This window comes from Vipera berus (genome assembly GCF_964194415.1).
Source record: "Vipera berus genome assembly, chromosome: 3".
Classification (NCBI taxonomy): Eukaryota; Metazoa; Chordata; class Lepidosauria; order Squamata; family Viperidae; genus Vipera; species Vipera berus.
Window position 1 is genome coordinate 85149075 of NC_138204.1, and position 72089 is coordinate 85221163.

Consider the following 72089-nt stretch of genomic DNA (forward strand, 5'->3'; position numbering starts at 1 on the left):
TACATTTTAGCTGAACTTCTAATTTTTTTCCACGGTCAAGGAAATGATTTAGGGAGTATTTATATATAAAGCTCAAGTTGATTTTCTGTCTGAAATGGTTTAAGTGGGCAAATCCATCCATTTGTCTGTTAAGGGAAGACAATACAGAGCATTGAGCTTTTAAAAGACTAGATTTAAAGCCATTATTTGTGGTGCTGGATTAGGATGGCCAGAGTTGGCCACAAGTGAGGGGTTAAAAAAGTCAGCATGACAGCTGTGATTGAAGCTCCATCCCCTTTTACATTTGACACACACACAAAATGGTGAGGTTTTAATAACAGTTGTTGCCACTATCTTGACTTTTGATTTCTTCCTGCTACATACATGTACATTGGTCACTCCAGAAGTTTGCTGTCTCTGTTTTTTAATTGCTATGTTGCTAGGAGTAGTATCATCATACTGATTTTGATCTATTACCAGCACAAATTTTGCACCTGTTAAAAAAAAGGAAAGCTTTGATTTTCTGTCTCTTGTAGGAAAGGAAAGGGAAGGGAAGGGAAGAAGGGAAGGAAAAAAGGAAAGGAAAGGAGAGAGGAGAGGAAAGGAGGAGAGGGGAGAGGAAAGAAAAGAAAGAACTCCCTGCAGATTTTACTCCGCTAGTCATTGCTCATGGCTGTTCTGTCCCAGCCTACGTGAGTCCTTGTTATGCTCACAAGGAGAAACACCTCTTCCAAGAAACAGGCAGGAACCACAAGAAAAAAACGCCTTTTATTCTCACAGACCTGAGTCAATGTCCAAGGCAAACAAACACGTCCACAGAAACTCGACCCTCAACACGAACGGTTGCCTTTGGCAACCAGCATCTCCCACACCTTCCCTTTTATAATTCAGCCAAGGCGTGGCTTCCTAATGCCTTCTCCTTTGCCTTTGGAGCCACCCCATTGCGTTCCTCTGTCCTACTTGCTTCTCTTTCCTGCGCATTCGTGCATCCGGGATTTGCTCCCAACTGTTCTTCATCACTGTCCAACTCAGGCTCCCAGCACAGCTGTCGCAGCCTGAGCATGAGTAGAGGGGCCAGGCTCCTTGTCTGACTGTAAGTCTTGGAGCTCCTCAGAGCCTTCCTTTGACTCTAATGTCACTCCAGGCCCCTCCTCCTCATCTGATTCCTCAGACTCAGCTGCTGGATCCCCTGGTTCGTGAGGAATCACAACAATGGCCTTGAAACGGAGATGTACACCACCCTCTCTTGTAAGTAAAGGCCATGTATGTTTAGTTATATGGGGAAAGAAAAGAACAACTCTAAACACTTCTGGGACACACAAATAAGATCTCTCTTCTTCAATGCAGAATTAATATTCATTTTTAATGATATTAGCACAATAAACTCACACAGTAGCATTGATTTTTGTACTTATTTAACAAAATACATTTATAGCAATTTACAAAGTTTTTTTTTTAAACAGTGCATAACATTTTATTAGAACACAATACTTTATATAGAATTTTCATTTAAAAACATATTCTGTATTTTACCTAATTTTTTTTCTTAGTAAAGCACAGCCTAACAAAGAAGTTGGTGCCCCTTTCAGCAAGTAAAAAAAAAAAAACCACTTGAAAATGCCACCTGTCAATTTGATTTGTTTGAAATTAAGGTATCAGTGGAATGTAAACAGAGATTTGTTTTACAAAAGGCTTCAACAGATGATATACAAACAGAAGGTAGAATCTCAATGTATATTATTATTACACTCTTTGTTCTTTAATGTAATTACTGAGAAGCCGTTATTAAAAAGAGTAGCCTTTGGCACTTCTGTGTAAAAAAGTATTTTCAATATTTTAAGTAAAGAATGTAATTTCAATGATTTTGCAAGTGCTTTTAAAGTTGTTGGCTGGTAAGTAGGAAAAGTTTAGATAGGAAAAAGTATCACTGCCATTGAAAGAGTGCAGCGAAGTTTAGAGTCCAAGTAACAACACACAATTATTTATATGTGGTTAGCTAACTAAAGCAAAGCAAGAAGGATAATTAAAGAAAAGCAACCACTCCCTCCAAAAACATAAGCATGCAACAGAAAAAAAATGAGATGTTATCTAGAATGGCTATTCGATGGCTTGTATTATTGCAGTTGTTCACAATCCTGTATTTATTCATCGAAGCACAAGTCCTGACAAGCTCAGTACAACTGAGAGTGATACACAATACAAGGACTCTATTAACACTTGTATATCATGTTTTTAGCCTAGCAGTGACTTTTAAGTCTTTTGAAGGCTTTCCAGCTTAATAAACTGAATTGTAATCCCCTCTGCCTGTGAGTCAACAGTTCATCAGACCTGATCATAGTTAAGAAGACTTAATCTTAGTCAAGAATCTGAGTAGCCTTTCCTTTGGGGAGAAAATTCAATACTATATTTAATATTAAATTCTGTAAATAGGCAGTCAACCTTCCAATCCAGCTAGGGCAAAAATGTAGCCTCAGAGCCCCAGCAAGCAGCTCCTGGGCTTCTGCAAACTAGCCACCAAATTACAACTTTTAATGTGAGAGAAGTTCTATAGTACATGGGAACTCATCATATATGGTATATTAAGTTTAAATTATACCAACATTTAAATCAAATCTAGTATATTTGGTTCTACCTACTTTTTCAGTGCAACCCATGGCATGATATTCTAGTTAAAGACTAGATGTGAGCCTCTTACAAAAAAGCATGGATGCTTCACTAGGGGGGGGGGCCCTTATCAAATGTTCAACTTAATGCAAGGAGCTGTTGGTACAAGAGTGTTGGACATAAAATTATTATCAGCTGGATGCCTGCACCCAGCAATCAGGATTGCATGGTTTATTCCTGAGCTGGATTGGAATTAAGGGTGTGCGATGACCAGTTTGGGAATGGAAGAAATGGAACATAGGTATGTTTCGAGATGCATATCTCAAGACATAATTCTCATTTGTTCTAAATGGTATCATTAATAATGCCTCCCTTTCCATCTAATCCAGTGAGAGATGTTAACTCCTCAGTGCAATTGTGGGGTATGCAAGAAATAACTGCTTTCTGCGTAACTCACATTAGATAGATATCAGAATGATTATCTAAAAAGAACACTCTTCTTGCGGAAGACCAGTAGTGGGATTCAAATATGTGAACAACCGGTTCTCTGTTTGGATGTTGCTTCCAGAAGTCCATTCTGGGCCTGGGCAACAAAAAATTAGCTACCGGTTCTGCCAAAGTGGTGCGAACTGGCTGAATCCCACCACTGGGGAAGACCATGTCTTTTGCAGGACTGCAGGCTAAGCTTCAGCATAGTCACGCTAGTTGAATCTCAGGTATGTGAGCTGGTAAGGACAATTGCCTTTAGATGGGGAAAACTGCTGCTAACTGGTGGGAACAACTGCATTGTTGTTGACTCTCTGAGCTTGCAGGGATGTGGGAGGGGGAATGCAAGAGGATTTGCTGCCTTATGCTCCTGTTAGAAAAAGGGATATAAATTCAATAAATAGAATATAATGAGTAATTTGCTCCCTCTACCATCATTTTTTTTAAAAAAGTAGTGGGAAGTACAATATTTGCACTTTGCTTCTGAAGTGCTTTCAAACACTGTTTTAATAGACAAGATAGCTTCATTGCATGATGATGACCAAACTCTTCTTGTGTTATGTAGTGTTTTTGATGTTAACAAGAAAAATCAACAAGTTTCCAATAGATCAGGGGTGTCAAACTGCCGGCCCGCGGGCCGGACACGTCATCCAGAAGCCGTGCCCACCCCATTGCTGGCAATGGCAAAACCATCCCAATAAGTTGTGCGACGTCATGTGACGTCGCGAGTTTGACATGTCTGCAATAGATAGATTGGATCCCGATTCTTTCCTGTAGAATAGAAATGAGGATTGTCACTCAAAGCTCTTTGGAGGGAGAAAGGGAAACATAATTGAGCAAGTGTAGTTGGCGTTGGCCCATTTGGATTTCTAGAACATAAGGATTTGTACTGAATCATCCAAATGCCAGATACCTCTCAATTTTCTTTCCTGGCTGCGTGTTCTGATATGAACTAAATACACAGTTCATCTCCTGGATCAATGTACAGATGAACCATTGCATTATTAGTTGGGTTTCACATTTCCTGAATGTGCTGGCAGTTTTATTAGCTTTTTTAAAAAAACCAGGTTGAAAACGCCTGTTTTATGTGAAAATAAGAAATGTGTTTTCTAAGAACCTATTTAATTTGAAATGTTCACATAGGTCAAAACCTGAACACAGCATGTGAAATGAACCCCCCCAAAATCAATTTGTCCATAATTTATTATACTAGGAAATCCTTTTTTTTTTATAACCCATTTCATTTGACCAGTTTTGTCCCAGGTTGGGTGGGACTCTAGCAGCATCTCGCTTCTTCATGATGTATTCACGGTGGGGGGGGGGCGGTAAGAATTATACTCTAACTGAAAATGATGTTAACTGAAGATGAGTGGTGGTACTACAATGCAGCACTTTTATATTTGTTTGACAATTCTTCCTGGGCATGCCATTCTTTTTTAAATCAAAAAATAATCACCGATCGATGGAACGTGCTGCAAGTAGTTGAAGGGTCATTTTATATTTCAAATAAGTAAGAGAATCACTTCTCTATGTGAATGTATCGGTTTTATCTGTGGTTGTCCCCAAATAAAAAGACCAGCCCATCCATGGGATAGGAGAATTATCCAATATCTCATATTGTCAGAGGCCACCAGATAGCCAGCTACAAGATACCTCAACCATTGCTTTCATTGACATCAAAACTGTCAAATCCTATTTAATATATTAGGAATCCAGAGGGAGGCAGAGGTTCAACGTTGATGCAGAAGAGAAGGGGATAGGGTGATCTAATGTAATCTGGTTTTAAGTACTTAAGATAGCAAACTGTCATCCGGGAGAGGATTCGGCAAACTTAATTTCAGTTCTCATTTCCACTGACTATTTTACCAGCCATGGGAGATTAAGATAAGCCTATCATGATTGCTTGGGATTTCCAAACATGTTCCTTCATTAAATTCAGGTCACTTCTGGAAGCAGAAGCACAACTCAGTTTTTGGGAAAAGAATAACAGGGGTCCTTTGTCGTGTCTGTGATGTTCCAATGTTTAAGGCCACACCTGCTAATTGATTAGGCAATCTGACTTGTAAGATTTATTTGCACTGTTACAACACAGTGGTTGTGATCGGGCTGAAATGCTAGCTAATCAACGATGACCTGAAGAAAAAAAAAAGTAAGCGATGAGGCAAACTTGAGAACCTGTTCAAAATGAAGAATTTGAATTAGTGCTGTAAGAAATCCCTATCTTTTTTTAAAAAAAAATTAAAAGCACAATTTATTTAAATTAATCCCAAGCTATCTCATTAAAAAGCAACCTCTATCTCTATAGCACCTGTAACTGAATAAAGTTTGGAGAAAAGCAAAAAATAAACTAACTCGGGGCGAGGGGGGGGAATCATTCAACTCTCATGGGATATCATCTTTTCTTTCTGTTCTCTTTTTGGCTCCAGAAAATCTCTCAAAGAACTACACAAAACGTTTTGCAATCATCCGAGATGAAAATTGCACTATAGCAAAGCTGTATTGATTTTTGATACTTTTCTATTCTAAATGAATGCAGTTAGCATGTGTTTTCAGCTAGATTACTCAGAAAGAACTCGCACATCAAAATGTATTGTGTTTAGAGAGCTGCACAGGAGTAGAAGTTTTCTAAAATGTAAAGTTAGAATCAGCACCATTTGGTATTAAATTTTGGTGCAAAACCCGCAAAGATGAAGTACAACTCTGGTACAGCTTTTGCTTATTTTTTTTAAAAAAAAAAATGCTTCCCTTTGACCATGAAATAGAGATGAGTTGAAAAGTTGGCACATTCAGGAAATAAGTGGTCTCGTTTTAAGACCGCTCCTTTTTACTGACAACAGATCCCGCCGGAAAAACATTTTGATTCTGAAAACAAAAGCTCGCTCCCCTTTCATTCGGTTCTTGCATTGTGCTTTTTTTCCCCCCGCGACATGAAATTCACAAATTCATGCACAATCACTACACATCAGCAACATCCATAAACAGTCAGGCTGATGGTCAATAGTTGGCACATCAAGAATATTTCGGCATCAGCTCTAAAAATAAAGAGAGTACAACGCTCGCACCCGAACCGTGTTGATCGTAGTGGTGTTTGTTTTGGCCGAAGCACCAGCCCTCATTCCTTGTAAGCTCTCGTCGGAGACGTGCCTTTGTAGAAGATATTCCTTGTGTTCTCTGGGCTGCTGCCTCTTTCGGGAATTAAAATGATATTCCCTTTTCTCCGAAGTGTTGAGTCACGGCTAGAAGAAATGGACAGGGTCTCTGAGCCAATCTCGCTGCCTTCTACAGGGGTCACTCTTATTGTGGTGATCCCATGATGATGGTGGTCACCGCCCTCGATATTGCTCCTTTTCCGGTCCCCAGTACAGTAACTGTCTTTCAAAGAATCACTGCTCTCAGAGTCTCTGTTGAGGTCATTGAGCTCGTACGTTTGACGGAGGCTTCCTTTTTCCGGGGCTTTCCATTTCCAGGACCCACTGCCTTCTCCTTCGGATGGCATTTGGATGATGGGGCGGCTATTCTCGGGATGGGCCTCTACTCTTACAATACTGCTTGGCTCGTGATCGGTTAAGGTTTTGTAGCGGATCGCTCCCGTACAGGTGACTGTACCGCCATCGGAGCCCTTTGGGCTGCCTTGAAGAACTCCTTGTTGCTTTGACATGGCTATCACCTGCATGATCCTCGGCTGGCTGTTGCTTCTGCATCCAACTGTCTTCTCAGCAGCTTTTAACCACTTCGCTCGAGCAGAACTCGTTTTGGGAGACATATTCACATTTTCCTGGGTCTCTTCAGGGATGTGCACAAGCTGAGAAGATCCTGGACGTGACTGAATAGAGACTCTGGGTACCCCAGATAGGCCAGCACTGTTACAGCCTGGCATGCTACCAGGTTGAATTTTTAGGTACTGATTGCTTGGACCATGGTGATCTCCATTCATACCCACCCTAGATGGCTCAGAGCTTGACCTCATTTCAATGGCTCTAGGCGGCGACTGTCCGGAATTGGTTTCGATGACCTGCAGGGACAGTTTCCGACTTTCGTTCTTGTTCTTCCACTGAGAGAGAAGTTGCTTCGAGCGGGCGGAATCCATAGATGCATGTATGGTTGCGTTCCGTCGAGCTGACTCCTCTACTGCAGGTGTGTTGACTCTTGGCAAGGTGTTGCTGAATGTGACCATGTTTTCCTTTCCCATCGGACTTCGTGGCATTATGATCTCGACATCAGCATTTGCTCTCTTAAGGTTTGTCAAGGAGCCGGTGTCTCTGTGGTTCCTGTTCAACATGTTCTCCACGTGGTGAGTAGCGATCGCATCATTACCACTACCACTTTTCCCTGGTAAAATTCGATTGGGATCTTGGCTTAGGTCAGGCAAAGGTCTCAAGGACTCTCTATGTAAGTTACGACTGAACATGTTGTCTTCACTTGGCAGAAAGTTCCCCACAGCATACAGACCCTGGTATTTGAAAGGAAAAATAAAAATAAAACACTTTTATGGAAGAGAAAATATTTATGGACACTTTGGTAAAAGACAGTTAAATTTCTCAAGTGTTATGGGTAGAGAACAAACTCTTAAAACTGCTAATATATCAGCCAATATAGATAGATTTTTTTTCCCATAGTGGGAGTACACATATTCCTAGCAATTATTTCGATCTGTCTCTGTCTCAAGATCCCTAAGGAACAGTTTCACCAGCAGTTGGAAGAGGCAAAGGAACATGAAAAGACATCGGTGGGTAACTTCGCTCCTTTATTACATTTCTTTAGTTAAGAAGAAGTTGCAATATCTCAGGCCAATTTCAGAAGAGTTTAGCTATTTAAAAGGACAGCCCTTTTTCAGTCTGACAGCTTTGAGTCTAATTCTGAGGAAGGAAACCAGAATCAACAAAGTCCAGCATTTTAATAAGAGCAGAGGCAATAAGGTGCTCCTCCTATAGCCAGTTGCATAACATATGAAGGACTACATGAAGCCTCCAGGCTTTGTCCTGCCCCCAAGAGCCCTCTAAAATCTAATGCTGAATTATAGGTTTAAATGTGGCAGAACACTAAATAGATGGGAACCGACATTTTATTTATCTCGATCCTACACAACTTTTAAAGTAAAACTTTGGTATCCCTCTGAAAGAGGTGTGGACCTCAGTGCAGAAAAGGATGCACATCCTCCCCCCAGTATGTAGGAAAAGGGCTGGAGTAAGATAATCCTGGGGGATTCTCCATGCCTCATGCTTTACTACCAGTATGAGAGACTTTTGAGATAGCACAAGCAGGTTACTATGGCTTAATATAGCATTTGGGGAGGCTTGGTGGAGCAGTGGGCTAATGCCTCCTTAAGTAACACCAGCTGCCTGCAATTAGTGCAGGTTCGCATCCCACCAGGCTCAAGGTTGACTCAGCCTTCTATCCTTCCGAGGTAGGTAAAATGAGGACCCAGATTGTTGGGGGCAATTAAGCTGACTTTGTAATAATGCCGCTTGGGGTGTGTGTGAAAGCCCTAATAAGCAGGCATATACATAGAATGAAGGCTACTGCTAAGCTTGTAAGCCGCCCTGAGTCTTCGGAGAAGGGCGGGATATAAATGGAATTAAAATAATAATAAAAAAATTTCCCAAACCAAATACCCTCCAGAATTGCCTAGCCAGCATGGCTCTTTGGGGAATTGATGTCCACAAATTTGGGAGGTTGCAGAGAGCTGACCCCGGGGCCTGTCCAGTTATATTTTTGCCTTTCCCAAAAAAGACATCAACAACAATAATAGGCATTGCAAAAGACCAAAGCATTGCTCCTTGTGGCCTCACTGGGCATTTTAATTGTTCCAAGGATATCTACATGGGATCAATGGGAATCCTTTGAAATAAAGGTTTGACACTTTCTACTGGGCCAACTTTCCATGCACTATTTGCTTAATCAAAATAACTTCTGGAGAAAAACAAGAAGAACATAGCACTTGCTGTAAAATTATATACGGATACAAAAAAAAAGTAAGACCAATGTGAACTAGGTTATAGTAAGCACCATGATATCCCATCCATGATTCCCAGAGCTCTGCATAGGAACAATTTGTCATGCAGTTGCATACATAGTTCTGCTGTCCTTCATTAATTTCCTACTAAAGAGAAAGAGCGATTTGCTCAAGATTGCCCAAGTGAGCTTCATGAAGGCTTATAGAGCCCTAAATATATTGTATTATCTTATGAAAAGATTATCGGTGCCCTTTCCATTTTCCAAGGACATCTGTTCATTTTTAGAAGCACATTGTAGAGAGTCAATTTGAATAATGTACATGAGACATCTAAAAATCACACAAGACCTAATTTATAAGACATGTAGGTAATTCTGAGCGCTGGCATTCTACTTACCAAGTAGAGGGCAATTCCACCCCCAATTAAAAAGCCACAATAAACATCCACTGGATGGTTTTTGTACTGGGTGATGCGTGTCAGGCCACATATGATTCCGCAGATGATAAAAGCAAAGACTAGAAGTGGTTTCAGAAGTTTAGAGGAGTCGGTTAGCGTAGAATTGAAGTACATCTTTAAAAGAAATGCATTTTTAAAAAAAGTTTAGTGACATTTCCCCATGGAATGGTAATCTTTCTTTTCCTGTTTTTTGAAGGAGGGTAATAAAGGAAACGTAATAAAGGTAATAAAGGGACGCGGTGGCTCAGTGGGTTAGGACGCTGAGCTTGTCGATCAGAAGGTCGGCAGTTTGGTGGGTCGAATCCCGAGTGCCGCATAACAGAGTGAGCGCCTGTTACTCATCCCAGCTTTTGCCAACCTAACAGTTCGAAAGCATGTAAAAATGCAAGTAGAAAAATAGGGACCACTACGGTGGGAAGGTAACAGCGTTCCGTGCACCTTTGGCGTCTAGTCATGCCAGCCACATGACCACGGAGACGTCCTCGGACAAACGCTGGCTCTTCGGCTTTGAAATGGAGATGAGCACCGGCCCCTAGAGTTGGAAATGACTAGCATGCATGTGCGGGGGAACCTTTACCTTTATAATAAAGGAAAACAAACAAAAACCCCTTGGGCTATTTTGAAAGAAGAAAAAAAAACCCTAAATTCAATTGATATGTTGTGAAGTGAGTCAAGGGTTTTCTCCTTGCTATTTGGAATTTGGGAGAAAAACGAAAGTGCCCACCATGACGTGGAGTGAGAATAACAGTGATGGGAACTATAAGAATTTTCTTATTGTTAGTTTACAAATGGAATTAAAATGAATAGCTCAGTTTCCTGAGGGAATGGGTTAAGAGAGGGTCAGTGGCTCTTTCAGATAGTAACTTCTATCTGACTCTGAGAACATGGAACCAGGTGAGGACAAGTCAAACTTCAAAATGTCTTCTGACTCAGTGGAGTGGTGAGGTGAAAGACCCACTTTGACACAGAACTCCAAACTCCACTGAGTAATTTCTAAAGGTGTGAACTGAGCACCTGTCAGTATGAATCAGCCAGGAAATTTATTTGGAGGTGTTATGGAAATTGCACAGGAAGAGCCAAGTGCTAATGGAACCAGATCAGAGCTGCTTATCTCACAAAGCCTTTTGAGAAAAGAAGGACCATCTTCCATATTGTAATAGGCTAACTTCAATGATAATCTTACCACCACCAACCTCCACCCTTCTGTGAATGCCATTAGAAATAACCAGATATGTCTTTTCACATCACTACTTCCTACTAAAGATATTGGAGATGTCTGGATGTAGTCTGGATGGGGTGACATCTTAGCTTAATAGCAGGGAAGAACCATAGTTGAAAGCCCTCCAAATATTTCAAAAATTAAATCCTCCATGCATTGTGAGAAACACTTTCGGTGGCTAGAGGAAAAAAAAGTGCAATTCTATGCCATGTCCACTTATCAGGAAATAAGAGTAATCGGTGTCAAAAGGGATATGAGCCATGTGCTTTCATGCTGAATTTTCAGTGACTTGGGTTGAAAAATTAGAAGACTGATATAAATACTGAAATATTGACTCATTTCTGATATTCATTTATTCCTTGATGTCTATGGAGAGTCTCAGTCATCCAGGTCATGGTTACCCTAAAGTTGCTTTTTCAAAAGGCAACTGGCTTTCATTCGACTTCCTCCATTCTCCACCATTCTGTCAGAACCAAAGAAACTTCTCGTTCTTTGATGGCCTACATTTTCAATCGTGAAAAAGTTCCTTTTCATTTAATGCACATAAATCAACAATTAATGGTGAAAATGAAAGTTGTAGATATCTGCAACCTGTCACAAAATGCTGCTCTTACCTGGATGTAAATTCACTGATTACACTGGGTGTTACTTAGGAGTATACATATGCATATCACATTTGTATTATTGTGATTTGGCCCTGCTTCTCTACACTGCTTTTAAAAGTATTTCCTTATTCCAAAAAGACAGGAGATTTAATAAAAATTGTATTTCTACCAATTCTAATTAATCTCTAATTTTTCTATTTCACTTCTTTGAAAAAAAAATGGTTGGCGTGATTCCTCTTTATCATCAGGCTGTTTTATACAAGGGAAGAAATGATATTCTGATTCCCGCCCCCCCAGCTCTTGTACACATTAATACGAAGAGGCTTAATTACTCACCGAAACATACACAGCTGCAAATGCTGCCAGGGTGGCGTGTTGTGAAGGAAATGACTTTCTGCAAAGGAAGGACATTCAAATTAAATTTCTCACTGAAAAGACGTTCTCCCAAGCCCGATTTAAAAATAACCTAAATCACCGGGTGGTCCAATTTGGTTACCGTGTTTAACCTACAAGCTTGTATTCTGGGAAATTATTATTAATTATCAATTTTTTAAAAAAATGACCTTTTGGTATTTTGTAAAGAATGACTGCTGTAGCTCACATTAACCAACAGTAATAAGACATTTTTACTGCACTGATTAAAATCCTGAATGAAGAAAATTTCTAATTATGACAGAGTGAATGTTGCATAAAGATTTGGCAATAGCTCATTTCTTGCCATTAATTTTCCCAGTGACTGGGTAAGCATTGCACCCATCAATTAAAACTCTTTAACCCACTGCCCCAAAATTGGCAGCAGAATTCTCCTCCTCCAGGATTATTATCTGTGCTTACTTGATGATTTGCTAATAATCACCACCCAGGTTTTTTTTAAAGCTGTAAAGAAATAGATATCTCAGAAAGTCTTGATCCATGGTGAGGCTGGCAATTAAGATGTTCAAGTAGCACAAAAGAAATCTAGAAAACCTTAAAGCAGCATTTCTTAAAGTGTAGTCCAAGGACTCCGGAGTCCCCTACCAGACTCTCTCCTGGGTCCACGAAATCAAATTTATTTACCAGACTTTGAAGATACTTGCAAGAATTAAAACCATGTCACTCTTCTTACTGTTTTTAGTTGTTAAAAAATACAGGTTTTGTTTAACATGCTAATGTTTACGTTAAAATCTAACATACGTTTAATATGCTCAACATTGTTTATTTAATAGGTTTAATGTTGTTACTTTTATGTGATTCAATAACTATTCGACTAACACAACAATTTTAATTTTTAATATGATAAATATCGATAAATGTAACCCACACAGTCTAAAGCTCTTTTGGGGCACTCTATTAATTTTAAAGGGACGCGGTGGCTCAGTGGGTTAGGACGCTGAGCTTGTCGATCAGAAGGTCGGCAGTTTGGCGGGTCAAATCCCGAGTGCCGCGTAACAGAGTGAGCGCCTGTTACTCGTCCCAGCTTCTGCCAACCTAGCAGTTCGAAAGCACGTAAAAAATGCAAGTAGAAAAATAGGGACCACTACGGTGGGAAGGTAACAGTGTTCCGTGTGCCGTTGGCGTCTAGTCATGCCGGCCACATGACCACGGAGACGTCCTCGGACAAGCGCTGGTTCTTCGGCTTTGAAACGGAGATGAGCACCGGCCCCTAGAGTCGGAAACGACTAGCACGCATGTGCGGGGGAACCTTTGCCTTTTACCTATTAATTTTAAAAGTGGAAAGGAGTCCTGAAAACAAAAGCTCAAGAAATACTGCTTCTAAAGGTTGATTAAAAAGTGCATAGTAGATAGGAAAAAGGTTTTTAACTAATTATTTCATTTTTTTATCTTGTGGAGGGATGTTTTAATATTTATCTCTCTAAAAAGAACTCAAAAACTTAATTGTTGTACTGAAAATATTTCTAGAAGGCAACATTTAGGAAACGCTTCTTCTCAAATTCAATATATAGCCAACTTTGGCTGATCTGCAATGTTGAACCTGATTAGGACTCGGATAGGGACCACCTTGGCTAAACCTGAGGAACCTTGGTGGAGCCGTGGTTAGAATGCAGTATTGCAGACTAACTCTGCCCACAGCCAGGAGTTCGATCCTGGCCAGCTCAAGGTTGACTCAGCCTTCCATCCTTCCGAGGTCGGTAAAATGAGGACCCAGATTGTTGGGGACAATAAGCTTACTCAGTAAAACACTTAAGAGAGTGCTGTAAAGCCCTATGAAGTGGTATATAGGTTTAAGTGCTATTGTTGTTGCTAAGTGTTACTGCTAAACTGCAAGGTTCAAGAAAACATTCTGGTAGAAGGTTATGGCAAACCATTTCTTTACTTTTGTCAAGATAGTGATATCTCCATGAAGTAATTGAAAATTAAAGTCCGCTTGAGGAGACTTGAGTGCACTCAAGCAAAGTCTATGATGTATCAAAGCTTATGCATGAAGCATTTGTACATGAAAATCCTCACTGGAGAATATACAATAACCTATTCTGAGATAGGTATTTTTAAAAAAATATTGAGGCCATCTCAAAAATAATTACTGTAAATCTGAGAAGTTGAAATAAGATTGTTAGGCTTTTTTTTCTTTCTAAAGAACTGAGTTAGACTGTCTTCTTTTAAAATTAAGACTTTATATATTCATTTTCTCTGGAAAAAGAAAAACTTGGGCCACATTTTAGCCTGCTATCTACAAATGCTATTACGGTATCTAAATATCTGTTTATAAATCACTTAATTTTACGCATGATGATTACTCTTTGAATACAGACAGTAAATGGATGTACAGAGAGGTATTCACATCTTCTTTGCAAATTCTAAATGTGTGTTTTTCTTAGAACATTGTATTAAGCATTTGGGGAGAGAGTATAGGAGCAGGAAAATATTGTTCAATTACGGCCTCGGCCTATTATTAAGGAAATCTTTCGCATTGTTGCAATCCATTTTGTTGAAAAATTACCTTTTTTTTTTAGTAAGACACAAACCCCTGCAATTGTAGCCCACTTACTCACTGCCATTTTCAAGCAACTGAAATGTCCATCCATTTTGTTACTATCCTTACTTATAAGGGTAGTCCTTAACTTACAGCCAGTGACCATTGAAAGTTGTAACGGCACTGAAAAAAGTGACAGATGACCATTTTTCAGACTTACAACCACTGCAGCATCCCCATGGTCATGTGATTTACATTTGGATGCTTGACAACTGGTTCATATTTATGACGGTTGCAGGGTCCTGGGATCAGGTGATCCCCTTTTGCGACCTTCTGACAAGCAAAGTCAATGGGGGAAGCCAGATTCACTTTACGACCGTGTTACTAATTTAGCACGTGCAGCGATTCACTTGACAACTATGACAAGACAAGTCGTAAAATGGGGCAAACCCCACGGAATAAATTTCTCACTTAGAAACATACGTTCTGGGCTCAGTTGTGGTCGTAAGATGAGGACTACCTGTAGTTAGGAAAATTGAGAGCCATTGAGAATTGCATCAATTTCTCTCTGTAGAATTCTACCCTCTTTTATCTGTTTCTATATATGCTATTTCTTGGATATGCTAATGTATGGCAGAATACAGCCAAGGGGTTTGATCCACATTAACACAGCAGAGGTAGACTCAAAAAAGACCAGCTGCTTTTGGTTCATTCCAGTGTCACCTATCTGTCAATCAGTCCAACAAAGGTAATTTACCTGAAGGTAACTACCTTCATCCCAGCTAATTTTGATGCTAATTGTAGCCATCAGGCATCACATCATGGAAGGGAATCATGGAATGGACATTTAGGCATTTCACTTCCTGCTTTTGGCTAAAAATTAAATTGGCAGCTAATGCATTAGGGTTGTAGCTAAGAGCAAAGTAAGAGAAACACAGCTATTTATCACCTTTACTGAGACACCAATGTCCTTGGGTTCTTCCCAACTGTCATCCTGAAAAAGTCATTCCAAAATTGACCGAATTACGTTTTTCCCATCTGATTTCAATAAAGCCTATAAAAACTGCTTGATTCTTTTTTCTTCATCTCTTGCAGCCTCCTTTACTCAATGTGTCACTTTTTAATATATATATATATATATATATATATGTATATATATATATATATATATGTATATATATATATATATATATATATATATATATATATATATATATATATATATATATATATATATATATATATATATATATATATATATATATATATATATATATATATATATATTCAATGAAGCTATGAGCTATGCCGTGCAGGGCCACCCAAGACGGACAGGTCATAGCTGAGAGTTCTGACAAAACGTGATCCACTGGAGAAGGAAATGGCAACCCACTCCAGTATCTTTGCCATGAAAACCCTATGGACAGTACCAAAAGGCAAAACGATATGACGCTGGAAGATGAGCCCCTCAGGTCGGAAGGCGTCCAATATGCTACTGGGGAAGAGCAGAGGGCTAGTACTAGTAGCGCCAGAAAGAATGAAGCGACTGGGCCAAAGCCGAAAGGACGCTCAGCTGTGGATATGTCTGGTGGTGAAAGGAAAGTCCGATGCTGTAAAGATTTTTTCTCCATAGGAACCTGGAATGTAAGATCCATGAATCAAGGAAAGCTGGACGTGGTCAAACAAGAGATGACAAGACTGAACATCGACATCTTAGGTATCAGCGAACTAAAATGGACAGGAATGGGTGAATTTAATTCAGATGACCATCAGGTATACTACTGCGGGCAAGAATCCCTCAGAAGAAATGGAGTAGCCTTCATAGTCAATAAAAGAGTAGGAAAATCAATACTGGGATACAATCCTCAAAATGACAGAATGATCTCAGTTCGAATCCAAGGCAAACCATTCAATATCACAGTAGTCCAAGTCTATGCCCCAACCACCAGTGCTGAAGAGGATGAAATTGACCGGTTCTATGAAGCCCTACAGCACCTTATAGAAGTAACACCCAAAAATGATGTCCTTATCATCATGGGGGATTGGAATGCTAAAGTAGGAAGCCAAAAGATAACTGGAATAACAGGCAAGTTTGGCCTTGGAGTACAAAATGAAGCAGGGCACAGGCTGATAGAATTTTGTCAAGAGAATACGATGATCATAGCAAACACTCTTTTCCAACAACCCAAGAGACGGCTCTACACATGGACATCACCAGACGGTCAACACAGAAATCAGATTGACTATATGCTCTGCAGCCAAAGATGGAGAAGCTCTATACAGTCGGTAAAAACAAGACCAGGAGCTGACTGTGGCTCAGACCATGAGCTTCTCCTTGCAAAGTTTAGGCTTAAACTGAAGAAAGTAGGGAAAAGCACTAGGCCACTCAGGTATGAATTAAATCATATCCCTGTTGAATATACAGTAGAGGTGACAAATAGATTTAAGGAATTAGATCTGATAGACAGAGTGCCTGAAGAACTATGGACAGAGGTTCGTGACATTGTACAACAGGTAGCAACCAAAACCATCCCAAAGAAAAAGAAATGCAAGAAAGCAAAATGGCTGTCTGAGGAAGCTTTGCAAATAGCTGAGGAAAGGAGGGAAGCGAAAGGCAAGGGAGAAAAACATAGATATGCCCAATTGAATGCAGAATTCCAGAGAATAGCTAGAAGAGATAAGAATGCCTTCTTAAATGAACAGTGCAAAGAAATAGAAGAAAACAATAGAATAGGGAGGACAAGAGATCTTTTCAAGAAAATTGGAGAGATGAAGGGAACGTTTCATGCAAAAATGGGCATGATAAAGGACCAAAATGGCAGGGACCTAACAGAGGCAGAAGAGATTAAGAAGAGGTGGCAAAATTACACAGAAGAACTATACAAGAATGAGCTTAACGTCCCAGATAATCACAATGAGGTGGTCACTGACCTCGAGCCAGACATCCTAGAATGTGAGGTGAAGTGGGCCTTAGAAAAGCTGAGCAACAACAAAGCTAGTGGAGGTGACAGTATTCCAGCTGAGCTATTCAAAATCTTAAAAGACAGTGCAGTAAAAGTGCTACACTCAATTTGCCAGCAAATTTGGAAAACTCAACAGTGGCCACAGGATTGGAAAAGATCAGTTTACATTCCAATTCCAAAGAAAGGCAGTGCCAAAGAATGTTCAAACTATCGCACCATTGCACTCATTTCTCATGCTAGTAAAGTCATGCTTAAAATCCTACAAGCTAGACTTCAGCAGTATGTGGATCGAGAACTACCAGAAGTACAGGCAGGATTTCGAAGAGGCAGAGGAACTAGAGATCAAATTGCCAACATACTCTGGATCATGGAGAAAGCTAGGGAGTTCCAGAAAAACATCTACTTCTGCTTCATTGACTATGCTAAAGCCTTTGATTGTGTGGATCATAACAAACTGTGGCAAGTTCTTAAAGAGATGGGAGTACCAGACCATCTTATTTGTCTCTTGAGAAACCTATATGCGGGTCAAGAAGCAACAGTGAGAACTGGACACGGAACCACTGATTGGTTCAAAATTGGGAAAGGAGTCCGGCAAGGCTGTATACTGTCGCCCTGCCTATTTAACTTATATGCAGAGCACATCATGAGAAAGGCAGGGCTAGATGAATCAAAAGTTGGAATTAAGATTGCCGGAAGAAATATCAACAACCTAAGATACGCAGATGATACCACTCTAATGGCAGAAAGTGAAGAAGAACTAAAGAGCCTCTTGTTGCGGGTGAAGAAGGAGAGTGCAAAACTTGGGTTGAAACTTAACATTAAGAAAACCAAGATCATGGCATCTGGCCCTCTCAATTCTTGGCAAATAGATGGGGAAGAAATGGAGGTAGTGACAGATTTTGTTTTCCTGGGCTCCAAGATCACTGCAGATGGGGACTGTAGCCAAGAAATTAAAAGACGCTTGCTCCTGGGGAGGAAAGCCATGGCAAATCTAGACAGCACACTAAAAAGCAGAGACATCACCCTGTCAACAAAAGTGCGTATAGTCAAGGCTATGGTCTTCCCAGTTGCAATGTATGGCAGTGAAAGTTGGACCATAAGAAAGGCTGAGCGCCAAAGAATTGAGGCCTTTGAACTATGGTGCTGGAGAAGACTCCTGCGAGTCCCTTGGACTGCAAGGCGATCAAACCGGTCAGTCCTAGAGGAGATCAATCCTGACTGCTCTTTAGAAGGCCAGATCCTGAAGCTAAAACTCAAATACTTTGGCCACCTAATGAGAAGGAAGGACTCACTGGAGAAGAGCCTAATGCTGGGAAAGATCGAGGGCAATAGAAGAAGGGGACGACAGAGAATGAGGTGGCTGGATGGAGTCACTGAAACAGTAGGCGTGAGCTTAAATGGACTCCAGAAGATGGTAGAAGACAGGAAGGCCTGGAGGAATGTTGTCCATAGGGTCGCGATGGGTCGGACACGACTTCGCAGCTAACAACAACAATATATATATATATATATATATATATATATATATATATATATATATATATATATATATATATATATACAGAAAATTGGAGAACAGGCCTTGTCTTGCTGGTGGCAAGCAACTTCAGAAGTCATTTTTACCTGAAGAACATACTAAAATATTCTATGTAAATTACAAAACAAACGCTTGCCTTGTGGAAAAGCAAAATATGTGGACAAGTACCATAATCAGGCTGACAAGGATGTACATACATGATGAACAAGGGATAACAAATACCAAATAACATACAACTAAATATGTTTCTAACCTGCCGTCATTGATGATAATGGGATCAGATCCTGAGCAAATATCCTCCACAATGTAAGAATTTTCTGAGCACGATACATTGAGGGAAGTATAATTAGGTTTGCATACAGTCAGGAAATACGGTGTTTGATAGCCAGTTGACAGCTGTATAATATCAGTGATGAGTGCGGTAGCACAAAGGCCAAAGATATGGACACCTAGAAATGGAACAAAAGAATTTATTACACTTTGGTCAATGGAAAGCCAAATGGGTCACTAAATGCCCAGTTATAGGAAGACATATAAATGACCTCACCCAAAAAGGTTTGTGATATCCACAAACTACCACATCAGCAATGGACAATCCTGAATAGAACCCACACCTCACATGGCGTCTGCTGGACTCTATATAAATGGGGCATAGAATCCTCCCCTCAGTGTGACTGTGGGGTCCCACGTCAAACTGTAGATCACATCGTGACCAGCTGTAAGCTGAGGGCATATATCGGTCCTGTATCTGATTTTTTTAACTATAAACAATGTTGCATTTCAATGGTTAGATGGCCTAGATATTGAAATTTGAACATAGATTTTCTTGATGTTTATATATTATTGAGTTCTATTAATTTAGTTGAAATGTTAATTTACATTGCTAATCCATCTATGCTATGCCATATGCTAAATAAATAAAAAAACTTTGGTCAAATAGACATACTGTTTAATTTGGGATGGCAGCTGGTGATCTCTGGGCTGAACTAAATCTGCCCACATAGTAAAATGCCTGCTAATAATGTAAAATTGTAGGTACTGTAGTTATTTCTCTACATATCAGTATTATAATTCTGAATCAGTGACCTTTTTTTTTGCCAATCCACACGGTGAGTACTTCAACCCATTAAGACAAGCAAGCATATGGATTGAGGTGAGACAGCCATCTTGGATGGCATGTGCTTCATCCGAGGTAATGCTTCATCCAGGTCCCCACAGAACTCCAAAACTCCATTAGAAAAACTCACCAACAAATCGGACAGCTCTCCTAAGAAAAGAGTTGAAATTGCAGCCGCCTGCGTTGATATTGGCCTCGGCTCCAATTCCATTCCGGCGTTTCGAAAGGCAGCAGTAGAGAATGCTCTCGCCTACCATAATCTGCAATTACAAAGGCTGGATGCAAGGTGACTGCTATAACGATTTGAGCGGGGTCTGGTTCAAGTCAAAGTACTTTATATGTAATTATTGGAGAGCAAATTTCATTCACCAAAGTGAGGATGCTCGCATTACATCACAGGTGACTCTTTAATTCAATTTTCTGAGGGAGGGCAGGGAATATGCTGTATGTTTACATGATCTTGTCTGCAAGAGGAACGATCAGCTCTGTTGGGTGAAACAGCAGTTCATCTAAGACAGGGGTGTCAAACTCAATTTCATTGAGGGCTGCATCAGCATTGCGGTTGCCCTCAGGGGGCCGGGTGGGTATGGCCTGGGTGGGCATGGCCTACTGGGTGGGCGTGGCTAGAGTGCGTATGGCCTACTGGGTGGGCATGGCCAGCTCTACATCGTTCGCATCAAGGGTGCCTATGGGGGCCTGGGCAGGAGTGGGACAGATCTGAGGGTCTCTGGCAGGAGGAGGGTCTCTGGGCCAGGGCCAAGGCAGTGGGGGCCGTTCCCTCACTGTTTCCAGGATGGCTTCGCGGGCCACATGAAACCGCTTTGCGGGCCGGATTTGGCCCCCAGGCCTTGTGTTTGACATGTGTGATCTAAGATCTATTCCAGCTCTCTGACATTGCCTTGTGGATAACTGAATTGAAAGCAGAATGTTAAATATCTTCATAAGTGCAAAAAAAAAGGGGGGGGAGGTATATACTGCTATCACCGTGAAATAATATGTTAGTTTCAAAATTGACCTCTGAAGTAGTTAACTTTGGGAGAGATGCTCAGGGTTACTAAATAAACTTTGAAGACTTGAACCTAGTTTTGCCATTCTGAAAATATTCCTTGTCTTGCTTTCTAGGTGTGTTGGACTATACCTGTTATTGTTTTGAAAGGTCAGTGCTCATCACAGCGGTGAAGGCAGGGCTGAAATTACCTGTTTCACTTTGTATTAGCTTTACTGAATCATGAAAACACCTTCCTGTATTGGCAATTTTCAACATTAGCTTTGACCACCTTTAAGACATTTTTCAGTGGCACTCTACTGCAGGACTTTTCAACCTTTTCACCCATTGTACCACTTTTAGGATATGGCAATATCCGAGTACCACCAGTCGCCTAGCAAGGTGTCAAAAACTTGATGACCAAAAAAAAAAAGGAAAAAAAGTGATGAAGTACAGGTAGTCCTCGACTTACAACAGTTCCCTTAGTGACTGTTGAAAGTTACAATGGCACTGAAAAAAGTGCCCCCCAAGCCACAGCCGAGCAAGACACCTGCCTGCCCATACATAACCACTATCTTGTGAGTAGCTAAGAAGCAGCTGCCACTTCTTCTTGTGGAGAACAACTTTGAGTTCTCAACGTTAAGATTATCCACAGCTCAGATCAGAAGTTGATTAGATGGCTGGAGGAGGCCTTTTACTAATGATGATGTTTCCAGAACGGCTAGAGCAATTTTGGGGAGGATTTAAAGGTGGGAACAGTTGTGCGACACTCCTAGGAAATCAAGCTGGCTTGAAAAATGCATAACTATCCCCTAAATTATGTCATCAAAATTCAGTGGCAAACTGTGGAGAAAATGGATGATTTCCTTCCCTGAAAACTTCTCTTCCCATTCTTATTTTAAGCAATTAAAAATGTACTTTCAAAATTGGCTAATTTTCCACCAAGCTTGACAGCACAATCCCAGGGAGCTATACCCAGTTCTTAGGCCACAAGCATCCCTACCTTGCAGTAGAACAACAAAAGTGGCTAAAGGTAGGTGAAGCTAACAAAACAGGATCAGTGGTTCCTGTACTGTTCAATGTACCTGAACTCCTTAAGATTATCAACAGTTTGGCCTAGCTTGACTGTTGTGGTGGCCATCCTCCTATTTTGCTGAAGTCTGAATGTGATTTAATTTGGTTCTTCTGAAGTTTTGTTGCTATTTATTTAGATTGATTGATTGATTAATTAATTAAATAATATGCCACCCATCTCATTATCCAAAGCTCTGGGTGGCGTATCTTTTGCTCACTGTTATCCAACAGATCTTACAATAGCTGGCACAGGTAGGTGGCTGTTCCTCTCTTAATTCTCTCCAACAGGTATGTTAGTTAGAACCACAGCCTTAATTGCCCAATACCCAGGAAGAAGCATAAATGAAACAACTCTCAATTATTTAATATAGGCTTCCTTTTTTTGTCAGAAAGAAAGCAAGAAGAAATAGGTTCTAGTTAGTAAGAATCACGGTATTTCCTCAAGTGTTTTAAGTGAAAAGTCATGCAAAGAATCTTTTCGCCATTTCTTTTTGAAACATTAATTAAAAATTGTGGAGGCCATTTTTAGAAAACTGATGATGCAATAGATCTCCCAGTATCTGTGTAATTAAGAGTGCAGTAGTTTGACATTACTGTTCTCTCAGCTGCCCTACCAGGATTTTCCTTATTTTCCCCCACAGAAAAATAAGGACTGTGAAGATAGTAAAATTCAGTCATAATGTAGTTAGTAAGGGGGACTTAAGGGATTAAGTAAGCTAAATGCTATTGTTCAAATCAGCTTCCAATAACATAATGGGCCTCAATACAACTATTATGGTGCTGGGACTTTGATCAAGAATAACTATTGGGATTGAAAATTAACGTTTTTATTTTTACAGAATTCTTAATTGCTTTTGATTGTTATATATGAAGATCTCCCTTGGAAGAAGCATAAGTCAAAGCCATGCAACTGTTGATTGAGGTTTAGATACTGAATGATTTTGCACAACACAACTAACCAATTTTCCAGCTTTGTACATAGCAGTGAACTATAAGCTAGCTAAAATGGGCTGGGTTTATGTTTGATCTAGTGATAATGAGCTGACTTAGAAACCAGGAGACTGTGAGTTCTAGTTCCACCTTAGGCATGAAAGCTAGCTGGGTGACTTTAGGCCAGTCACTCTCTCTAGGCCCAGCTCACCTCGCAGGGTTGTTGTTAGGGGGAAAATAGGAGGAAGAAAGAGTATTAGGTAAGTTCACCACCTTGAGATACTTATAAAGCAACAAGGGTAGAATAAAAATAAATGTAATAATTAAAACAATATATACCAAGCCACAGGAACACTAACCAAGTTAGTGGAACATGTGTGAATAAGCAGATAAGTATTTAACTGATCCAGTGAGGCATACTGTACAGCCTTTCCTAAATTTGTCGGGCTCGGCACGCCCGACATTCGGGGAGGCCGCGGAGCGACCTACCGGCCCCCGAGACCCACCGCCGGCGCCCGCGGTCTCCCAAAGAGCCGGGGAAGGGCGCAGCCACCGAGACAGCCCAGCAGCCGCCCGCCTGACGCCTGGTGAGGCCGCAGAACAACTTACCGGCCCCCAGGAACAGCCGCCGGCGCCCACATTCGCCCGACGAGCCAGGGAGGAGCGCAGGCGCCGAGACGGCTCAGCAGCCACCCGCCTGTCATTCAGAGAGGCCGCGGAGCAACCCGCCGGCCCACGTGGGCAGCCGACAGCACCAACGTTCTCCCGACGAGCCAGGGAGGAGCGCGGCCGCCGAGTCGGCTCAACGGCCACCCGCCCCGCACCTGGATAGACCGCAGGGCGTCTTCCCGGGCCTCGGAAACAGCCGCCGGCACCCGCGTCCCACTGACAAGCCGGGGGAGAGCCCAGCAGCCCTGGGGCTGTCCGGAAGGCCGGGGAGCAGCCGTGCGGCGGCGCGGCCGGCAGTTGCTCAGCGGCCGAGCAACAGACCGAGGAAGGGCGCCGGGGCGGTCCAGGAGGCGGCAGAGCCTGCCGGCGGAACGGGGAGGGGCCCAGGACGTACACTGCATTCCCCCGGAAACCCGTCCCCGCAGACAACGCGTTCCAATGCTCTGCCGGCCTCCTTGCGTGCTAAGGGACTGCGTGATAGGCACCAGCGGCGGATGGTCCGAGCGGCGCAACTCACGGCTTGGGGACCTGAGGGGGGAGGCGAGGTTGTGCGGGGCTCAGGGGAAAAGGAGGGTGGTCTGGGCTGGGGGGTGGCTTACCAGCTGCAATGGTGGTGGGACGGGGACGGGGAGGATACGTACCTGGGGGCGGGTGCCAAAGGGCGGGAGCCAAGGGGGGCGGTAGTTAAGTAGGGTGAGGGCGTGGGTAAGCAATTAAGGGTGTGGTGGTGGGTGTCGACTCTGTCGGCTACTTAACAGTGTTGATTGTGTTGTGAAATCAACGCTGACTTCGATCGTCTCCGAGCGACTGCTTGTGAAGTTAATAAACGTGGCTCAGGAGAACCAGCTCTCGTTCCGGACTCATTCTTTCCGGTGATTCGTTGGACGGGGGCTGAAAAAATTATTCTACCAACTAATACCTCTTGTTTTATCTATATGTTCCAATCCATTATTCTTTCAAGTACAAGGGGACACCAAAAATCTGAATCACAACCCAGTTCTGAATGCCAAGATTCAGCCTTGATCATGTCAACCAGCAAAGAACTAATAATGTCTGATTACCCATCCAGCTGTTGAAGAGAACTTGCTCTCCTTCAAAGTTTCTTTCCTATCCCAGGGGAGAACATTCCTTAACAGGCAGTTTTTCAGACTCAGCTGCCCAAATCTGTCACCCTTGGATCTTTTGACTTTAGGTGAGCAAAACTGATCATGGGGCTCTCTGCAAATAAATCACTGCATCAATTCTTGAAGATAGGAATTGCAGATCTGAGGATCTGGTTTTCTGCTAATGGGCTGATACCATGCCGAGCACCTGCAAAACCATAAAATGAATAGGACAAATGGGAAGTTCTCTAACTCACCATAATGGCAGGAGCAGCAAATGCCAAACTGAGCAACATCAAGATAGGAACAGCCTCCTGGGAAGGTTCAATGTATGGCATACTCAGACTTCTATCATAACAGCTGAATCCGGCATGTACCGGCTTGAAGACATTCGTGAGTTCAAGAAAATAGAGACTGACAACAGAAGAGGCCAGTATGGGCAGCTAAGAAAGAAACGTGAGAGTTACTTTTTTTTAAAAAAAAAACCATGCATATATTTAAGCTCTATCTTGAAAGTGTGTATATTAATAGTGAACTCAGATGTTAAGAAGGCTTTAGGACAGACACTACCTCATGCAAGAAAACATTCGGTTGCACAGTAGGTCTTCCCTTACCTATCCTTCCTCATGTCACTTCTTGAGTAGACTTTAAATGTGCTATACAGGACAGCAACTGCAATAGCACTGATATATCGCTTCACAGTTCTTTACAGCCCTCTCTAAACGGTTTACAGAGTCAACACATTGCCCCCAAGTATCTGGGTCCTCATTTTACTGACCTTGGAAGGATAGAAGACTGAGTCAACCTTGAGCCGGTCAGGATCGAACTCCTGGCTGTGGGCAGAGTCAGCCTGCAATACTGCATTCTAACCACTGCACCACCAGGATACCAAGGGGAAAAGTAAATCTCTTTCACCAGCAATTTAGGCCCTGTGGCAGATGAATTATCCACTGCATGATCATAGACCAATGTTTCTCAACCTTGACTGCTTTAAGTTCTCCACACAGCTTTAAGCTACTAAGGTGAGAAACAGTGGCAAAAGTGTGCGAAAGAAGAAGGAGGAGGAGGAGGAGGAGGAGGAGAAGAAGAAGAAGAAGAAGAAGAAGAAGAAGAAGAAGAAGAAGAAGAAGAAGAAGAAGAAGAAGAAGAAGAAGAAGAAGAAGAAAAGTCCTAAGAACAACAAACTTTGCAGGAGTAAAAAAGGAGACAAGGTACGTGGGGCAAATTCATCAAGAAATTCTTGTGTAAAGACTGTGTATGCTCAATGGCTACAAACAAAAGGGTTTTGGGACTAAAATAAAATTATTAGAGAGCAAGTATAGGACAGGATATTTAGGAAGCTTTTGTTTCAAGTCTTGTTTGTATCAAATTATTGGTGCTGATAACCCTGGAGATAATTCAGTAAATGATGCACTGATAACCCTGGATAGGATTCAATAAAAAGTATGCATTTTAAAATTTAAATGCTCTATTGTGGATTAAAATGAATTAAGTGCAGCTTAATTGTCTGTCATAACTTCATTAAATTAATGTAAATTCAGAATTCTTAAGTGGGGCTAGTCACATTATTTTATTAATTTGGCGTTTTATTAAGTTTGCTCATATCTTCTAAAGAAATTGAGAAATGCAATATGAGCTACAACAAAACTGAAGATCACAATCTATAATACAATACAAGTAGTAAAACGATGATTAAACTCTACACTGAGCACCAACATAGCTAATGCATTTTTATAAGCAGTTCTCTTGCACCTATCTTTCAGTACAGTGGGTGGCTAAGATAGCTCTTGGGACTCCTAGCTGGTATTATATTGGAGCCAAGAAAGCACTGTTTTTTCATTTACTCCAACATAGCACGAGGTGGTAGCTACTGTTGTATATAGCAATCTAGTTGAAGGCAAACATACGTGTCCAAGGATAATGTTACAGAATCCAATCTGGGTCGGTCACTGGGACTAGAGGTTTAGTCTTCTGGGCTTTCGGACTCATTTTGGAGCCCAAACTCAGAGAAGTTCTCTCTCATCAGAATGTGATTCACTCAGATTGGATCCTGCAATATAGCTGAATCTTGTGGTGTGCCCTTTCTCACAAAGTCTCTTCTCTATTTGACAGAACTCTTACTTAAAAATATTTCTGTCCAAGTCAGATTAAAATATTGAATAAACACACAGGGAGGAAGAATGGGGTCCTGAAGTCATCTATTCAGACCTGGCCAATAGGAAGACCAGGTACATATATGAGGTGAGACATATATATTTCTATTTAAATTTCAATAACTCTAAATTTGCATCTATATATTGGCAAGTGCAAATTTTATGCAAGTTTATATCTTTGCTGCTGAAGCACAAGTTGCCAAGTTGCAACTTTACCACATTATCTTGTATACTTTGGGGGCAGAGCATTAAAAAATTAGACCAGCATATTTTTTTCCTACTGGAAAATTCTGAATATTAAAAAAAGTTTAAATTGTTCCCAGGATATTCATTCATCCAAGCTACAAAAAAAATTAAGCTTCCTTCTACCAGTGTTGGACAACTTAATTCACAAATTAAAAATAAAACAAATAAAGATACTTAAATTCTCTGACTGCACAGAGCGATGGTCATATTTATCTGATTTTTGCAATCATGATAGCATCAATGTAAGGTTACTGTTATCTTATCCTCATTTCATATGGTAAAAATACACGGAAAATTTTTCCAAAACGGAATAAAATTTGAGCTCCAGCAAGAGTCCAGAAATATCTTGATCCCATATAAATAATCAGAAGAAGTCCAGTAGCAATTTTCCCAACTAACGAAGTTTATTAAAAAGTGTAGGTTTTTCTGAGCTACATGTATGAGCTCCATCCATCCATCCTTCCATCCATTCATCATTGGTCAAGGCCAGCATCTGGGTTCAAACTCAAAAATAAACTAATCCGACAAAATTGATGAAAGATAAAAGGAGTGTTTTGGATTTCTTGAAAGCCCACTCATCCAGAGATTCAAAACATCTGACAGTCGTTCATCAAAGTGGATGTTTTGTAACACTTATTCCAGTCCTATGTTATTCATGATTACTCACAATTATAATTCAAAGAAGTTTGATGGGGTATATTTTCAAATAAGTTACATAAGACTACGTCCTTAAAAACAATTCTAAGTGGAAGTAGAAGTGAAAATAGAGTGAACCTTTATCCATTATCTTGATGGGTGGGTGGGTGGGTGGATGTGGATGTGTGTGTGTGTGTGTGTGTGTGTTTGTGTAACAACATTTAACCCACCTTGGCTTATTCCCAAAAAAAGATCTAAGCACAGTCAAAGTTGGTTAATATATGGATGAAAGTCGTTAAGGAAATTGAAAGCACTAAGCCAGGACTCATAAGAAAACAGATTTATTTTTTTTAAAAAAGGAAAATGTAAAATTGCTTCCATATTGTTGCCAAGAAAATTGCAGGAATATGTCTACAAAGAATCAAGCTCTGCTTGAAAGACATGTGCATTGCCACATTCAAAGCCCTTGTGGTTTTGATGATGGTTGGTGATGGAGGAGAGGGGATTGTGTACTTACTGAATTTTATTTGAAGCATTGATTTATAGATTGAGATAAAACACTGGAATATAATTGTCCCATGACAAATCTGTTACTTATGGTGATACCTGTTAGTATACTTTTGGAACAAATACTACAGGTATCAGTTCACCAAGTCTTACTATTTAATCGAAATAAAGTGATTTTAGGGGATGTTCCTAATAGTTGGTGAAGGCCAAAAACCACAACGTATCATACTGAATAATGGAAAATACAGTAGATGGTTTTGCTATGGAAACAAGCAATAGTAGATGCCATAGCTAAGAGAAAAATAGGAACGAGCATAATTTTTCTAATGAATTCTGACATTTGATTATATCCTTCCTTTTGTATAACTCAAGGTGGCATTTGTAATGCTGTTTTTTCCTCCCCCCCCCCCCCGCCACCACAATAATTCCGTGAAGTGGGTTGGGCTGACAGAGATTGACCGAAAGTCACCTAGCTGGCTTTCATGGCTAATGGAGGCCTAGAACTCACTGTCTCCTCGTTTCTAAGCCAGCATCCTTAGCACTACACCAAGTTTGTCCTCTCTTAAAACTTCGTATGATTCAAATTTCATTACCACTGTCCCATCAAGCTGATCTAGATAACCTCATATACAATTTAGAAATATATAGGATGTCAATTACTTAATGTTGAAAACGTTTCACTCAGATCTTGTGCTTTGTTTAAACAACTCAGCCATGACTGATAACGATTCTGAAAGAGCTAAAAAATAGTTTTTATTGGTACACATTGGGCCAATCTAGAATGGTACATCCTTCTGCTGCCCCCACTCTGCTAGTACCATGCCTTCCTTCAATCAGTCTATCTAGAATAATTTAATTTTTAATTTAATTTAATACCTGGTCTGTTATGTCACATATGGCACTGCTTGATGTTATGACATAATATCCTGAGCTAGTTCATTTTATTGTCATAAATAGTGGGATAAATACGTAGGTCTGACATCATGCAGATACTTGAAGGAATAGGATCACATGTGAACATGAAATGGCTTATTCCAATAACTGCTTCTCTTACCCATTGCTAACAATCTTCCTTGGGGGCCTTTCATAGGGTTCTTCCTGTCCTGCCACTTGAAAGCGTTTATCAGAAGCCTGGGGAGCTGAAATTGAGATGTTCTGCCAACCAAGACCAAGTTCCCCCCTCCCCCTCACCATCCCATTAAGCTTCTAGAGCAGGGGTGGGGATCGATGGCAATTTTATGACTTGTGGACTTCAACTCCCAGAATTCCTGGGACAGCCTGGCTCAGGAATCCTGGAGTTGAAGTCCACAAGTCATAAAAGGGCCATCGTTTCCCCACCCCTGCTCTACAGCATTGTTTCTAAAGTTGGGCAGTTTTCAGATGTGTGGAGTTCAACTTCCAGAACTGAAATAGTGTAAAATTTATTTTTTGGTGACTAAAATCATCGGTACTATTAAGAGCTTCCTTAAACCACAACTATTATCCATCCAGGGACGCGGTGGCTCAGTGGGTTAGGACGCTGAGCTTGTTGATGGGTCGAATCTCGAGTGCCGCGTAACAGAGTGAGCGCCTGTTACTCGTCCCAGCTTCTGCCAACCTAGCAGTTTGAAAGCACGTAAAAATGCAAGTAGAAAAATAGGGACCACTATGGTGGGAAGGTAACAGCGTTCCGTGAGCCTTTGGCGTCTAGTCATGTCAGCCACATGACTACGGAGATGTCCTCGGACAAGCGCTGGCTCTTTGGCTTTGAAACAGAGATGAGCACCCCTAGAGTTGGAAATGACTAGCACGCATGTGCGGGGGAACCTTTACCTTTACCTATTATCCATCCATCCATCCATCCATCCATCCATCCATCCATCCATCCATCCATCCACCCATTCCTTTTCCCCAAGTATAGTGCCATAAATGGTGAAGCATCAGCACCCCTACCCTAGGGTAAATTTAAGAATTCCTATATAAGAGACCAGCTCAAACCTAGTAAGTATATTTGTCTCTTCCCTGTAACTTGCTGCAGGGAAAGAGGGAAGAGGAATGCCAAAAAGATCTCTTAAGACTGTAATTTAGCTGTACAACACATGGAACAAAAAAAAGCAATTTCACATCCATGGAACAATGTTATCTGTTTCCCATTTTGGAAATGTCACTGTCTTGGCAATTGTGGGAGAATATTTATTTATTTATTTATTTATTTAATTGTATTTATATACCGCCCTATTCCCTGAGGACTCAGGGCGGTTTACAGGGAATTAAAAATCCAAAATACAAAAATTAAGAACCAAATTAAAAAAAAATTAAATTAACCCTGTAGTCAGTTAAAAAAGAACCCCAAATTAAAAATTCCTCCTCAGTCTGGGCCCGAGAGCTCGAAGAGCCAGGTCTTCAGGCCCCGGCGGAATGATCGGAGGTCGGGGGCAGTCCTCAGCTCCACCGGCAGCTGGTTCCAGAGGGCAGGCGCTCCCACAGAGAAGGCCCTATCCCTGGGTGTCACCCGCCGGCAATCTCTCACCGGCGGAACCCTGAGCAGACCCTCCCTGTGGGAGCGCACTGGGCGAAGGGCGTTTGATGCCGGCAGCAGGTGTTCCCTCAAATAACCCGGACCCAGGCCATGTAGGGCTTTATAGGTGATAACCAGCACCTTGAATTTCACCCGGAGGGCAACCGGAAGCCAATGCAGCTCGCGGAGTAGAGGTGTTACATGGGAGTATCGGGAAACCCCCATTACAACTCGCGCGGCCGCATTCTGCACCAGTTGAAGCCTCCGAGTGGTCTTCAAGGGCAGCCCCATGTAGAGAGCGTTACAGTAGTCCAAACGGGAGGTCACAAGCGCATGAGTGACTGTGCGTAGGGCGTCTCGGTCCAAATAGGGACGCAACTGGCGCACCAGGCGAACCTGTGCAAAAGCCCCCCTGGTCACGGCTCCTATATGATCTTCAAAATTGAGCCGTGAATCCAGGAGGACGCCTAAGTTGCGAGCCCTATCAACGGGGGGCAACACCTCACCCCCCATCGTTAGAGGTGGAATAACATGGTTAACCCGAGACGCCAATATGCAGAGCCACTCAGTCTTGGCGGGATTGAGACGAAGCCTGTTTCTCCCCATCCAGACCTGAACCGCCTCCAGGCACCGGGACATCACGGAGAGGGCATCACTGGGTTGGTTTGGGGTGGAAAGAAAAAGTTGGGTATCATCAGCGTACTGGTGATACCCCACCCCAAAACCACGAATGATCTCACCCAGCGGCTTCATGTAGATGTTGAACAGGAGAGGCGAGAGAACCGACCCCTGAGGAACTCCACAAACGAGAGACCTCGGGGCGGATCTCTGCCCTCCTGTCAACACCGACTGCGAGCGGCCCTGGAGGTAGGAGGAGAACCACCGTAAAACGGTGCCTCCCACTCCCAACCCCCTGAGACGTCGCAGCAGGATACCATGGTCGATGGTATCAAAAGCCGCTGAGAGATCTAATAGGACCAGGACAGAGGAGCAGCCCCTGTCCCTAGCCCTCCAGAGATCATTCACCAGTGCGACCAATGCCGTCTCCGTGCTGTGTCCGGGCCTGAAGCCCGATTGGTACGGGTCCAGATAATCAGTTTCCTCCAGGAACATAGGGAGCTGATGCGCCACCACACTCTCAACAACCTTCGCCAGAAAGCGAAGGTTGGAGACTGGACGATAGTTGTTTAAAACAGCCGGGTCCAAAGCAGGCTTCTTGAGGAGGGGTCTCACCACCGCCTCCTTCAGGGCGGCAGGGAAGACACCCTCCTTCAAAGAAGCAGTTATTACTGCATGGAACCAGCCTCGTGTTCCCTCCCGAGCCGCATAAGCTAGCCAGGAGGGGCACGGATCCAACAAACAGGTGGTGGAGCTCAGTCTCCCCATGATCCTGTCCACATCATCAGGGGAAACAGGGTCGAACTCAGTCCAGATAACATGCTCAAGACCGCCTGATTCCTCCACATCAGACTCTGCCCAGTCAGAGTCCAGGCCGGTCCGGATCCGAGCGATTTTGTCCGCCAGATGATGACTAAACTCCTCGGCTCGTCCCTGCAAGGGATCCTCTCTCACCTCCTGACTAAGGAGGGAGCGAGTCACCCTAAACAGGGCGGCCGGGCGATTATCTGCGGATGCGACAAGGGCGGCAAAGTAGTTAGACTTCGCCGTCCTTATCGCCGCAAGATAAGACCTTATAAAGGTTCTTAACTGCAATCGGTCGGATTCGGATCGGCTGGATCTCCAACCGCTCTCTAGACCTCGTCTCCGACGCTTCATCTCCCGGAGCTCCACAGAGAACCATGGGGCCCAACGGGATCTGCGCCGAATCAGAGGTCGCATGGGTACAACGCAGTCGAGTGCCCTGGTGGCAGCCGTTTCCCAGGCCTCCACCAGAGCATCAACTGGGCTGTGGGTAAGGGTGATAGGTATCGGCCCAAGCGCCCTCTGGAACCGGTCCGGGTCCATTAGGCGCCTGGGGCGGAACCACCTGGTCGGTTCCGCCGCCCAGCGGCGGGGGATGGCATGACGGAAAACCAGCCTCAGGAGGTAATGATCTGACCATGACAGAGGGGTGATAGATGGAAAACCCCCTCCCAGATCATCCAACCACTGTCCAGACAGGAACACCAGGTCGAGAGTATGATCCCCCTCGTGAGTAGGGCCCTCAATAACCTGGGTCAGGCCCATGGCTGTCATGGAAGCCATGAACTCCCGAGCTAACTCCGACGACCCCCCCAGTGATGGCAGGTTGAAGTCACCCAGGACTATAAGCCTGGGGAACTCCACCGCCAACCCCGAGAGGGTGTCGAGCAGCCCAGGCAGGGCTGTTGCCACACAGCTGGGCGCCAGGTATGTGAGCAACAAGCCCAACTGAACCCGAGGACCACATCTCAAGAGAAGGGATTCACTCCCGGCCATCTGGACAATGGTGGCCTCCCGGGGACACAAGGTCTCCCGAATAACCACTGCCACCCCACCACCCCTGCCCTGAGCCCGTGGCTGGTGCAGCACCCGGAAACCTGGCGGGCATAACTCGGTGAGAGGCACCCCTCCCTCCGAACCCAACCAAGTTTCCGTGATGCACGCCAGATCCGCACATTCCTCCTCGATCAGATCACGGATGAGGGGAGCTTTGTTAACTACGGATCTAGCGTTAAAATAGACCAACCTGAGCTCAGGGGCCTGATCACCCTCATCCCCGGGTAAGAGGGTGCTAACCGGAGGGTCGGAGCGCGCCACCGCTCGGAGATAGCGGGGGCGTGATCCCAGATGTTGATATGGCCCTCCGCGCAAACACCTGCTGCCATTCCCTATCGCCGTGGGGATTTGAAGCCCCACCCCCACATTCTCAGAACCAGCAGCCACCTCCCCCGACCCCGTCCCGTCAGGACCTCTAACAGGACCAGACTGAGTGCCGGTTAAAGATTCCCTCCCTACCCCCCCCTCCCTCCCCCTCCCTAACTTCTTAAAATAACCGGCTAAAAATTTTATCAGGGGCCTCTTCGCATGTCTTAACTCGAGGCCCCTATCTAAGCCCAGCCACCTCTCGGAATCCCAAAGCTTGGGATCGTCATTAAGGGGAGTATGGAAACAGGCGACAGGTCGCGCCCATGAGGCAGGAACTGCCCTAAGGGCATACAAGTCCGCTCCGGAATAATGATAAATCATACTGCGCTAGGATAGTCTTTTAGGGCAGATGTTAATGTCCAAGGATCACTCAGTGATGGTATATAGATGGTAAACAAGTCCAGTAGGCATATCTCCTAATCTGCAGAGCCATCTCAGCTCTCACCTGAGATGGAAATCCAGCAGCAGAGAGAGAAAGGGGAATCCTGAGCCAGGGCCACCCCAACTGGTCTCTCACACCAGTGAGGTGGCCACTGACCAGTCCAAAACCGTCCTCCCACCACGGTCCGGTCCCGGCCACACTGGGCTTTCAATAGGAGGGATCTTAACTCCCATCAGGCATGGAGCTAGCCAAATGCCTGCCTGTCAACAGGAAAAGTAAGAACAGGCAGGCCAGGCCTCTGTCGATCCTCGCATCTCCAGCCAGCACCACCAGTCCGGGAGGGGGAAGAACATTCTTTCCCAACGCTCGTCCGCCAGTCCAGGCAATCTTCCAACAGCGGGGAGAGGCAATCCCAGCCGATGTAGTAAGTCCGGGAATTTGCCAACATGTCCGCCGAGGCCGATGACCAGGCCCACCATCTGCAGCCACCATCCGGGAGGAGAAAAAGGCTCCGCGCCGCCAAAAACGGCGCCAGCCAGCTGATGGTCGTAAAAAGATCTCTGACCGGTGGGATCGTCGCCGCTGCCCCTCCGACAAGCAGAGGGTATTCACGGCGAGCAAGCAGAAGAGGGAAGGCAGGGCAAGGCGTCCCGGACTTCTCGGCGTCATAGCAAAGAGCAGGTCGGCAGGCAGGCAAATTCTCAGTTCTCGAAAGCCGCCGGTTCGGATCAGCCAGCTGACAGTTCAGGGGGGGGGGCTCAGCGCCACGAGGAGCAGCGCCCAGCAGCTGTTCCAGAATCCTCCCAATCCCCAAAGTCGTCTCGGCAGGCCGGCAGAAGAAGAAATCAAGCAAGGCGTCCCTGTCTTCACGACGCTATAACAGCGTTCGGGGCCATAATGGAGCTCGGCAGGCAGCAGTTCTCCAGCGCCGCTAGTTCGGGGGGGGGGGCTAAGCGCCACAAAGAATAGCGCCCAGCAGCTGTTTATTAAATCCCCCACCCCCAGCGTCGCCTAAACATACCGTGGGCCTCCCTAAGCTGATTCCTTGGAGCCCTCGAAGAGCGCCCGAAGCTTAGGCTGCGGCCGTCGCCATCTTGGGCAAAAAAAAAAAAAAAAAAAAAAAAAAACTCAGGACCTTCCTATTACTCAGGACCTTCCTATCCAATGCTACTGTGCGGGACATCTCTAGCAAACAGGAAGAAATTCTTATGCAGAAAAGAAGGAGCAGCTTCAATGAACTGCCTTTAATTTTTTTTTAAAAAAAGGACTTTGCAAATTTGTATATTTAATGATAACATGTTTAGAAGCACAGAGGTTATCCCTAGGTGAAAGAAAGAATATCAGGCAACAGGGACCATTTCATGCGATCACAGAATGTTACAAATTCTTGCTGAAGAATTATGAATACTTAATGATGTTTTAATACAACCAGGTAAGAGAAGTAGAATAATTATGTTTCAAGTGCACAAAGAGAAGAACATTATTTGATACACTCAATCCAGTAATTTTCTTTAGTTGTGAATCTACCCTCGTGCCAAACATTTTAGTCTTCCCCAACCTAATGCCTTCTGGATGTGTTGGGATTGCAATACCCAGAGGGTATTATAGTCCTGATGACTGGTTTGAGGATACCAGTTTAAGAAAGACCAGATGAAATGTTCTGGATCATTCAAAAGTTGTGAACTATGCTATTTCTAAAAAAGATTTGAAAGTCATACTTATTCAGCTTAGCATTGTACCTGTATTCCTTAAGAAACAGGTTTGTGGTCTGGGGGTCCTCTAGATCAGCGTTGACCAACGTTTCCAGCCTTGCGGACTGGTGGGGTGGGAGGGGGGATGGTTTTGCGTAAGCGGTCACGATAGCACGTGTCCACATGCAGCTCCATTTGCGCGAGTGACATGCACACACGCCTGCTGCTCACTTAAATGGAGCACACGTACGCACACTCGCCCACCACTCGCGCAAGTGAGGATGCGTGCTCACCCACACACTCACTGGCTGTTTTGGCAGCTCAGTTGCAAACACTAGTGGGCTGCGGTCCACAGGTTGGGGACCCATTCTAGATCTGGTTTTGACACTGGACAGAGACAAAAAATGAGCAGCAGTCCTTTCTATCAGCTCTCTACTCATGGACCATACATTAGGGGTTCATGCACTGGTATCACAGATTATGAAGTATGGAAGAGATTTCATAGATAATCTTCCCCAACTTCCTGACCACTACAGGAATTCATTACTATGGTATCCCCATAGATGGCCATCCAGCTCCTGATTAAACACCTCCAGCAAAGATTTACTTCCCACGTAAATCTATTCCATTGTTGAAAAATGGTTGTAATTATGTATTTTTTCTTAATAGTCACATTGAATCTACTTTCTTGTAATTTAAACCCATTGTTTCTTGTTCTTCTGAAGCTTTCCTGGCAACCTCTGAGAATGAGAGAACTTTTCTTGTAACTACCACAAATCCAGAAACAGGAAGAGATAATTAATCTTGTTTTGCATCACCTGAATTGCTCAACAATTACATATTGGTAAAAGCTAAAACTCGGTATTAGAATTCTGATTTGTTTCCAGTTCATTGGCTAGGTGTTTACCAGATTCAAACCATGATCCCGTTCTCTTCAAGACACAAGTCATTCTGTGATCCATTAATAAGTCCAATTTTCCTTTTTCACGTTTTACCAATTTCCATTTCAATACTTATGCATGTAATGGCAGGAGAAACAATGAAGTCCAGGTATATGTTTGCTGAATAGCCAGTGCTCTGAAGCAAAGCTGCACACCCAATATACAGTTCTCTTCATTGGCTCAAGTGTTCATCAATCTTGCTCCACAGACGGGTGATCTAACTTATTCCTCATCTCAACTGTTGTTTTCTAGGTTTTTGGAAAGTAGCAGGATTTCCTTAGATGTCTCCTCCTTCACAGTTTTCTGGGGATTAAAACCTTCTTCAAATGCTGCAATGTTGAATGTGAAGAAAAGTAGAGGAAGTGATATTATGATGATGTGAGACTCTACTGCTATGGCATGTAATAGTATAGCCTAGGAAGAAGCTCAAAAGGAAGATGCTTAATGTGAGCCTAGCTCAGGGGTAGGCAACCTCGGCTCTTTTATGACTCATGGATGACTCAGGAATTCTGGGAGTTGAAGTCCATGAGTCATAAAAGAGCCGAGGTTGCCTACCCCTGGCCTAGCTATTCTAGTCATATCCAGTATGGATGAGAAGAAAACTACAGCCAACTGGCAAAGTTCAATCAACTTATTTGGTTAAGGTGCCAGTAAAAAATCCATTCCTCTTTGGCATGGGTCAGTTTCAGCAACAAACCCATGGGAAAATAATGGAATTATACCTTAATTAGTGACAGACCAACCTGACCGGATCTTTTTTGGAGTCTCTGTATTCATCTATTTGACGCATACCTTTGCTTCTTTTTCTCTCTGATTCTACTTGGTTCGAGGAGCACAGAGTTTTGAAGGCAACAATAACAACAAAAGTAAAATAGGAAAAAATGTTTTTACTTCTCAGGCCTTACGAAAAATATATACCTATTAATGAGACTCTGATGAACACATCTTCTGTAGAGTCATAATGGATGCTGCGCTGAACCTCAACCATGCAAGATATAGGGTCAGCTTTTTAACCTACTTATACTAATAACCTAATTTGCTTTAATTACAAAACAGGAAAAAAATAGACTGAATGAAAATTCCACATGAATCATGCTTTGCAATTAAGAGGGTGAAACTGGGTATGCAAGCAAGTACATGTATATTTAATCCTCTGTTCCTACTGTCATATTAAAAATTATAATATCCCGTGCAGTTTGGGGTAATGCTCTGGAGGCCATATGATGCCCGAAGCTCCTCTCCGGGGCCGATGAACCATTGATAGGGGCTTTTCAAAGTAACAATGGAAGGTGCATCTGAGCACAAATAAGCCAGTCCGGAATTTCTCCACAGTCAAGAGGTCCTTAACTTTAGAAAAAGTGTTTTTCCTGGAAAGCTGTAGTGAGAGTGAAACGTCAATCACAAATCAAAATAAAAATTCTAAACTTCTAAGCTTCGCTTTCTTTCCTTCTTCCTTTCAGGTGTGTGTATTGGAGAATAGTTTTTTTAAAAAAACAACAACAAGATGTGACCCTATGAGTGAAGCTCTGCCCCTTTTTTCCTGAATTGCATGCATAATGCATATGAAAAAACAGGGAGAATTAGCTAACATGACCACAGCTTTGTCTTTTTTTTTTGACTCCCCCCCACCCATCCAGGAGGAAGCTTCTCATCAACATGGCCACATTAATCATTTTAACAGTACCTAACTCTTTGAAGTAAGAAACTTACTTTGTCCAGGGTTAAAAAAGGACCAACTTTGATGAACCATAACAAAGAACGGGCAAAGCTTTATCAGACTGACATTGTACGGTACTTCCTAAAATAGAACATCTTGCTTAGCTGGACCCCACCGAATGAGATTTGGTGAGAAAAATTGCAAGATAGTTTTCTCCCTCCCAAGCTCACTATCCTAGTCCCTTTGAAAACATGTTGGAACTAAGTATATAGTATACCAAGAATTTTCACGAACTGCTGTTTGGCCTTAAGTAAATACAGGTAATCCTCGCCTTACAACAGTTCATTCAGGGACCGTTCAAAGCTACAACGGCACTGAAATAATGTCTGATGACTGTTTTTCACACTTATGGCCACTGCAACATCCCCATGGTCATGTGATCAAAATTCGGATGCTTGGCAACTGGTTCATATTTATGACGGTTGCAGTGTCCCAGGCACAAGGGATCCCCCTTTGTGAGAAGCAGTCAATGGAGAAGCCAGATTCACTTAACAACTGTGTTACTAACTTATCACCCGCAGTGATTCGCTTAACAACTGTGTGCAAAGAACGTTGTAAAATGGGTTAAAAGTCACTTAACAAATGTTTCACTTAGCAACAGAAAATTTTGGGCTCAATTGCCGTCATAAATCAGGGACTACCTGTACGTGACATCAGTATTTTGTGCAGTATATCTGTCCAACAGAAGAGAACCGCTGCAGAGTTTCTGTGATTGCTTACTGTTCACTACTATGATTCTAACAGCATTATCTGTGGACATAAATTGTCTGCTTTTCTCTCTTCTTCTTTAGAAGGCAGCCACGAAACGATACATGTCTCTGAACGTATTTATTTGCCATAGGGGCATATTAAAACTTTTCATCATAAAGCAAAAGATATCCACTCAGGCTATTCAATCAGTGCATTAAATTAGAATTTGAAGTACCCCTAAGGAGTAGTAAAATATTATGAGTCAAACAGCATGTAGAAAAGAAGTTCACCTAGGTCCTTTTCTCCTCCTATTGAAAAACCCCCAGAAGAATAGCCTTTGGTCTATAATTCAAGCATCGCGGCGTGCATTCATACTTCTTTAATTGAGCCAGTGAAAGATCTAGCAGCATAGCACAGTTCATTTTAACTTTGGAGGCCAGCCTAGGCCATTTTCTTACTTTACAGTATGTGAAATATTATACGTAATAGATGGGCGAAAACTGCAATTTTTAATGTCTAGATGCAGAAATGAGGCACACTGTCCTTATTTTCAGATGCGCTTAAAATAAGATGTCTAGCATAACTTCCTATTCAACAGAAATAATGGGAGCAAAAATATGTGTCTTTTTCAAATATCTTGAAGAGTTTTAAAATGGACAGCCAATGTGGTGGAGTTGTTAAGACGTTGGACAAGGAGCAGGGAGCCAAATTTAATAAATAAAAATAGTAACAACCCAGGCTGCAACAGCCACTGATGCTCACTGGGTTATTTTCTCCCAGTCCACCTTGTCATTGTGGGGGGAAAAAATGAAGGAAGAAGCACTGTTATACAGCCATGAGTTCTGGTTACAACAGGTGGGATATAAATTTAATAAATAAAAACAACAACAGTTAAATGACTGCAATAATTCAGTTCAAGTTCAGATTTGGTGCTAAAAATTCTCTGTATCATATAGCACAAAGTTTGGTGGTTAAAATGCAGGGCTGATCCTGGCAATGTGAGGTTTAATCCCTATCCTTCTGTTCTCTTTTTCTCAGCAAACAAGCTGTAACCTTGAACCTTTCTCTACAACCTGAAAAAATCAAACTGCATCTGGAGGATGAAAAGCAGATTTCAATATTATACATTCATCAATTCTCTGTTTATTCTAATACTATGAGAAATGGTGCTTATGGAGAGGGAGCTGGTGTGATGGACCACAGTGAAGTGGTAGGCGAGACCACCTGCTGCCATTGTCAACCTCCCATCGCCCGGTTCGCTCCCACAGGGTCAGCCTACTCAGAGTTCTGTCAGTTAAGCAATGCCAGCTGGTGACCCCTAGGGGGAGAGCCTTCTCTATGGGTGCGCCGACCCTCTGGAATGAGCTGCCTCCGGAGCTGAGGATGGCCCCCGACCTTCGGTCCTTTCGCCGTGACCTGAAGACATGGATGTTTCAACAATCGGGCCTGGACTGACTATGGTTTTAAATTTGGTTTTATGGGGTTAAATTACTATGTATTGAACATATCTACTGTTTAATTCTTTTTTAAATTTTGTATTTTCATTTTCTTTTTTAGTTTTTATTGTTGTGAGCTGCCCTGAGTCCTTAGGGAGAAGGGTGGCATATAAATATAATCAATCAATCAATCAAGGAGGAAGCACGTTGGAGAAAGAGGGGCATGGCAAGAGACAGCACAGGCTGAAGATGGATAGAGGCAGAAGCAGAGAGTAAGAGTAGCCATCCAGGACCAATCTCCCTATCTGTTAGGGTAAGTGTAGTAAAGGTTTAGTCTGCAAGGTTCTGTCTGTTGGATGTAAGCAAATAAAAAAACCTCTACACTGGCTGGACTGTTCTAAGTTGTTCTTGGGCTAAGCCTGAGAAATACACTGCAATGTAATAATGAAAGAACACCTTACTTTTCACAAGACAATAAAACTTTCCAAGGCAGTGTTTCTTAACACTGTAAGATCTTGCCAGTGCTTTTAAAATAAGAAGATAATGCTGGATGTAGGCACTTTAGGACCACTTGTTGGCTGGAGAATTCTGGGAGCTGACATCTACACATCTTAACATTACTAAGTTGAGAAACACTGCTCTACATATACATATCACTTATGAACTAGACATCTCAGTGGCAGACACTGCAAGAGGAGAATAGGTAAAGGTAAAGGTTCCCCCGCACATGTGTGCTAGTCGTTTTCAACTCTAGGGGCCGATGCTCATCTCCGTTTCAAAGCCGAAGAGCCAGCGTTTGTCCGAGGACATCTCCGTGGTCATGTGGCTGGCATGACTAGATGCCAAAGGCGCATGGAACGCTGTTACCTTCCCACTGTAGTGGTCCCTATTTTTCTACTTGCATTTTTACGTGCTTTCGAACTGCTAGGTTGGCAGGAGCTGGGACGAGTAACAGGCGCTCATTCTGCTACGCGGCACTCAGGATTTGACCCGCCAAACCTCCGATCTTCTGATCGACAAGCTCAGCATGCTAACCCACTGAGCCACTGGGTCCCCTTAAGAGGAGAATGGTGAAGCATAAAAGGGCATTTTCAAAATAGTATCTAAGGAACACAGAGAACTGAAGAACCTTTCACATTTTTCTATAAATTGCAGGGAATTTACCTGAGACCATATCTCTCTCACTACCAGACGCAAGAGGCAAGAGAGCACAGTTACAAACCTATTCATTTCACAACGTGCCGTGCAAAGCAAGGCATCTGCTTTATTTATATGAGTGATTCATTTTCAAGAGTGGGCAATTTTTCTCTCCCTCTGTCAGTATAGCCACATAGTTAAAGTGATACCCAGAGACTAATGTTGCAATTGCAGCCAACTCAGATGGTTTTCAAATAGCCTTAGATAAGTTCACAGAGGATAAACCTAACAGTAGCTATGAGTTACAGTGTCCATATGTTATCCTCCAGGATTGGCAGCTGGCGATCAGCAGCATAGAGGGCCAATAGCCCTACGTACTGTGGGCCTCCTTGGTTTTTGTGGAGAAATCAGCTGCTAGTTGGATGCAGAAGGCCATTTCTAAGGTTCTTACAGATGAATAACAGTTGTCTAGTCCTAGAAATTTCTTGAAACTATAATTATGAGATAGGTTTCAATGTACTTATGCCTGTAGAGCTATCTAAAAAAATCCTTAAGAATTCAACCAACCTATAATTATTAGAATGTTTGGAGAATTTAGGTTTTTTTATTTATGTAATTTTACCCCCACCCCAACTCTGAATAGGTTACAAATGGTTAGAAGCACAAAACTCCAGAACACAACCCAAAACAAAATATGTAAAGTCAAATGTCGTCTTTTCAGTTTGGGATGGGCTCATTGCATAGTCTAGCCCAGGGGTCTCCAAACTTGGCAACTTTTAAGACTTGTGGACTACCACTCTCAGTATTCCTCAGCCAGACATGCTGGTTGGGGAATTCTGGAAGCTGAAGTCCAAAAGTCTTAAAGTTGCCAAGTTTGGAGACCCCCGGTCTGGCTCAATGCCTGGGAGAAAACCTGGTTTTTAGGGTCTTAAGAAAAGCTGTCAAGGTCAGGGCCATCTGAACCTTGAGGATGGCATGACCTCTAAGTCCCACTAGGCGACCTTGTTTTGTAAGTGATCCAAAGCATGCCTATTGTACTGGCTCTAATATGATGTAGACCATTAGAGATAGGTGGTCCCAGTACAGAAGTGTTGGCTCAGAGGTATATGGCATATATGGTATCCCTAGGTATAAAGGCACCACACCTGATACAGTATTGCAGCTCATGGTATCTCTATACCACATTGATTGATGGCACCACCTCCTGCCAACATGAAGATTTACATTTTTAGAATGATTAGAAGGAGTGACATTGATACCTCTAAGCTTTGGTGCCAGAGGCAAGTACTCACTTAACCTTAGCCTAAAGTTGGCTGGGGTCCCACAGGTAACCTGCCTCTGTGCCATAAAGGACTCTAAAGTGATAATGAACACTTTGAATTACACTTGGAAGCTTATAATAGGGAGCCCATGCAACATTATAATCATTGCTGTCATAAATCAGGAAAATTATTTAGACTGCATTGTTTTAAAGACATCTTGGTTTACTGAGATGATATTATGTTATGCTTAAGTGTGTTCATATTTATTGACATTCATAAAGGGCAGTCTAAAACTAATTTTAATAAACAACCATAAGGCCAATATATATGGTACATACAGTAGGATGGGGTTAAAAATATCCCATAAATGGATCTGTCAGTGAAACTTTTTGAATCAAAGGTATGCAATTTAGGGCCACAATTCATCTCCAGGCTTGCTTTATTTAAATTTCTTCTCTGCTTAGGCCATATCTTCCTGATAAATTTATTAAAACTGTTTGGGATGTTAAATCTGCAATGTAAAAGATGATGGCACCAAAGCTTTATTTTAATTTCATAGAATTCCTGCATTTCACTGTCGGAGCCTACTTTAAAATTTGTGAAGTAAGATATTAATATATTTGGATGAGGGAGAGAGTTGCCCAGACTCTGGAAATTCTCTGGATAAGTGGAAGTTCAAAGAATCTGGTAGGGCTTTGTAAGCAATACTGTGATGGTGATTAGTTTGCTTCCCTAGGCAGTGTGTTTCCCCTCTGACACCACAGTTTAAGGTGTTTAAATTGTGTTTTGACCATTCCCTTCTGTCTCTGGAACTGGATTCTATCTAGTAAGTAGATAGTATTAAGCTTGCTGGAAGGAAGTTTCTCTAGATTTCTTGCTTTGCTCTGAAATAATTTCCTGAAATAGTTCATTTGGTCATGCACACACACACACACACACACACACACACACACACACACACACACACTATTTACCTTCTGTGACACCGCTACCACAGCCACATGTTCAACTTGGAAGAATCAAGATACCAATTTGTTTCCAAGCATACAGTTCAGATGCTCACTTTGATTCATCAACATCTCACTTCCAAGAAACTTGAGCATTTTTTCCTTGACTCTTAGCAACAGAAACAATGAAACTAATTCTTCAGTTGTAGATGAGAAAGATATTTCTACGCCCAGATTGCCAGGCTGCAACCTGGATACCTTATTTGAATGTTTAACTTTGCTGAATTAGGGATGACACAGCTTCCTTGGTTCTTTCCCCAGATTCCATCCATGTGCCGCAACTCTTTTTTTTTCCTTCATTCTCTCTTGTGTCACACACAAAAGCTGACAAAAGCAGATGAAATGTTAGGAGCAGGTGAGATAATCTCTTGATAGCTCTTGGTACCTGTACAAAAGTAATTATGAATAAAGGCCAAATCCCTAATTTGCAAACTGGCAATCTTCACTTACGGTCCAGGTTGAACTCCACTTAAAAGTGGGTCCAGTTGATTTCAGGAGAGCAGATCAAATAATCATGCCATTATCCCTTTTTGATATTTTCCTCCTGCCATGGTAGATAATGACCAAGTTCCTTCTTAGTGCTCATTTTCATCTATGTCACTAGATCCGAATGTGAGACTTGGAATATGACATGTTTCATATAAAAACTGGCATGGATTACAATTACAAAGATTACAAGTTGACTGGAATGAATGGTCCCCTCTAATGATTGGTGATGTTCATCTTGAATCAAGAATTCACACACAGCCAAATTGCAAGTAGTTGTAATTTGATGTCCGTAGGGCGGTAGACAACTGAAGCTTTAATCTCTTCCACTTTCCTAATTCCAGCAGCCTTCAGTCTTAACTTGAGGGAATCCTTTCCGCATAAATAATAATAAACCTTTATTGTCAAAGTACAACATGTGTACATTGAGATTAGCTGAGCCTCCCCCCGTGCTCTCTCCCCCCAACACACAGTGACAACAAACCCTCCATCCTACCACACCATGTGAACCAACTACACCACACACCGGCCTCCCAAGTCAATTCTGCATAAGATTATGTCCCATTTAAAAGCCTAACAGCCCACGGATAAAAGCTATTTTTCAGCCTGTTGGTACGGCTGGCTATATTCCTATATCTTCATACATTGAAGAGAAAATTGTAGGCATGTGCTAGATGGGGATTTTCAAAGGTTTCCTGGGCAGCAGAACCTGAAAAAAACTTGAACCTCTGATCAAGAGACAAAACTCTAACGAAGGAAAATTATTAGAGTGAGTAAAGTAAATTATTATCACAAGTAGTCCTTGACTTACAGTCACAATTGAGCTGAAAATTTCTGCTGTTAAGTGAGACATTTGTTAAGTGAGCTTTTGCCCTGGTGGCGCAGTACTGCAGGCTATTTCTGCTGACTCCCAGCTGCCAGCAGTTTGGCAGTTCGCATCCCACCAGGCTCAAGGTTGACTCAGCCTTCCATCCTTCCGAGGTCGGTAAAATGAGGACCCAGATTGTTGGGGGCAATAGGCTGACTCTGTAAACTGCTTAGAGAGGGCTGTAAAGCACTGTGAAGCGGTATATAAGTCTAAGTGCTATTGCTATTGCCCCATTTAATAAAATTTCTTGCCTCAATTGTTAAGTGAATCAGTGCAGTTGATAAGTCGGTAACCCAGTTGTTAATCTGACTTCCTCATTGACTTTGCTTGTCAGAAGATCACAAAAGGTGATCACATGACCTTGGGACACAGCAACGGTCATAAATATAAACCGACTGCCAAGCATTTGAATGTTGATCACATGGCCATGAGGATGCTACAAAGGTCGTGACTGTGAAAAAGGGTCACGTCATTTTTTTCAGTGCCGCTGTAACTTTGAACGACCACTAAATGAAGTGTTGTAAGTTGAGGACCTACCTGTATTACTATTATTACCCTTATTCTCTCACAGAAACGCATCAATCTCTCGTGGAGCTATAGCTTGCACAAAACATATGATATATAGCACATTTTGCGATAGCTCACACCTGAGTTTGTATAGGCCTAAATCAAATAAATGAAACTGTCCAGATTCACTCAAACTGAGTATAAAATTTATAATTCCAGAATTTGATATCCTTCCTACAAGTGTGTTGTAGGTCAACTCCAATGATCACCATCTGGCTTGATCAGTGGCCATTTTTCCTTTTTTGGCACATGAAATGGGGGGTGAGTTCTGTCTGTCTCACTGAGCTTTTGAAGTGGCATCATTAGAATGAGAGGTGCCTGAAGTAGGCTTGGAGGAGAAAATTACTGTTCATGAGGAAAGGAGGGAAGATATAGATAAAGTCGGAACATGAACTGGAGTGATGAAAAAAGCTATCATTTTTCCTATAGCCAAATATAGTAAGATTGCTAGTACAGGATTTTGAGCGTGTCAACCAGGGACCCATGACTTAACTAGAATTTGAAAAAAGGAGTATTCATTATTATCCAATATGCTCCCATAAAACCAATGATGTGAGGGTGGGCGCCCCATAAAATACTAGGAACAGAATCTAACTTCAATTCTAAGTAAATAGACAGATTTACATCCAAGAAAAAAGAAGAGACTGGTGTTCAGTCTTATGAAAATTATCTGCTGGTATTAGAGTAGCCAGCAGACTTTGCATTTTTATGTAATGCCAAAATTCATGGGAATACTATTTGAACATTAATTTCCTGAACACATCAGCCATATCCAGACATTTAGGAAACTTGTATTTTGGGGGGGGGGCTTCTAGAAAACTCATTCAAACATCTTCTCACATTCATCCAGATTATAGACTTATCCAAAACAAAGCACTCCATAGACTGATTGCATTGTGGATGGATCAATGAAACCTCCCAACAGGTTTTGGAATATTGGAGAAAAGTGTTTAGGTCAGTGGTCACAGACACATAAACACACTATTTCTGTTCCTCTAGCAAGTATCACAATTGTTAAACATTGTGAAGAATCAAAAGGTTGTGTTTTCTGACCAGCAGTCCTAATGCGGTAATTCTCCCTTGCGTTTCCCTTGCAGTTTTTTGGACTTTTGCTGCCAGGCCCATGTGAGCGATGATACTGGATAATTATGCTAGCAAGTCCCAAATAATTAATTTCTATTTTCTAGGATTTCTTCAGTGTGCATGATTAAATAAAGCCAGGACTGAGAACAGAGGCTGTTGCTATCTGTCAATAAAAGACATGTATCCAAAGGAGTACAACAACAGAGAAGGATTTCAAAAAGTCATCCGCATAAGGAAGATATTTGGACACTCCATGAAAGAAAGCTCTAATATCCAGTCATGCTATCCAGAAAACTACATCTTGACCACACAATATTTTCTTAGTTTTTCCTATGCTCACAATAGTATCATTCCCATTTTTGAGAAAAGAGTTCTTTCAATGTCCAAGTAAAGACTGACCTGATATGCAAAACATATCTTTGTTACCGTTCTTTGACATAAAATTTGAAAGCAAATTAATTTAAATAAAATGGCTGTTTCTCTCAATTGATAATTAAGTTGCATCAGAGTAAGGCTATTAAAAAAAACTCTGGATGATCGTTGGATGGCAGACAACATGGAGAACTTCTCCTGGCTTGCCTTCAAGTGATTGTCTGGATTTGTATAAAAGCCTTTAGAAAATTCTGCCAAGCAAAATATATAGAAAGAAGCATGTGGAGGGGGATGGGATATGTCGTAGCAGCACAATTAGGCTCCAGAGAAAGAATAGGATACCTTTGGGGATTGGTGGACAAATGTAGAATGTTGAATATCTGTTATAGGCACTTTTAAAAGTGGTCATCATTGAAGTGGGTGGCCGGGAGGAGGAATTTGTGCTTTTATAAAACTGTTGTTGCAGTAGCTGTGCCCAATAATCAGATGTCAAACTGCTGATATTTCTGCTTGTCATTTTCTCTAGCTGCTAGGACAGACCTGGGCATTTTATGATCCCCCAGGTGACACCTGACCCTTTGGCTGTCCCTGTTCAGCCCATGTGAGATCAACTGGAAAACAGAAATCAAATGTAAATAAGTATATGTCCCACACGCAATACAATTGCATTGCTTTTATTTCGAAGGTGACTGCTATTTTATTTTTCAGTTTTAAGTATGTGCGCCTGTGCATGCTTACACACGTTCTCAGTATGAATGGTTTGGCCCACCACAGCGGTCCCAGTTTTTCATGTGGCCCCTTGGAAAAATTAATTGCCTGCACTAGGATAATATTTTTGACTCATAACATCTTTGTCTAAGCTGGTGAGTATACCTCCAAGGAAAGACCTGTAGGTTAAAACCATGCAGCATTTAGAGTTCTAAGGATGTTGCAAGCTCCTGAGATTAAAAATGGGGTAGAGACTAATGTACAGTATTGTTTTCCAATATAACAACTGTCCATTTCATTTTAATTAAAGAAATCTAAAAAAACAAATAAAGGAATCCTTAAGAAAAGCAACAAAACCCTTGTGGGTCATGAAACTTATGGCTGCTAAGAATGAATTCCTAGGTACACTGACACCTACATATATGTACCTTAGCACTGCTCTAGAATGAAGTCTGCTTTGCCTTAAGGATGTTCAGAATTTCTTCATGTGTTGAGGATAATATAGAATTGAGTAGTTTATTTTATTTATCTATCAATCAAATGTCTATACTGCCCATCTTACCTAAGTGGTTTACAAACAAGATAATCAAGCAGTATGATGAAAAAGTTAGCTTTACTCCACCTCTGGCGATGACTTTTTAGGATTTGAATTTACGGTGGTTGTGAATAGGAAAGACTAGAGGTTTTTTTCAAATGGTAAAGAACTTTAGTCATTGAGTTATTGTTAACATGGGCAGCTAATATAAATTGATTAAATAAATAAGTAAACTCTAGTTTGACTACTCTTCCTCACAGCTAATGATTTATTGAAAAATAATAATCAGGGGTGATGCCTGGAATCAAAATTTAGTTTACTAAAATCCAAATAACCAACTCCTTGTGAAAAAATGCCCCCTTCCCCCATGTTTGAGCATCTTAAAAGATTAATAAACAATACATGTGATGTGTTAAATATAAAGGATTTGCAGGTTTGGTGGCTTGTTTCCACATGAAAAAATGTTGTCTTCTATCATTGGCATTTGTCAACAAAGAAACTGTAGAATGTGTAAAGATATTTTGAATATCTTATATATTTTTATATATAACAACCACAATGAGATGTGCTCAAACCTGCCTGCAATGGAGGAATGATTGGTGAAGATGATGGAACTTGCACAGATGGCTAAATTAACTTATTTGATCAGGAAAAAAACAAAACAACGTCTACATTTACGGCTGACTGGAACCCCTTACAGAGTTTTTTGCATGACAGAAAAACAGGCACTTATAATTGAATAGAAAAAGTGAGCTTTTTATAATCTTAAAGTAAAAGACAGTTTGCATTTGTACTTAAGATTATATTTAATAATGTTTGCTACAAGGAAAATTGGAAACTTCTTTTAATTCTTATTTCTACTCTTTTGCCTTTATTCCTTCTTTTACTTACTATTGATTAGTTTGTGTTAATTTTGTTTCATAAAACTTATTACAAAAAAATTATAAAACAGAAAAAATGTTTCCTTCTCTGTATACAGTATTTTGAGGACTCTTGCATTCTTTTCACTCTTAAATCGTGCACTGGACTAGCTATAGCACACTTTTTTTAAAAAAAAATTCCTTTGCTACTTTCTAGTCTCCAAAATTTCTTGGTTGGCTGTCTTGTTGAGTTGCCTTTTGTGAAATAACAGTCAGCAAACGTGTTTCTTTTTCTCTTTGTATTATGCAATAGAGTGAAATTCTAATATTTGCTTTCCATGTATACAGTGTGGAGAGCTATTCCTTACCATGTGCATTAAATGAAGTCAAAAGGCATTTTAGACAAATTTCAGTTCAGGTGGAGTGCCACATCCCTCAATGCACAGTATTTTTTAAAAGACAATGTTAAACAAGCCAACTCGCATCTTCCTCTTTTCTTCCCTTAAGAAGCAAAATACAGAAAATGCTGTATTTCCAGTGCTATGAACTTCTCTGCTGCTGTTTATGAGAGCACAGCAGAACTATGATAGAACTTTTACACACTTGTTGAATTTCCATATGTCCATCATATCACTTAGTTCCACTTCAAGTGTTACTGTGTGTCAGGACCAAGAGTCCTTGATTTTTACACTCATGTTGCAGCTGGTCTTGAAAAATATCCTAAAACCAATCCAACTTACCGGTATCTAAGCTCTGTTTATTTAAGGGTTTTCTTCTCTGAAAGCACCTGAGAAGAAATCCCTCAACATTGTCATTTTAGGTTCTACTGTGAGATTCTGATTATTAAACTGAAACTCCAGACCTAAAAGTTCACAAAGCAGCAACCTTTCCCGGACCTTTCTTTAGAGTTTCTTTCAAATAGCTATTTCCAGATGTTTCCCTAAGCTTTGATAGTGCATAATAGCCATAATGTAGAAATATGTTCTTCTCAAGAAAGTAAAAACAGACTTCCGACGAGCGCAGAATACAGGAAGAAACACACAAGTTTTCTGCATTCTTAGTTATTCAGTTTGCAAGGAATCAATGAGAGATTGAGGAGAGGGAATGAAGGAACTGAGATGTTCCTCTCAATTTCGCTTTCAAATCTTCAGGAATCTTGGAAATTTCTATGTGGATGCATGGATAAACGGATAGATACACTCAGACAAACATACAACAGTACTTACAAGTAGGGTGCTCTTAGTGACTTTTCAGAACAATCATAAAAGGCTATTTAGATTCATTTTCAAATGTCTATGGAGATTCTTGGTCATCCACGTCATAGTTACCCCAAAGGTGCTTTTTCAGAGGCAACTGGACTTTCTTGAAGACTTTCTTGGATGAGAAGAGAAACGTCTTCAAAGAAAAACAAGAAAGTCCAGTTGCCTCATGAGAAAGCACCTTTGGGATTCATTTTCCAAACACCCTTTTCATCTGCATCAGCTTCCATGCCTTTCATCCTTCCTTCTTCAACACTGCTATTACTACAGTCCTTGTTTGAAATTCACAAACATACAAATCCACTCTCTGGTTCAGGTATCGATGGCCACTGACGGGTATTAGTTAAACTGTGTGAAACAGCTATTGACTTATCATCAAAAAGAATATCAGCCCCAAACCTGCAGTATTGATGGGATTCACACTTGGACAGCACACTGTCAATGCTTGCTGACAACTTTTTCCTACACTGCTCTGTGAGTTACTTTGAAAAGGAAGCACGGGTTGAATGGGTCCCACGTGTCCATCCTGACCACCTCTGCTCTCTTGCTGAGGTGTTTCAATAAACAAGGAAATCTGAATTCCTTTTCTGCCTGCACATTACATCACCAGAAGGGCGGAAGAGAATGCTTGTGCAGCAGAAATGAGGCTATCTCTCTCTCACACAGGAGCCCCAACAGATCTTGGGCAAAACAAACAAACGAACAAATAAATAACACCTCACTTGGTTGGCTTGCTATTACGAAGCTACGCAGTGTAGCTTTGACCACCCTGTAGAAATTGCAACCACTCTCAGCACATCCCAAATATCTGGAGCATCCCCAAATATCCTCTGCCAAAAAGGACCCCCAAACCGATTGTTTAATGATTGACATACATTTACTTTCAATGCCATCTCCAACTTACTTAACGTCCCATCCTTTTTTTTTTGGCTAAGAATATATGCTTGGCATAAGCACACACAAACCCTCCCCCTTTTTTTGTCTGAAGCAATATTGGGACGATCCGGTGTGCACGTGATCTGATCTCATCCAGCTGCCCTCTCTCCATTTGCAACACCCCCTCCTCTTATCATTTTTTTAAGGAAAAAAAAGGATAAATAAACGCTCCTTTCCCCCCCCCGGTAGAAAAAGAAGGAGGTGGAGTTTCCAAGGCAGGTGGAGAAGGATGGCCAAGCTTCCCAAATCTCTTAGGGGAGATTTCGGAGGACCCAGATCTCCGTGGGGGGGGGAGGACCAAATTTCGGTGGGGGGAGATTTCGGGAAGCTTGTCTGAATCAACGCGAGGAGGTCACGGGAGACCATCGCTCAGCCGATCCCCGCTGGGCAGGTCGGACAAGACATTTTCTCGCCGTTTCCAACCCGCACTTAATCCATCCCGACATTCCACCCACCTACCCACCCCTGTCCCTCAACCTAACGCCGCGATTGCGCTTAAGGCGCGTTTCGTGCAACCGCACATGCAGACACGCAGCCTGGCATGATGGGCTCCCACCGATGGTTGTTGCTTTTTCGGCCGGGGCACCGGCATCCCCCCCGCCCGACAAACAACCGCGAGCAGGGACCCCTGTCTCTCTCTCTCTCTCTCTCTAACCCCCCCCCCCCAAACTCCAGCAGAGCCGCGCAGGCAGCCTCTCACCTCCACGAAATAAAAGCAAGGCAACAGGGTGACGCTTTCCTTGGTGGCGGTTTTGCTTTGGGGCCTCTCCTTGGCAGACATGCTGATGACGGGGCCGAGGTGGGGAGCCGGGGCGGGCGCGGGGGCCGGCAGCGCATTAGCCAAGGCGGCCGGGGCGCTGCCGGGAAGCCTGCCGGCTCGGCTGCCCCAAACCCGCGCGGTGATGTCACATTCCCCCGGGGCCACCTCTCGCCGGGGAAGGAGCGCGCAGCCCAGCACTTCTTCCTCTCGGGGCGGCAGCAGCAGCAACAAGCCCCCTGGCTCGCCGCCGCCGCTGCCGCCGCCGGCACTGCACGGCCGGCCTCCCCTCTCGACCACCAACCGCCGGGTCTCCTCCTTCTCCAAAGCGGCGGCGATCAGCGCCTCCTCTTGCCCGCCGCCAACGCCACGGTCCACGCCGGGATAGATCCCGGGCTTACATCGAGCCGCTGTGGTAGCTCTGGCAAGCCGGCTTTTTCGTGCAATATTCATAGATCTGACGTCAAGGAACCAGCTCCATGCGAAAAGGATGGAAGGGGGTCCGGGTGTCTACATGGTGAAGCTGGAAGAAGAAGAAGAGGAGGAGAAGGAGGGGGAGAGGGAGGAGGAGGCAGGCGGGCGAGCGAGCGAGAGGAAGCGGGCGGGGGGAGAGCGAGGCAGCCCCCTTTAACCCCTTCCCTCTGTCGTCTGAACGCATTATTGGGTGAAGATTTGCGGAACGTCGGGGAGGGGGGGGAGGAGGAGGAGACGTGGGGGAACCAGCTAGCTGGCGAGGAAGGGGGGAGGGGGCGTGGCGAAAGGCTTTTATTTATTTATTTTTTCCCACAGGTTGCGGGTTTTTTTTGGGGGGGGGGTTTAAAGACAAGTAGCCGAGGCTGTCGGCAATATCACTGGCGGATGCGATAGTTGCCCTTCCAGACACAACGATCTGATTGGACACGACGCGGGCCCGTTCGACCAATTAGGTAGAGTTCCTTCCTTAATCTAGATAGAATAAATAAATGGAAGCGGGCGGGGGGGGGGAGTTTGAGGACGTGATGCCCAACGTTGGGCCGATGAAAGCAACCGCTTTCGGGATAGTTTTGGGTCAGTCACGGTCACCTTTCCTCCGCCTGACCCCAGGCAGGATGGCCGCTGTGGGGATAGTTTGGACCTCGCCAAGAGGCATCAGGTGGCACAAAAGGCAATCGGTACTATAACAAGCAAGCAAGGATTCTGCCTCTCCAGCTCAGAATAAATACAATGGCTACAGTAGTTCATTTTCACAATGGTGCATGAGTTCAGCTTAGTTGAGGGGTAGGTAACCTCGGCAAGGCTGGCTCAGGAATTCTGGGAGTTGAAGTCCACGAGTCATAAAAGAGCCGAGGTTGCCTACCCCTGGCTTAGTTTATGCCGCCAGAGACTGATTCAGAGAGCTGGGATCTGCATAAGGCCATGTGGGAATGGGCAACAACTGGAGAGAGAAGATAAAACAGGCTTCAGAGTTTCTCCCAACTTCTGAAGTTGCAGCACAGGTAGTCCTCAACTGACCGCACAACTGAGCCCAAAATTTCTGTTGCTAAGTGAGACAGTTGCTAAGTGAGTTTTGCCCTGTTTACGATTTTTCTTGCCGCAGTTGTTAATGTGAATCATTGCAGTTCTTAAGTTAGTAAGATGGTTGTTAAGTGAATCTGGATTCCCCATTGACTTGGCTGGTCAGGAGGTTGTGAAAGGTGGATCACATGAGCACATGACCTGGCAACCGTCAAACGTGAGCCAGTTGCCAAGGCTCTGAATTTGGATTACATGACCATGGGGATGCTGCAACAATCGTAACTGAAAAATGGTCATAAGTCCCTTTTTTTCAGTGCTGCTGTAATTTTGAATGGTCATTAAATGAACTGTTAAGTCGAGAACTACCTGTACTTTCTTAGCTACTTGAAGGGACCACATTTTCGGAATCCAGGAATGCCAATCCTTCATTCTGCAATCTTGTTTTGTTTTGGGAGAGTAGAAGAATCTATTCTAGAATAGAATAGTGCTGGAAGGGACCTTGGAGGTCTTCTAGTCCAGCCCCCTGCTCAAGCAGGAGAACCTATACCATCTCAGACAGGTGATTGCCTAGCCTCTTCTTAAAAATCTCCAGTGATGGAGCACCCACGATAGGCAAGCTATTCTACTGGTTAATTGTACTCACTGTCAGGAAGTTTCTCCTTAATTCCAGGTTGCTTCTCTCTGATCAGTTTCCAACCATTGTTTCTTGTCCTGCCCTCTGGTGGTTTGGTGAATAATGCGACCCCATCTTCTTTGTGGCAGCCCCTCAAATACTGGAATTCTGCTATCATGTCTCCCCTATTTCTTCTTTTCTTTAGACTAGCCAAGCCCAAGTCCTGCAGCCGTTCTTCGTATGTCTTCTATTCCTAACTATTAAAAGAAAGGCCTAGACCAGGGGTGTCAAACTCAATTTCATTGAGGGCCGCATCAGCATTGCGGTTGCCCTCAGGGGGCTGGGTGGGCGTGGCCTACTGGGTGGGTGTGGCTAGAGTGCGTATGGCCTACTGGGTGGGCATGGCCAGCTCTACATCGTTCGCATCAAGGGTGCCTATGGGGGCCTGGGCAGGAGTGGGACAGATCTGAGGGTCTCTGGCAGGAGGAGGGTCTCTGGGCCAGGGCCAAGGCAGTGGGGGCCGTTCCCTCACTGTTTCCAGGATGGCTTCGCGGACCACATGAAACCACTTCGCGGGCCGGATCCGGCCCCCGGGCCTTGTGTTTGACATGTCTGCTGTAGATTAAAAGGTTGACATAATGATCTTAAACAGTGGTCTGCAAGTTTAAAACAAAAAGGTCCAAATTAGAAGCATGATTCCAAAATTTTGATCACAACACACTTTTTCTTTTGCAGATAGAAGTAAGCCGCTCGTGTATCCATAGGGGAAGAGAGGTGTTGGAAACAGCAAAAGTGCTTGCGCAGCCATGATGCATGTAAGGTGCTCAACTTCCAGATTTTCCTAAAGGAATAAATGGGTGTTTAATTATAAGCAAGGAAATAAACGAGCTTCACACACTAGAGCGGAATTAAAACAAAGTTATTTACAACAATGTACAAAATATGATTATGGCTTTCTCTTATCAATCATTTAAACTATGATTTTGACTTGTAGCAGCATGGTAAGCCAAACACCTGACAAGGTAGTGTGTTGTGTAAATGCACTCTTTGGTTGCTAGCTTGGATCATCTATCCATCTGCCTTATTCACAGAATTTCTATCAGATGACAGTATCCTCCATTTATAATTTATAATATTTCCTTCATTTTTCCCACCACTTTTCTTTCTAGAGTGAAATATTGTAGTTTCTTGGATGTCTGTTCTGAGAAATTATTATAAGAATTTCATTCTGGAAACTTGTGTTAGGAAGAATTTAACAACTCTTTGGAGAAATATACTTCTGGTATTTCTGAATACAGCACCTAGCTGAATTTGATTTATGATCAGAACTGATTGGAAATTGGATGGGATATAATCTGAAAGGTGCTGGTAATGACCTATAAAGCCCTAAATGGCTTGGGTCTGGATTATCTAAGGGAACACCTGCTGCCGGCATCAACTTCCCATCGTCCTGTGCGCTCTCACAGGGAGGGCCTTCTCAGGGTACCGCCGGTTAAGGAATGCCAGTGGGTTATTCCCAGGGGAAGAGCGTTCTCTGTGGGCGCGCCGGCCCTATGGAACCAACTTCCCATGGAACTTAGGACTGCCCCCGACCTTCGTTCATTTCACCGGGACCTGAAAACCTGGCTCTTCGAGCTGTCTGGCCCAGACTGAGGGGTTTTAATTTTTAATTGGGTTTTAGTTTTAAATTTTGGGGACTTGAATTAATTAATTGTTTTAACTGATTTTAATTTTTGTATGTTATGCTTTTAATTTTCCCTGTAAACCGCCCTGAGTCCTACGGGAATAGGGCGGTATATAAATTTAATAAAATAAATAAATAAAAGCCAAGAGTTGTAGACTATTCTGAGAAGTGAAAAAAATATTGGGATGCGATGGCAAACCTCTTCCATATTCTGGCAGCTATCTGTCATATTTTTTCTAGCAAGACAATTTTATAATGCGTAGATGTAAAAATGAGTTTTGGTTCCTTCAATTCTGTTCACAATTTTCCCATACAAATTGTTTTACAATGTCTTACTGATCAGTACTTCCACTGTTCTCTTTAAATTCTGTGCTTAAATCTAGTGGCATCTCTAAAGGGGTCACTGAACTTTCCATGAGACCAATCTGTGTAGATCAATTGTCACCTATCCATTTTCTGTTAGCTTTTTTTACAAAGAGATTTCAGTGAATGACTTTATAGAATCATACTTTAATGCTGAAATTGAAATTTATTTTAAAATCATAATAGTTCTTTCTGCCTTTTATCTTTCATTTTGATGGTTTTAGAGTTAATCTGAATTGTGCTTCAAAGCTTTTCCCTCATTTTGTTTATTCATAAAATCTATATGCCCTCTCAGTCCAACATGCTCTAAATTAATTTAATAAAATACAACAATTATAACAATCATACCATCAAATAGCATTGTCTGTCCCAGGTCTTTGGTGAAACTCAAAATAAAAATGCCAAATTTAGTTTAACGATCTGGCTGACTGTGGAACAAATCATAATAATAACAAATGAAGAAAAAGAACTGGAGAAAAAAATCACAAAATACAAAAAAATAGAAGCTCTCTACTGGCAAAAGAAAGCAAAGGTAATACCAATAGTAATAGGCACCTTGAATGAAATCCTAAAACCTCTGGAGCACCATTAGAAAACCATTAGCACTGACAAAATCACCATCAGACAATCGCAAAAGGCAGCTTTATTTGGAGCTGCTTACATTTTTGCAATGATACCTTTAATATCATCAAGCAACAGCATTTGTTTATGCCAGGCCTTTGGGAAGGACTCAATAGGTGGATAAAAATGCCAAATCCAGTCTAAACATCTGTCTGACTATGATAACTATAAAGGCAAAGGAGTCCCTACTGGATTTTACTCCAGTAATTGTTGCTGACTATGGTGCTCATCTCCATTTCAAGGCCATTGAGCCAGCGCTGGCAGAAGATATTCCTACGGTCATTTGTCCAGCATGACATCACAAAGAACTGTTACCTTCCCACGAAAGTGGTACCTATTTATCTACTTCATTTGCATGCTTTCAAACTGCTAGGTTGGCAGGAGTGGCAGGAGCTAAGGCGAGGATGGGCTCACCCTGTCGTATGATGCTCAGGTCTCCAACCTGGGCTACCGGCTTTCCAACTGACAAACCCAGCATCTTAATTGCTGAGCTATCACGCCGCCCTTGCGACCAACTATATCAATGCAGTAATATAAAAGATAAACTAGACTATAAAAGATAAATTAGAACTGGCACTGGGCTGCAGCATGCCAGAAACCAGGCCGTGCAAAGAAGCAAATCCCCAGCTATGGGATGAAGACAGTACACGAAACCACACCCCCTCCAGTCCATGGAAGAGCCCCTCTCTGGTGGCCAAAAGGTTGGGGGCTGTTGAACTAGAAGATAAAATCTGAACTAGACTGTTGTTTCTCTGGGTCACATATGTATGTGTATGTGGGTATATGAATACTTTTTTGGTCATGTTTATGCAGTGTAAATTGGAGGTGGTTATCCTTTCAGAGCTGTATGCAACGAAATCTCATTTTAATGTATGCTGATTAATGCACATTTAAAGTGACAATAAAGTTATCCTATCCTATCCTATCCTATCCTGTCCTGTCCTGTCCTTTTCTGTTCTGTTCTATTTGATTCGATTCGATTCTACAGCATTGCAGTATTATTTAAAGTTTTTGAGAGTGTAAACTGCCTTATGGACAAAAGTTTGAAAATGTATGTGGGAAGACATATAAAATGAAAGGCTAACATTAATTGTCCCATGTGAATCTCCACATTAGGGTAGAAGATACTGTGGTCCTACATATATTGTTGAATCAGTCAACCCTGTCAGAGTCACTGAAAGTTGTTGTAGCTCAGAATTAAAATATGGCATTTTGATTCTGCTCATTTTAACCATATTGCATTGAATCTGCCAAACTTTGGATTTTTACCTGTTGCTTAGAAGTGTGTGCTGTTGGAGTGACCATCTTCTCAAATATTTCTTTGTTGCTGCTAAATTTCTGCCATTATTTCAATTGGGAGAGGGAAGGGACTTGAGTTGTGTTGAAATGACTCACTTGGTACTGTCTATTAAGGCACTCTGCATTATTCTTGCCGGAACCTGAGGGAAGCTGACTCTATGGTGAGCAATTGTTTCCATGGTGAAATTAACATGGTGTGTTATTTTAGAAGAACAATATCACGAAGCAGAAAATGGAAGCTTTGTCTATGTTGCTTTTGGAGTCAATGGCAATCTTCCTGAAATGCACCGTATATCTAGAAACTTATCTTATTAGCACATAAGCACCAATCTACTCACTTTCCCATAAGGCAGAAGTGAGAAATCTGTGACCCTGAATTACAAATCCAAGCTTTAGCCACTATTGGAGTGTCTGGGAGCTGTAGCTTGGCAACATCTGGAGAGCTACTTCTCATAAATCCAAGGTAGGCAACCTAGCATCTTACAGACATTTTAAACTGCAATTCTCACAATTCCCAATCAATAGGCAAGTTGGCTGGGAATTCTAGGACTTGCAGTCCCACCAGGTGAGAGAGGACCTGTCTACACAAGGAAAATGAAAGCCCAGCACAAAGATTGCTATTTGTAATTATGCTTTCCTGTGCCAATTTCATAACTTACAGTTCTTCCCTTGGATAATGAATGTTTTCTAGGAATACCGACAGATGCTAGCCTTTTGAGGTTATTGCATTAATGTGATAAACTAGTCATGCATGAAGAAGGAACTGCTCTGTAGATGTCACAATCTGTGGAGAAGCAGGTTTTGAGGAGTATTTTTGCAGTTTTATCTTTGAAATGCCCACATTATTTATTTAGAGCAAATTAAATTCCATCTGGATACAGGAGAATGTCTTATATTAATAGAAATTATTAACATAGCATTACCAAAGTAGTCATTTACTCAGAAACTACCTAATAAAACGTAGATAAATAATATATATATGTGTACATATGCACATATGTATATATTCCACATTATTAAAATTTAACTATATATAAAAATCATATACACTTTCAAAGACATAGCCTTCAGGTTCCTGAGGCAAGAGCTGATACTGGTTCCCCCGAATGATTATTCTTGTAAATAATTTCCTCAAGCCTGTTAGCAGCATGTAGTCAGATGACAAAATCCACAAAAGTTTAGCAAGAGAACAACCAATTCTAAGGAGTCCATGGAAATGGGACTTTTTAATAGAAATGGAGGAAAGTAGGTTATTGTTATTAATATTTATTTATTAATTTTTAACAACTGTCAGTTCTCATCTAGGAATGTTTGTTCCTGCAGGAAATAATTTGATCTACATCTCAAGAAAATGTTGCGTCATTCTACCGAGAGCAAAGTGTTTCACACTTGCGACAAATTCAAGATATACATCAAAACACTCTGGGGAACAGGAAGGGTAGAAGTATGGCTTCAGATAGCAGACTATCACTCAGTAATTTTTTTCACTTTTGCACAATACAGCTGTGCCCTTTCCTCATAGGCTTTTGCATATAGGAGTCAATATCCCAAAACAGTAATGTCGTTTATTCATTTAGATTTATTCATGAGCTGTTGTGGAATTTGCTCCAAGTAATTCTCAAAGTTCTCAGTGTCAAGAATGGTTGTGACAATAGAGGCCGTTTCTCCAGCACTAAAACTGGCTCATGTCTGTGGATCTCAGGCTACTTCAATGTCTAAATGTACATACTATAAAATGGTCCTTTTTTCTTATCCTTCAGGGGGATCTTTTGTTGTTGTTGTTGATATATTACTATAACTCAGATTTTGATTAAAATAGCTAAGCCCTGAGGGGCTCAGATTTCATAATCCAGGTAGCTTTTTCCATGAAGGGAAAAATTCTTTTTTAAAATTTTATTATTTTATTTTATTATTATTTTATTACTTTTTATGTTATTATTCTGTTCCGTTCCGTTCTATTTCATTCCATAGATTTTTATGGCCACTCATTTGAAAACGGCTCTGGGTGGCTCACAACAACAACAACAAAACTATAAAAAGCACAAAAAACATATGCGCCTTGATCCACCTCTCAGGGTGCCTCAGCAATTCTCTGCAGGCCCCACCCCTCTATCCTACTCCCTGGATGAAAGCCAGGTTTTAACGGCCTTCCAGAAGGATAAGAGAGTGAGAGTTTGCTGGAGTATCGGAGCACGGGGAGGATGTTCCACAAGGTGTTTGTGGGCTGCTACAGGAAAGATACACTTTCTAGGCCTCACTAGCTGACAATATTTCAGGGAAAGGACCTAGAAGGCGCCCAACCTATCTGATCTAGGGGGATGACTAGTGACTCTGAGGGAAAGGCACTCCTGCAAGTAGCCAGGTCCCATGCCACGTAGAGCTATGACCAGCCCATTGAATTGGACCTGGAAGGAAACTGGAAGCCAATGCAGTTACAGGTGTAACATTGGTGAACCTAGGAGTGCCCAACGCCTGCATCCACCACCCCATTCTGGACCAGTTTTAACTTCTGGGTTGTCTTCAAAGGCAGCCCCATGTAGAGTGCACTGCAATAGTCCAAACAGGAAATGAGGAGGGCAGGGTTGACCACAAGCAAGGCTTTCTAGTTCAGGAAAGGGTGCACTTGGCACACAAATCTTTGCAAAGCCCAGCCATGGCTGCAGTCTGTTCTTTGAGTAGGAACTGTGAGTCCAGGAGAGCCTCGCCCCCTCCCCCCCAAAAAATTGCGACCAGCTCAATCATAGAAATGCAATCCTGGTGTGCAAAGATGACATATCAACAGATCTAGTGTGTGTGTGTGTGTGTGTGTGTGTGTAATCTACTGTGTCTTGCCAAGTTTGAACCAAAGTCAGTTCCTCCCCATCCACACCTTCATAGCCCGCAGATAAAACTTTACCTCAGCCAATCAATGATTGTTTACAGGTCAGTATCTTACCCCTATGGTTTTGCACTAAACATAAATTTATTTCTGCTCTGTTTAAAATAAAAAAGTTGTGGATGTGCTTGTGGATGGTGGCCAACTAGCAAGCTACAAATATTGCTGTTGTATGTTATTTATTTATCGCGGCTTGTATGCTGCTCTGTTAATCAGTTCTGAGTGGCTTGCCCACCTACTGTATGCAAACTACCAGGTTTTCATCTTTATCGGGTGTTTTGCTGAAGATTAGTTCCACCATATATATGAATACAAAATAATGATGTGCCAATCAAATCACTAGTATGTTTTTTTAAAAAAAAGTAGTTTGGGGTTTTTTGCCTCCTTACTCTCACACATTGCTTGATTAGAATTGTAAGTGAGATTTATTGACTAGTGATAATGACTATTTCACTGACTTCATCTTCACATGAAACGACATATACCCTGTCTTTTAATCTGCAACCCATTTAATTTAGAAGTAATATGGAAGAGTGATAGCCTCTGAATGAAAAGTGTTAACTCCTGCGTGTATTTTCTGTCTGTGTCATATCACATTGCTGTAATATGATAAAGTTATTCAGAAGTGTCATCCAGAGCATAGGGATGAAAGGTAAGATTAATAATAAATCCTTATACATTTAGGTAGATAAACAACCCCAAACCCCCAAACTAGTATGAACATTCTCATTGGATCAGTCTTTGCCCTGGGGTGGCATAAATTTGCAGAAAAAAATTCACACTATTCCATTTTGTGAAAAATTCCTTTCTTGTAATCAGGGTGTTATATGACAAGTTGTCTAGTTAAGTAGACTCAAAAGTTTTAAATGTCACAAATTCAAAGGTTTTAAGAAACCCGTATGCTTAGTTATATATAAAAAAGAAGGAGCTATAATGTTTGAGTGTTCTTTATTACTTGTGAATTTATGAGCATCGGTGAATCATTGGCTTCATAAAGTATATTCTATACTAGAGATGGAAACTCCAGATGCTGCTGAATTATAAATTACAAGTTTTTTGGGAAATATGGCAAAGATGGAGGATGGCGAGAGTTGTAATTCAGCAACATTACAAATGCCAAAACGGTGATTTATACTGTAATTTGGAAATTACTTCTATGCAAAATTAAACACACATGTTTGAAATTCCTATTGGGGGCCTAAAGTTTTTTTTTCATGCTGAAGTGATTTTGTAAATTTGTATCCTCTTCTCACATCCTGAAGGCATCCTTTTGAAGTTGAAATCACAATATATTTGTGGGTGTCTGTATCAACTTTAAGGTCAGTGCTTTCTTTAATACTGTTTTATCCTGCAGGACTTGACAAACAGCTAGTCAGAGATGAAAATTCACTGCAATTGCTCTAACAAGTTGATTTCTGTAATAGTTTGCTTCTCTGATTGATTTACATAACTGAGCGGTGCCTATCATATCAATGGTCACAGAAGATAATCTATTTGGAAAAGCAGCTGATTCTCAACAAAAATTGGTTTCATTTTCTATCTTTAGTGCTTCTCATACTGTATCTTCATACATTTGAGGGAGTTCCACAATGCCTTGTCCATTCTTGAATTCTTCAAAAGAAATAGGGAGACAAAAGAAAAAAATAATACTGAACCGTTTTGAGATGCTCTAGCTTTTGCGGTAGTAAAAATAACCTCCCTGTCAATCCCTACAAATGGAATTGCTTGTATTCCTCCAGCCATGTCTTCATAAAAATGTACCTTTCTCTGGTTGCATGAAAAAAAATAAATCCAGTGGTTGCTAGGAGGGAATCTGAAAAGACACAGAGCCACCTTTGTGCTTGAAATACCTGAGGCTCAAGAAATGGGAGGTGAGAATGAAGAAACCGATTGTTTGGAAACTACAGTCAATCCTTATTTAAATACTTAAATCTATATTTAGAAAAAAAACAACCAATATCATAGCTGAGCTAGAAATCAATTTCAGTTTTCTTAATATTTTAGCAGCTAATTAATTAGCATTTAAGTATCTTGGTATTCTAGTATTTTGTCATCCAGGATCGTATTTATTTAATAATTTTTTTCTAACTTAAATCCTTTAAGAAGTTTATTTCCTTGATCTAGTATTTCCATTCTCATAGCATTTCGGCTCATCTATTTTGTGCAACTTCTCTGCAAATGTTTTATCTTATTTCTTGAGCATTGTAACCTTTGTCATGAGTATAATTTGATCACTGATTATAATAAAGTCTGTTGTTCTTATTGTCATTATGTTATTATTCATCAGGGAATAATTTAGCATAATAAAAAAAAGAAATTACAAATTTGCTATATGTTCTTTGGAAATTCAAGTTCCAGCCAAGAACCCAGGAATTATCCAAGTAATGTCTAGATATAACATTTCCCAACAATGTGGTTTTTACAAAAAGGTTACACTAAGAAACATTTACAACAAACTTGTAAAAGTTTGTTTAGCCTGTTTGTTATTTTGCCTTTACTAGTAACTATAGAGATGATTTTTGAATGATCTGGGCAATTCATTCCACTCGTTTCCATAATCGACCTATTCCTATTGTTAGATCTCTGGATTTTGTAATTTTTTTTGCAACTCTCTTTTTTCATTCTGTTGTCCTCAAATATTGTCACATCTACAAAAATTACTCTTTTCAGTTATTGTTGTACCTATTGTAATGTGTGAGAGATTGGGAATAGTTTGCATGCAAAAATCCCACTTTATCATCATCATTTTGAACAACAGTTTTGATTTTGTGATTATATCATCTTTGGGAAATTTTGAAATTATAATTTTTGTAAAGATGTCAATAGATCTTAAGAGCTATTCGGTCATAACTTTGGGCATAGACAATCTGAGCAATTTTGGTGCATCCACTAATTGCATGAATGCAAAACCATCTTTTTCTTTACAAAGTTTGCTCTTTGATGCAGGTTGATGCAGGTTGAATTCTTGAACTAATCACATTTGTTTGTAATGTTTTGTTGCTGAGCTGCAAAAATAAATCCTTCCATTTTCTTCTTGATGGTGCCAGGTTGTAGCCATTGCCAGTTCCTGGCCTCATCGACTTTTATTTTCACTTTCTTTTACGCATTGTCCACGTAATGGTCTATTTTTCCAATTTTCTAAATGGTTTTCTAACAATTCACATTTTGCTTCTGCTACTTTCAAAAGGTTTACTTTGGAAACTGCACCAAGCATCTTCTATTTGATTACCTTGATGTGCTCATTTAATCCCCATTTTTCTTCTTTAACTGCCTTTTTTTACCTGTAGCTCTCCTGTTTCTGACCAAACATAATCACAGACACAACAAAGTAAGTATAAGCAGTGGCAGGCAGGATGTGTGTGCTTAAATGCACACATCTCAGCAGAGCAGACCTGAAGTTGCCTGTAAATGAGTCCAAAACACAATGGAGACATAGACGTTCTGTCACAATGCAAAGTCTAGCCACTGTGCGGAGGTTGCAAGTTTGTCTGGTTTCAAAGTGACAGAATTTTGGCAGGCAAGAGGTTGAAGGCTCCAAGTATCTGGAGTTAAGGCAAACACTCGTTCCCAATGGAATGGGTAGCAACTTCTGGTGGGATCTAACTGAGGTTGGGATTGCTCTTGCTGGGTGAGGAGGCATATAGAATGCTTATGCTCTGCTTGGTGCAGCCTACAATGTGCCAAGGAATAGACAGTTACCTGGGATCAGGTTTCTTCTATAGGTAGAGCTGCTCTTGATGATTGAGAACTCAGCCTCAGGTATTTTACTTCTTGCTGCCTCCTTAGGTTGACACTCATCCTGAACATCCAGAGTAGATTCCTCTACTCACAATCCTCTGAATTCAAGCCAATCATAGTAGTAAACCACACTTTCCATTTGTGGGTGTTTGCGTGTGTGCTAAGTATAATCAGTTAGCATCACTTTGTGGGTGTAATGCATATTCCATTGTCACTAGGAATCCTGGTGGCACAGCGGTTAAAATGCAGTATTGCAGGCTAACTCTGACCATAGCCTGGGGTTTGACCCTGATGGGGTTCAAGGTTGACTCAGCCTTCCATCCTTCTGCAGTCAGTAAAATGAGGACCCAGATTTTTGGAGGCAGTATGCAAATATTGCTGGCATTTACACTGCCCAGAGAGTGCTGTAAAGCATCATGGGGAGGTATAAAAGACTAAATGCTATTGCTATTGATATTAGCTTTCGGATTACCCATTTAAATTATCCAATCCAAGCATTGTGCAGTTTACTATACTAGCATTATATCTGAATATCGGTATTGTCCATGGGATTATGTATTACTGATTGTATTTCTATTATTTTAAATTTTCACACTCACTGTAAATATTCTAAATTGACTTACAGAGATGGTAAAAAGCAATGAAAAAAATCCTCCTTTGATGTTTGCATTTCTGGTTTCTTCAGCATTTACCATTAGAAACTGATCTTTTAAAAAAAATTCTCATGAATTTTGGCAGTTATCTTTTTTGTTCAGATAGTCAGAATTAATTTTTGACTATGGAATTTGAAATCACAGTTGTTAATATAACATTGTTGGCAAGCAAATAATCTGTCTCTGAGCGCCTGTTACTCATCCCAGCTTCTGCCAACCTAGCAGTTCGAAAGCACCTAAAAATGCAAGTAGAAAAATAGGGACCACTACGGTGGGAAGGTAACAGCGTTCTGTGCACTTTTGGCGTCTAGTCAAGCCGGCCACATGACCACGGAGTTGTCCTTGGACAAGCGGTGGCTCTTCGGCTTTGAAACGGAGATGAGCACCGGCCCCTAGTGTCGGAAACGACTAGCACGCATGTGTGGGGGAACCTTTTCCTTTACCTTTAACTACTTATATCTACATCCTTTTTAAAATTACAAATGTTCTACCAGTTGTCATCCATTCTCCAACTTTACTAGTTTGTAATACTTCATTAAATTGAATAGCCAGTCCTTAATGGACAGGCATCAGATATTTATACCAAAATATTTTTTTTATGCGCGTGTCAATTTTTAACCTTCTTGGCTTTTGAACCATTTCTAATTTTATGATTATATCAATCAATTTTGACTGGGACATTGTTCTTCTCAATCGCTTTTGGTCATGTTGTTTATTTTGATTTTATTAAAACTGTTTTAATCTGTCTTTATATTGTTCAACTTTCTATGAAATAGCTGTGACTGTAATTATGATTGTCTAATCATCTTTATCCAAAATTTTTATATTTTCTGTAAACATTTCCTGATATTATTTTTTTCAGTTTTTCCTTCAAATTCTTCATATTGCTTGTATCCATCTGCGATTGGATTCAAGACTTTCTCAGGGACCGGTTACAAACAGTGAGGGTCGGCTCTGCTTTGTCCACCCCCCTGAAGCTTTACACCGGCTCGCCACAGGGCTGTGTGCTTAGCCCCTACCTGTACTCTTTGTACACATATGACTGTGTATCATCCGACCCATCTACTGCAATAATTAAGTTCGCAGATGATACTACTGTGGTGGGTCTTATTACAGGTGGGGATGAGACAGCATACAGGGCGGAGGTACAAAAACTATCCAAATGGTGTTGTAACAACAACTTGCACCTGAACATTGGCAAGACGAAAGAGATGGTGCTAGACTTCCAGAGGAAAAAGGAGGAACTTGCCCCACTTTACATCAGGGAGGACTGTGTGGAGAAAGTTTCCTCCTTTAAATTTCTGGGAGTCTACCTCTGCGAAGATCTTACCTGGAAAGTTAATACAACCCAGAAAGGCCCAACAGAGACTTCACTTTCTCAGGGTCTTGCAGATGAACAGGGTAGAACAACGGCTAATAATCCTCTTTTACTGGTCTACTATAGAGAGCATCCTCTTTTACTGTATTGTGGTTTGGTATGCTGGTCTGACAGCCACGGATAGGAAAGCATTACAGAGGGTGGTGAGCACAGCACAAGACATTGTGGGCTGTCCCCTGACACCACTGGATGACATCGCCAGGGCTTGCTGCCTTGGAAGAGTGAGGAAGATTCTCAGGGATGACTCACACCCTGGACGGTATCTCTTTACTCTCCTACCATCGGGTAGGAGATATAGGAGTATAGCCAGCCGTACCAACAGGCTGAAGAACAGCTTTTATCTATGGGCTGTTAGGCTTTTGAACGGGATATAATTTTATAAACTTTATGCATGATTGACTTGCGAGGCCAGTGCGTTGTGCAATTCGCTCACATGGTGTAATAAGATGGAGGGTTTGTGTCACTGTAAGTTGGGGGTGGAGGCACAAAGGGAGCCTCAGCCAATCTCAATGTATACATGGTTGTACTTTGACAATAAAGGTTCATTCATATTAGCTTGTAATTTACTGATCTTTCTTTCCATTTTGTGATTGATTTTTTTTGGCCTTTTTAATAGCAATATATCCCAATTTTGATTTTATTATTGCTGCTGTGTTGCAGTTAATAAATTTCAGCCAGTGCAGTTAATACCATTCAGCCAATATTTCAAGAATTTCTGCCAAATTTGTGTCTTTCAAGAACTTTATACTGTATAGTTATTTTCTACTCATCTTTTTCAACACTGGAAGCCTTTAATTATAGACTTAATTTTTTATAATTTTCAATAATTTTTCCTTTCAGTTCCATCTGTCTGCCTGAGTGCTAATGTTCAGTATATTTTTCTCAATCTTTTACCATCACCGCTAAGCTAATAAAAATTGATGTTGCTGTTATAAAAACCCTTCTTTGATGATCTTCAGTTTCAGAAGATTATATTGTACCAAATACTATAGCATTCTCAACCAGATGTTGAAATTCAGTATCCATAAAAGCTTATGTTCTAAGGATAGATTTTTGTTGATTCACTAATCACTATTCACCAATTTCTGAATCAGAATATGTGGACGGAGGCCTGGGACTCCTTCTCTGAATAGATCCTCCTCATGGACTATTATCTATGGACTGCCTGCGATCCGGACTGCTATTTATGCCTTCCTTTAAATATTCTTCCACGGACTTGTGCGCCCTCAGGGGTGCTCCCCCCTCCTGGGTGCGACCCGCCTTGCCAGCCGATTATAACCTCGAGGAAGGGCCCATTTATTGGGACCCTGAGAGTTGGCTGGGCACGGGTAGGGGCCTTCGACGTAGACCTAATAAGAGGCCCCTGATTATTTTTCTGTCAAAATTTTTTAGGGGGTTAGGGAGGCGGGAGGGTTCTTTTGGTTGTTTGGATAAGGGGGGCTATCCAACTACCGCTGTTCTGGCTAGGGCCGATGTAGATCGCAGGGGGGAGGAGCGGGGGTCGGTCGCCTCCGGGGCTCCAGGGCTGGCCGTGGGGCTACCTATTCCCACGACATCAGGGAATGGCAGCAGATGTAGGAGCAGAGGGCCATACCGATCTCAGGGAAGGCCTCTCCGCTGCTTACAAGCGGTGGGGCACTCCGACCCTCTGGCTCTACCCCAAGGTCCCGGGAGTGAGGGTGTGCAGCCCCCTGAGCTCCGGCTGGTGTATTTGAATGCCAGGTCTGTCTCTAATAAGGCTCCTCTCGTTCGTGACCTGGTCGAGGGTGAGCAGGCGGACCTGGCTTGCATCACGGAGACTTGGTTGGGCCCAGAGGGCGGGATTCCTCTGGTTGATCTTTGCCCACCAGGTTTCCGGGTGCTGCACCGGCCTCGGGCTCAGGGTAGGGGTGGGGGTGTGGCCGTTGTTATGAGGGAGACCTTGTGTCCGCGGGAGGCCACTGTTCCTCAGATAGTCGGGTGTGAGTCTCTCTTTCTGAGATGCGGCCCTGGTGCGCAGTTGGGCTTGCTGCTGGTGTACCTTTCGCCTAGTCACGCAGCAGCAGCCCTGCCTGAGCTGCTCGATGTCCTCTCTGGGCTGGTGGTTGAGTTCCCGAAACTTATAGTTTTGGGGGACTTCAATCTACCATCGCTGGGAGGATCATCTGAGTTGGCTCGGGAGTTCATGGCTTCCATGACGGCCATGGACCTGACGCAAGTAATTTCGGGACCGACTCATGAGGGAGGCCACACCCTTGACCTAGTTTTCTTATCTGGACGGTGGTTAGATGATCTTGGTGGGGGCTCTCCATTTATTATGCCCCTGTCATGGACCGATCATCATCTCCTGCGGCTGGTCTTCCGTTTTGCCACCCCCCGCCGTGGGTGTTTGGAACCAATTAAATGGTACCGCCCCAGACGCTTAATGGATCCCCAGAGGTTCCAGGCAGCGCTGGGGTCCCCACCTGCCTCCCTTGCTCACAGCTCGGCAGATGCCTTAGTGGAAGCCTGGGAAAGGACGGCCACTGAGGCTCTTGACCGAGTTGTACCCCTGCGGCCCCTGACCCGGTGCAGATCCCGTCGAGCTCCATGGTTCTCTGCGGAGCTCCGGGAGATGAAGCGTCGGAGACGGGGCCTAGAGAGCGGTTGGAGGTCCAGCCGATCCGAATCCGACCGATTGCGACTAAGAGCCTACATTAGGTCTTATCTCGCTGCGATAAGGGAGGCGAGGTCTAACCACTTCGCCACCCTTATCGCGTCCGCAGATAATCGCCCGGCCGCCCTGTTTAGGGTGACTCGCTCCCTCTTAAATCAGGAGGTGAGGGAGGATCCCTTGCAGGGTCGTGCCGAGGAGTTTAACCAACATCTGTCGGACAAAATCGCTCGGATTCGGACCGGTCTGGACTCTGACTGGGCAGAGTCTGACGAGCAGGACACGGGCGGTCTTGTCGATATCACCTGGGAGGAGTTTGATTCTGTGACTCCGGAGGAAGTGGACAGGATCATGGGGAGGCTGAGCACCACCACATGTTTATTGGACCCGTGCCCTTCCTGGCTGGTCTATGCAGCCCGGGAGAGGACACGCAGCTGGTTCCAGGCAGTTATATCGGCTTCTCTGAGTGAGGGTAGCTTCCCCGCCGTCTTGAAAGAGGCGGTGGTGAGGCCTCTCCTCAAGAAGCCTGCCTTGGACCCAGCTGTATTAAACAACTTTCGTCCTGTCTCCAACCTTCGCTTTCTTGCGAAGGTTGTTGAGAGTGTGGTGGCGCATCAGCTCCCTCTGGTCCTGGATGAAGCGGATTATCTAGACCCGTACCAATCGGGTTTCAGGCCCGGGCACAGCACGGAGACGGCATTGGTCGCGCTGGTGAATGATCTCTGGAGGGCTCGGGACAGGGGATATTCCTCTGTTCTAGTCCTATTAGACCTCTCGGCGGCTTTCGATACCATCGACCATGGTATCTTGCTGCGGCGTCTCAGGGGACTGGGAGTGGGAGGCACAGTTTTACAGTGGTTCTCCTCCTATCTCCAGGGACGTTCGCAGTCGGTGTTGGCAGGAGGGCAGAGGTCGACCGCGAGGTCTCTCATTTGTGGAGTTCCTCAGGGGTCGGTCCTCTCGCCTCTCCTGTTCAACATCTACATGAAACCGCTGGGTGAGATCATTCGTGGCTTTGGAGTTGGGTATCATCAGTATGCTGATGATACCCAACTTTTCCTTTCGACCCCAAACCACCCCAGTGATGCCCTCAACGTGATGTCCCGGTGCCTGGAGGCGGTTCGGGTCTGGATGGGGAGGAACAGACTTCAACTCAACCCCGACAAGACTGAGTGGCTTTGCATACCTTCATCCCGGGTTTATTCGGATATTCCACCTCTGGTTATGGGGGGTGAACTATTACCCCCCGTAGATAGGGCTCGCAACTTGGGAGTCCTCCTAGATTCACGGCTCACCTTGGAAGACCATGTAGGAGCTGTGACTAGGGGGGCCTTCGCCCAGGTTCGCCTGGTGCGCCAGTTGCGGCCCTATCTTAGCCGGGATGATTTGTGCACGGTCACTCATGCGCTCGTGTCCTCTCGTCTGGACTACTGCAACGCTCTCTACATGGGGCTGCCCTTGAGGACCACCCGGAAGCTCCAACTGGTACAGAATGCAGCCGCGAGAGTTGTATTGGGAGTCTCCCGATACTCCCACGTTACACCGCTGCTCCGTGAGCTGCATTGGTTGCCAGTTGTCTTCCGGGTGAGATTCAAGGTACTGGTAACGGTGTTCAAAGCCCTTCATGGCATGGGGCCGGAGTACCTTAGGGAACATCTGCTGCCGGCATCAAGCTCCCTGCGTCCTGTGCGTTCCCACAGAGAGGGCCTCCTCAGGGTGCCACCGATCAGAGAATGTCGATTGGTGGCCCCCAGGGGGAGATCCTTCTCTGTGGGCGCTCCGGAGCTGTGGAATCAGCTACCGGTAGAGCTCCGGATGGCGCCCGATCTTCGCTCCTTTCGTCGCGATCTCAAGACGTTTCTGTTTGTACAAGCCGGCCTAGCCTGATGGGGATTGGTGGGGTTTTCTATTGTCTTAATTTTTAACTTGGTGTTTTAGAATTCTATGTCAACTGTTTTAACATGGGCAATTATTTAATCTCTTTTTAACGTTTGTAGTCAGTATTTTATTCTGCCCTGTAAACCGCCCTGAGTCCTCAGGGAGAAGGGCGGTATATAAATATTATTAAATTAAATTAAATTAAATGTTTCCAAATATCTCTACTAAAATCCCCTGGTTTTAGGATTTTATTTAAAATAGTATTTCATGATGTTTTTCCCCTTGACCATTTCTTTTGCTTTGTGGGGTGTAGGTGAACCCTGTATTCCATTTATGAAATGATGCTCAAGAGCATTAGACATGGTCCATGTTAACTGAATGACAACCAGTCTGATATGGCTTTCCCCCCCCCATTTATGTATCACTGACAATAGTTTGGATCATATTTCATCTGTTCTTTCCACAATTATTATATGATATGGTTGAATCTGCCGGTAGCTAAGCTATCACCAAAGTAGTTCTAGTGTCCTCTCACTTGAACAAATGGTTTTGATGACTTGGTGTGAGCAGCAGTTATCTAGAAAATGTAACCAGCTGACTACTATGAGGAGCATCATATTCTGCCCAGAAATGTACTTAAGTCCATCATTGCTTGGGTGAATACTGTGCATCTAACAGCAATGTGGGGA

General features: G+C 42.5%; 1 protein-coding gene across 1 annotated transcript; it reads right to left on the reverse strand.

The window, feature by feature from the left end:
- Positions 1–6181: 6181 nt before the first annotated feature.
- PLPPR4 (phospholipid phosphatase related 4) lies at positions 6182–52211 on the reverse strand (the record flags this gene model as incomplete). Its single annotated transcript, XM_081322147.1, has 7 exons — positions 52116–52211; positions 24850–25035; positions 19962–20091; positions 18968–19163; positions 11640–11697; positions 9420–9593; positions 6182–7519 (listed from the first exon to the last, which is right to left on the reverse strand). Exons 1-7 carry the CDS (start codon positions 52194–52196, stop codon positions 6182–6184), a joined length of 2163 nt encoding a protein of 720 aa, XP_081178273.1. The 5' UTR covers positions 52197–52211.
- Between the last annotated feature and the right edge of the window lie 19878 nt (positions 52212–72089).